General features: G+C 42.8%; 1 long non-coding RNA gene across 1 annotated transcript; it reads right to left on the bottom strand.

The window, feature by feature from the left end:
* Positions 1-30,602: 30,602 nt before the first annotated feature.
* On the bottom strand, positions 30,603-55,438 carry LOC125163326 (uncharacterized). Its single transcript, XR_007151409.1, has 3 exons — positions 55,376-55,438; positions 53,394-53,564; positions 30,603-30,702 (listed from the first exon to the last, which is right to left on the bottom strand). It is a non-coding gene; the product is annotated as an uncharacterized LOC125163326 (long non-coding RNA).
* Between the last annotated feature and the right edge of the window lie 5,510 nt (positions 55,439-60,948).

Raw genomic sequence — 60,948 nt, forward strand, 5'->3', positions numbered from 1 at the left:
AGGATGGTGGGTGGACTATGGCAAGAGGAAAGACAGGTAAGTGAAGAAGTAGAAGGTTTATTTGAGGGAATACAGAATAAAGCAATCTGGCTGGGAATACCTGGGAACACCATCAGCACAGTCTTGCAAGACAGAAGGGGCACAGTTATGGAAGAACAGGAGTGCCAGGATGGTACCTCAGTGAAACACTGACACAGACAGCTATAGGATTCAAATCTTAACTGCCTGGCATATAGCATCCCAGTTCCCCTAACCCCAGCACTACCTAGAAGAAATGCAATGAAGGGCCTTAATTGCACGGGAATCAAGACGATGACAAAGACATAACTCATAATTTGCAGCCCCTCTCGCATATTAAGCAACCTGCAAAGCATATCAACTTGAAGGTCGTTTTTCGAACGAGAGACACTTGGCAAAGTTAAATTTGTTTTCTCTAAAGCGTCGGAAAGACTCTGTGTACATGCGTTACTCTCCGTGGTCCTGAAGTTGCTGCTGAGGAGGATCTGCCTAGACGTGAGGAAGACTTCAACTGCGTTCTGTCCACCCAGAATGGCCCCCTCCTGCAAGAGCCACCTGAGACCCAGAGCAGAATTTGCTTTCTTAAGCTAGAAGCTTTGGTCCTGGAAGATGTCCTCCTCTGCTTGGAGTCCTCAGGGCTTTCTGCGTCTCTTAAAGATGAGACCCATGAAGCAGACAGGAAGCAGAAGGGGCAGGGTCATCCAAGTCATGGAAAGGACATTGTGGGTCTGCATCCTGACATTTTCCTTGAGCCTAGTCATCATCAGCCCATCAGCTTCCCATGCATACTGTGCTCACTTCTCCTCCCCACCCCTAAAGCCCCACTAAATATTGCACAGGCTGATCCCTCTGCCCGAAATACCCTTACTTCCCTTCCCCTCTTCTTTCCCATCCATTTCCTACCCATCATTCAGATTTGGTTAGAATCTGAAAATATTTCATGGTGGTTAGACCTGGGCAAGCCTGCGGGATAACACTCTCATGGCAGCCAATATACGTCATTTCTTATCTCTGGTGTCCCTTGGGGCCCTCACGCACACCTATCTCCATCTGACTTCTTACATTTCCTTCAGGCCACCTGAAGTGCTACCTGCTACCTGCTACCTCCATCCCCACCCACGTCCCACATTGACTATTATGGCTACTTCTACCTTGACTCCCTTACCTGGGGTCCTTACATCATACACTGTCGGAGACAGATGTTTTAGTCTGTTCAGGCAGCTATAACAGGATAGCAGAAACTAGGCAGTTAATAAACAACAGAAATCCATTTCTCACAGCTCTGGACAGTGGCAAGTCCAAGATCAAGGCAAATTTAGTGTCAGATCTGAGCCTCCCTTCCTGAATTATAGACTCTGTCTCCCTGTGTCCTCATAGGTCAGATGAGGCAATGAGCTCTGTGGGGTCTGTTTTATAAGGGTTCTAATCCCGTTCATGAGGGCTCCACATTCATGACCTAATTGCCTCCCAAAGCCCCTACTTACCAATGCCACCACATTGGGGAAATGGGTTTCAAATTATGCAGATAAAACAAATATTTATCTATAGCAACTGAATAATGACACCCCCCCCAAAAGATGTCCTCATCCAAATTGCCAGAACCTTTGAATTTGTTACCATACCAGGCAAAAGGGGCTGCACAGATGTGTTAAGTTAAAGATCTTAAGATAGAGAGATGATCCTGAATGTTCCCAGAGGGTTAATGCAACCACTCACCATGCGAACAAAGCAAATGACATGCAGTGACCCAACGGAGTGATGTGCTGTAAAGATGAGGGAAGATACCATGAGCCAAAGAACACCGGGTGCCTCTGGAAGCTGAAAGAAGTAACAAAGTTTCTCCCTGTTGCCTCCAAAAGAAACGCCTTTCGACTTTAGCCCAGTGGAACTGTGCTGCACTTGAACCTCCAGAATGGGCACATAATAATTTTGTGTTGTAAGCTCCTACAGAGTGTGTGGTAATGAGCCGCAGCAGAGACAGGAAACGTATGCACACAGCCTGGTGTCATGGTAATAAAACTCCTCCCCCCTGTCATAAGGTCAGTCTGCTCAAGGACAAGGAGCTGGCCTTAGCCAATTTGTACCACAACGTGCCTCTTTTTCAAATATCGCATTCACATGGTGAAGCATTCACGTGTTCAAAAAACATACACAGTGAAAAATTAAGTTGTTTTTGACCTTTTCCCTGCTGATTCTCCCCAGAGGCAATCATATTCACAATGTATTGTGAATCCATTCCGAGATATCTTTTGTGTATGCCAGTGTAGACCTTTTGGTTTTTGAATCACTTTCTGCAGAAAGGTTGTCTCTAGGTTAACATTACCTTTAAGTTTTGCTGGAAGAAGGTATGTTAAAGTTAAGCATTTTGAGTGCTAACACATGGGGTGGCATTTTCAAGAAAAAATGACCTCACCTAGCAGCTAACATGCCCACATTGCTTTGCTCACTGGCCTAATGTCCATCTCTGGTCCATCCCTCCTACCTGGTTCACCTGCTCTAGGATGGGAGAAAAGGGACTTTACCATGGCTGGAAAGAAAGCAGCTCTTGAAGAGAGCCATGAGTAATAGCTCCTTGGAGGAGGAGTTGGCACCCAGCTGCCAAAATCTGTCTTCTGTTTAAACACAGGCATGTGGTTCACTGGGAGTGGAAGTGTGTGCATCAGGTATCCGATTTCAACTGCACGGCAGAGCTGTCTGCTTCCTGGAAAAGGCCAGATGTAAGTGAGAACCTCTTTGGGATTGTAGTCGTACAAATGCCATGGCACCATTTTAGCTGATCAAAGACACAGCCAGTGCAATTCTGTTCCCTTCACTGCCTGGGAAGAGCAAACCGTTCCCATCCCTTATTCTGGTACCCTGAAAATCATCTTCCCCCAGAAGTCACTTCCATACCCCAACAAGACAAAAGAGCCATAGAAGAAGCATGGGTTTTGAAGTCAGGTCATGTGAGAACAAATCTCCCACGTAAAAACCCTGTGACCTTGGGAAGGTCACTTAGTCACAGAATCTCATTATGTGCACAGAGGAAGGAAAATGATGACCAGTGAGTTAAGGACACTTAAAAAAGAAATGGCAGTTCACCCCCCAAGGATTTTGCACCAGAAAATTTAAGAAAATTTCTTTAAAAACTCACCTACTCCTTCTGTACCAGCTTTCCTACAAACATTATCACCATTACCCCAAGTTTCAGGGAACATTTGCAAAACTTGGGATCATCTTTAATTCCTTCTTCCTTTTGACTTCTCTCAACTGATCAATCACCAGGTCCCCCCCCGCTGCCTTTCCCCACCCCACCACCATCTCTCTTTTCTATCTTTTATCACCAGGTCCCTGTTCCTGCCCCAACTCAGGCACAGCTTTCATCTGGTCAGTGGTTCTCAGCCATGGGCAGTTTTACCCTCAAGGGCACAGCTGGCAATGTCTGAAGACATCTGGTTGTCATGACCAGACGTATAGATGTTGCTAAATATGCTACAATAAAAACAGCAGCCCAACAACAAAGCATGATCTGATCCAAATGTCAATAGTACCAAGGTTGAAAAACACTGGTCTGTTTCTCATCCAAATCTCCTTCCCTTTCTCTCTCCCAGACTAATCTTCCAAAAATTTTCTCTTGTGAACTATAACTCATAATGACTCTGTCTGTGTCCTCTGAAAGAACGGGTACTTTGTTTACCCGTAGCAAAATAAAATTAATACCAATAATAATCTTTTTGAGAAAGAACTATTGTGCTAGCAATGGTATATTTAACTCACATTATCTTCAAAAGAGTGCTATTCAAATTAAATTCAGGTTTTTGTTAGCTCTGGTATTATAAGATGGCTTTCTTTTTTTTTTTTTTTCTAATGTTTATTTTTGGGAGAGAGACAGAGAGAGTCCAAGAAGGTGAGGAGTAGAGAGAGAGGGAGACACAGAGTCCAAAGCAGGCTCCAGGCTCTGAACTGTCAGCACAGAGCCCGACATGGGGCTCAAACCCACAAACTGTGAGATCATGACCTGAGCCAAAGTCAGATGCTTAGCCAACTGAGCCACTCAGGTGCCCCTAAGCTGGCTTTCTTTCATTGAACTTTGGACACAGGAGCCACTCAGTAAAAATTTGTTGAGCAATGAGAGTTAACGTCAAACGGACCTGCTAAAATTTGTTGAGTTTGTTATATAACAGGGTCTCCCTTGTATTACTTCATTTTATAATCAAAGCCAAATGTTTGTCCCTGTGACAGGAATAAAACGCAAGTGTCCTACTTGCTCATGGTTGGTCAGGTTCTCATATGGTTTAATGCTCATGGGAGGACAGACATTAGAATGAAATAAAACCATTTTTTTATTATTCCACAATGAAAGAAATTCTGTGGGGCCAAGGACTCTAGATGTGAATGCATCTTCCAGACTCTTTCTCCCATGCCTTCACTGAAAAAGAATATCTGAGAATTGGCAGTCTTGGATCTTCAAAGAATCTATCTCTTATCCAATGGAGTGTATGAACCTTATCAAGGTTTCCAGTGGAATACCCACATCTTGCTCATGCAGTCTTATTAGGATGACCTCGCCAACACTGTGGACTAGTGTGATGTTCTACAGAATGTCCAGCTGGTCCTGGACTTTTCACACTATGACCAGGCATTACAACAGAGATTGGGAGAGTTAGCATAACCCTGGAGCAGGGCAGCACACGAATACTATTGTCCAGGCCAGGTGACTGTGACTCTTTCTCAACTTCTTTCTGACAAAGATAAGAATGTTTTTTGCCAAATTGATGCTCAGGTACCATGTACCTGGAGGTGTGCCAATCTGCTCTAGTAAAGATGGCACATGTGGCCCAGTAGTCATAATTTTGCACTACTGCTTGGATGAGTTAACCAGAATCTGCTATCACTGTCCAGGATCTGTTTGGGTTTTCATAGGAATGAGTCTGAGCAATTGAACTATGAAATAGTAGGGACCGTCACCCCTATGTCTTTTAAGTATTGAAGGGCAATGATAATTTCTGTCATCCCCTGATAGGCTACTTTTTTCTATGTACTGTTTCAGCCATGGAGTGGCAGCTTCGGAGACTTCCACTTGGCATTCCCCATTACAAAAGCTCTTGCCCCAAAAGCCAAGGTATCAATATGGAAATTATGGCAACCTGCCAACAATATTGTATTTGTCTGCTCAGGCTGTCATAGAAGAGTACCACAGACTTGGTGGCTTAAACAATAGAAATCTGTTTTTGTGCAGTTCTGGAAGCTTTAAGTCTGACACCAAGGGGTCCACAGGGCTGTTTCTTCAAAGGCCTTCTTCATTGGCTTAAAGATGGCCATCTCCCCCTTATGGCTTCACAGGATCCTTCCTCTGGGTATCTGTGTCTTTTTCTCCTCTTCTTACAAGGACACCATTCTCACTGGATTAGGGCCCACCTGAATGACCTTATTTTACCTTAACTACTCTTTTAAAGGTCCCATCTCCAAATACAGTCACATCTAAGGTACTGGGTGCTAGGACTTCGGCACACAAATTTAGATAGGGTACATTTCAATGATACCACTGGGGACTAGAAAACATGACCACCTGGTATGTCCATGGATCAGTCATGGGATGCAGACCCTCCTGAGTAAGAAACATAACCCTGGGTAATGGGATCTGTGGAGCTGAAGCCATTTTCATAGGGGACTGGAACCAGATGGCTGTATGTCAGATTCCGTTCTTTCCTCCTAAAAGTTGTTCTGTGTGAAACATCAGAGAATCCACCACACAATGCTTGGGCACTTTGACGACCTTCAAATTGACTTATCAATTAATTTTTTGACAATTTACTGGAACATTTTGCAAATTCATACTCTAGTTAATTAAAAAGCATAGCACCTCCCCCCGCCCCCCGCAATGATAAATGACCATCATGATTCTAAACCTCTGTGGTTTTCAGCAACAAGGGATAATCCAGCTGATAAAGTAAAACAGTAAATTGGGTATCAAAGAATCCTGACTTCTCACTCCCCTCATGGAACATCCTTGCTACTCACATGCATCATTTGGAAGCTTGTAGAAGTGCGGAATCTTAGGTCCCACCTCAGAACGATTGAATCAGAATTGGCATTGTAGTCAGATCTCGTCAGGTGGTTCTTATTTTCACTAAAGTTTGAGAAGCACTTTTGTATGTGACCTTGGGCAATTAATTAACCTCTGTGAGCCCAACGGTCCTCATCTGTGAAAGAAGGCAATTGTAGCTAGACGACCCCTCAGATCCTTTCAAGTTCTAAAATGCCGTGAAAATCTGAGCAGAGTTTGATCTTTAAAAGTAACACTGGGCTTCTCATAGAAAATGGATTGAACTTTTAGCCCTCCTTATGCAGGAACGTTCTGCTTCCTGCAAACTTGACTTCCATCTGTAATCGGCAATTAAAGTCACGGTTGAAAGGAGACTTCTGATAGCCTAAATGTAAAAGGTATCCTTGTTAATATGTCAGCTCTGCACCTTAAGGCTAAAGTAGCTTAGAGGTGTCTCAGGGTAATGTGTAAATGTGCTAGACCAACACTTATTGGATTTTAAGAAGTGATTTGGGTGAGGCCAGCAAGGGTTATTGTCAATTTCACCATTTAGTGACTTGACTCTAATAGAGAACTGACTTCTGGCTAGCCGGTATAATTTATGGCAATACTTTATTTAGATCCCGTCATCAGCAAGATAGCGATGGTGGGCAGGGTCATGGGTGGGAGGAAAGATTGGTGATGAATGAAAGATAGAAGTTTTAAGGTTGAACACCAAATTCTCTCCCCATTCTCTCTGAACGAACTATTTTGAAGCCCCAGGCCGCCTTCTAACTTGAAACTTTCCAAATGACTAAAAACCCCCAAAGTGCTTGAATGGTGATCTACAAATAGAATTCGGCACAAAAAAAAAATGCAAGTCAAAACTTACCATCAAAAGATGTGTTTGCTTTTCACAGGCATGAACTTGGCAAGGCTTGCAAGGCTGAGGAAACTATGCAGACATTGTTGTGTAGAACATGGCGATAACGTTAATACCAATATACTAATAAAAATAATTACAGCTAAACTTTATTGAGTATTTTTTCAATGCCAGAAAGTTTTTTTTAAGTACTTCACTTATCCTCAGAACAAAACAGTGAAACAACACTATTATTATGCCCATTATACAGATGAGGAAATTGGAGCCCAGATGGGATTATAAAAATTATAAGAATTAAAATCTTTATTTTATAGATAGGAGAGGTCAACCACCTGCCCAGATTACAAGTTTATTTCTGGGTGGAAGAGACACTATATCTACCTGACTCACTCAATCTGCAGAATTACCTCTATGGATGGGGAGGCTTGGTTGAGAGAGGTACAGTGATGGGACAGAGCCCTGGGGTGCCCACTCTTACCCCTCAGTGCTTACGGGCCATGGGCACAGCCTCACCTCTAGATGCCAGCATCCAGGCTCTCTCCTTGAAGATAGTTGTCTTTGGCAGACAAGTTCTCTCTGCCAGAAAACCAGGCAGGCCAGCAATGCTGGAGAATCGTTGCTACCTCCCTACCAGCAGCCCTCAACCAATGTCTAGTGGGAACTAATAGCATCAGGCTTCAGCTCCCTTGCCCCTGGGCATGACAACTCTGAGATGTGTTCTACACTGGCTCTCAGAATTCCTCTGCAGAAGGTGCTGTCCCCAGGGCCCAGAGTCAAAATTGTCTGAGGAAACCCTCCTTAGCTTCCCTTTCTTCTCTCTCTCACTTCCCCACTCCTGCTCCCCTAGTTTTTCCTGGGATCACCTTCCAGATACACTATTTGCCCTCAGAACCTTAATATGAGTTTCTCCAGAAGCAAACCCTAAGACAAGACAGAGGGGTCACCCAAGTTGGCCTTCATATTATGAGTGGGTATACCAAGCACTAGACTAAGTGATGGGGATATGATGATACACCAGACAGATGGGGGCCCTACTGTCACTGGGTCCACAGTCCCTGGACAAGACACTGAGAAAGCAATGGCAAGTTACAAGGTAAACACAGTGGCACGGGAAGGGACATTTACTTACGGCAAGGGCGTGGGGCTTCATCCCCAGGGCAATGAAAATTTATTGAAAGATTTTAAACAAGGCGATGGAAAGACCACTCCAGCTAAAATGTGGAGACTTCTTAGGCAAGAACTGCAGCTGGAAGACCAATTAAGCAAAATCAGACTTCTAGGCCAGGACTTTTACAATATATTTTGCTTTCTTTTGATGACTATGTCACTTAGGAATTGAGCTTAACCGCACACAACAGAAAATCCATATAATAGTGGCTTACACAAGTTGGAGATTAACTTTTTTCTTTCATAACACTAAATTCAGGAGTCAGCATTTCTGTCATTGGTTTATTGGCTCAAGGATGTTGGTAATGAAGTCTTTGTGGGTATCTTGCTATTGTCCTCATGGTCCTAAGACACTCGAACCTTAACCATTATGTCTGCACCCAGACAAGCTAGAAGTAAGAGAAGGTGAGGAAAAAAAAAAGATATTGGCCACCGAAGTCCACTTTTTAAGAATCACTCATGAAAATTCACCCAATGATTTCTGCTTCCAAGAAGTGACATGATGTGTGGTCATCCCAGTCACTCTGCAACATGGGAAATGTAGTTTTTACTGGGAACATTGCCACAGAACCAAACCCAAAGTTCTATTAACAAGGAAAGGAGGGGGGAGCACCTGGGTTGCTCAGTCAGTTAAGCATCCGACTTGGGCTCAGGTCATGATCTCACGGTTCGTGGGTTCGAGCCTCACGTCGGGGTCTGTGCTGACAGCTCAGAGCCTGGAACCTGCTTCAGATTTTGTGTCTCCTCCTCTCTCTGTCCCTCCCCTGCTCACACTCTGTCTTTCTCTCTCAAAAATAAACATTTAAAAAATTAAAATAGAACAAGGAAAAGAGGGAAAATGGATTTTGGGGGCAGCAATTAGCAGGCTCCACCAAATCTATATATACAATAAACAAATTAGACAAAGCAGCAAACCCACAAACCCTAGCAAGGGAAAAACTCGTACCAATGATCATAATTATAATACCGCCTCGATTTGCAGGGCATCTGTACTTTTCAAAGTACATCTTGTGAATTCCATTCCCTTGTTTAATATACTTAATAAAATAGCGAAGCATAAAGATATCGATGTTTCACTAAGCAGAAATAGCCTAAGAAAAGCTGAAAGCATATGATAATAGGAAGGGCAGAGGAAACAAGTCATTGTTGGGTCTTAAATTACTTCTTTACCACATTTTTTTTCTGGCCTTTGACTTATATTTGCAATTAGTTATGGCTTCCTGAAGCAGGTGCATTTGGAGCTCATTTAAAGAAAGGACTGGGGCGCCTGGGTGACTCAGTCCATTAAGCATCTGACTCCTGACGTCGGCTCAGGTCATGATGTCACGGTTCATGGGCTCAAACCCTGCATCATGCTCTGTGCTAAGAGCGCAAATCCTGCTTGGGATTCTCTCTCTCCCTCTCTGCTCCTCCCAATTCATGCTCTCTCTCTCTCTCTTTCTCAAAATAAATAAATAAACTTTAAAAATCAATTGATCAAAGGACCAAAAGTGTTGTAGAATGATGGAAAGAAGGAGGCCAGGGGTCCAAATAGGGCCTGAATACTCATTCACGCCTCATAAGAAATGAGCAAGCTACTCATCTTTTGAGCCTCAGTTTCCCCTTTGTACCAGATTTTCTAAAATCAGGTCAAATTTACCTGCCTTACAGACTTGAAGTGGTTTCCAGACGAATTCTGGCTTGCTGTAGATTAATTTTAGTGCTTGTGTGTTCTTCCCTTATCAGTCTACCACTATGGATTAGACACTAGGAAGAATATTAGAGACACAAATTTGCAGAGCACAGACTGGAAAGGGTTGCCTCAGCATCGAGGAAAGCAGGTGGTTATGTGACCTGAGGGCAAAACGTGACTGGGCTTCTCACGAAGCCAGAAGGTTCACGCTCTACTCCAGACACCACAGGCTGGGCATTAGAAAGTGAGGTATCCCGATCCCAGCGGCCTCTTTAGGCAGAAGAGCACAGAATGGAGCTTGGGGACAGAGAAGAACAGGAAAGCCTTCAAAGAGAGGGCCTCTGATTTTATTTCCCCTTAGAATGGCATGTTTGAAGAGTGACCAAAGTCGACTTTACCTAAAATAGTCTCTTTGCCCTGAAAGGAAGTTTGGGCAAGGCGGTTGCCACAGCGACTCACAGCTCCTGAGGAGAAAATCCCTGGGCTTGTGGGATTGGCCTGTGGGGCAGGCCCTCTGTCTGCTTTCTGCTCCTGCTGTGAGTCCAAGGCACCGTGTCTGAACAACTGTGTCTTGCTGTCCTCTATCACCCGCCTGCAGTTGCTGGAACAAAATTAACTGGGCCCACCCCCTGCTGAGTTCGGTTAAGCAGCCCAGCGTTGACAGGAGGCAACAGGAGAGAACCACTCACATATATCTTGGAATGGTTGACATCTGACCTGGGCAGACAACTGAAGCCAACAATCACTTACCAAACACAGACTTCATGCCAGGCTCTAAGCTTGGCTTTGAAGACAAAGAATGATACATCGTGGTCCTCTTTCAAGGCGTTCGCAGGCAAACTGGGAAGGTCACATAGAAGGGGCAAGAGGAGGGACATCCAACTGCCTGAGAATATTGGGGAGATTCTCTGCAGGGGTGTGTTTGAGCACAGCGAGAAACAGCAGGATGAGATATCAGGTCAAGGAGTGAGAATGTCCAATGGCGCAAGGGAGGGACATAGCTTGGCATGGTCTGGTGGCTGGAAACAGCATGACTAGGCACCCATTTTTGGAAAAATACACTGGGCTCCATCATGAACGCAGAGCTAAAGAATGTCAGTGTTTATTCTGCAGTCTTTAGGGAGTCATTGAAGGATTTTGACCAAGGATAGGGTGTATTAAGATATTTATTTAAGTTGAGCAGGGTGAAGAAGGAACCAGAGTGGACAGATGGAGCCTACATGGAAGTGAGGAAGGGGAGCTAAGAAAGCAATGAGAGAGCCCAAAGGGACCCGGGTGTGCCAACAAAGAACCCCTCCCAGGCAACAGAGATATCATCGGGTGAGAACCGGAGCCCCTCCTACAAAGTGCGCCCACAGATGCCATATCAAGTCGGGTTCACACAACTCTATTCCCATTTGACAGGTAGGAGAACTGAGGCCCTGAGAGAGGAAATGGCTCACCCTAGCGGCACACCAAGGACCCCTCAGGCACAATTCCAATTTGTCAATCCAGAACAACCTGTGGACTCAGAGTTTGCAAATGACAAGGCCTTCGTGGCAGAAATCACAAGCCAGCCATCCCTGGAATTTCTGGAATTTCTTCCAGGTTAAGGAATATATGGAACGCTATTTATTTATTTAGAAAGAGAGAGAGAGAGTGCTTGCGGGGACACGCACAAGCACACATGGGCACGCATGAACAGAGAGGAGGGCAGAGAGAGAGAGAGGGAGAGAGAGAGAATCCCAACCAGGCTCCATGCTGTCAGCGTAGAACCCGATGTGGGGCTCGATCTCACAACTCAGGAGATCATGACCTGAGCCAAAATCAAGGGTCAGATCCTTAACCAACTGAGCCACCCAGGCGCACCCCCGCCCTGTGCCGGAATGCTTTTTAAAAGAGATCTTTCGCCCACATGGAGGGGAATTTCATGGATACTGCTGGGGCCGTGCAGTTAATCTATCTTCATTCTGGGCAGCCTGGAAAGTACATTTTGAAATCAAGTCCCCAGAATTGAGGTCCCTTTCCTCAGTCCACTTCCTGAGTCACTGCAGGAGTCACTTTTGCTTTGTCAACTCCAGTCTGAAGCAGATGTGTTTAGAAAGTATTAGTGGCATTTGCTGGAAAATACAATCGTTTCCTAACATTTGTATTCATTTCTCTGAGCTGTTGGCTTATTTCTGGATATTAATTTAAATCCTCTCCTAATTTTAATTAGAGGTAGGATTTAACACTGTTGAGTCTTTACTTTTTTTTTTTTTTCTTCTGCTTCTTCCAGGAAAGAATGTTAACTTCAGCAATCCAGGATTTAAAGTATCTGTATTTATTCTGGGACTTAACAGCAATGAGTGGGGATTAATATTTGGATAGGGAATATGGGAGTGCAATCACTGTGCCTTTTGAAATTAATTAAAAATGTTTTAAGATTTTTTTAATGGGTTATTTAGTTAAATCACTTTAAAGTAATGAACTGGAGAGAGCCAGGTTTTAATAGAAGTCTTAGGCTTTTGAGTGGTTTGCAGTGTCTGGTCTGTCCCACCTGGACACCTCAACATTCATTAACCTCCTTCTGCGTCTAGATTCATCTCCTTCTCTCCCCACTCTCCTACTTTTCCCTTCACTGCACTTCAAACCACAGCGCTGCTCAGTCCCCCTTACCTTTCCCCTCACCCCACGCCAATTCATGCCCCCATACTTTCTCCCCCCTGTTCCCTCTGTTCGAACACCCTCCATACCCTTCTGCAACCAGCAAGTTCCCACACATTATTTAAAACCTTGCTTGGGGGCGCCTAGGTGGCTCAGTCGGTTGAGCGTCCGACTTCGGCTCAAGTCATGATCTCAGGGTTCATGGGTTCGAGCCCTGCATCGGCCTCTGTGCTGACAGCTCAGAGCCTGGAGCCTGCTTTGGATTCTCTGTCTCCCTCTCTTCCTCTGCCCCTTCCCCACTCATGCTCTGTTTCTCTCTCTCTCTCTCAAAAATAAATAAACATTTAAAAAATTTTTAAAAAGCTTCCTAAGGCAGCCTCTCCTTAGCAGAATCTTCAGTGAATCTTCCAGATGGAATTTATACATCCCTTCTTCTATCATTTCTATCACTCAGACAACTTCATATGTATTTATTATAAGGCACTGCATTTGCATATAAATGTCCATCTGCCTTTCTAGAATTTATGTCCTTTAAGGTATTATGTGCCTCTATATCTCCACACCAGGTAGTAATAAGCAGTACTCTTCAGAACTACAGTTCTGTATCCCCACACCACGTGGGACCAAGTAAGACTGTTCAGTAGGACTGTTCTGTATTCCCCCCACCAGGATTAGCATAGGGCTCAAAAATAATATTGACTCGGGATGCCTAGGTGGTTCAGTCACTTAAACATCTGACTTCGGCTCAGGTCATGATCTCACAGTTCATGGGTTCGAGCCCTGCGTCGGGCTCTGTGCTGATGGCTCAGTGCCTGAAGCCTGCTTCAGATTCTGTGTCTCCCTCTTTCTCTGCCCCTCCCCTGCTTGCACTCTCTCTCTCAAAAATAAATAAACATTTTAAAAATGTTTTTAAAAAATAATACTGACTCAAAAATCTGAACTCATCTCCCTACCCTACCCCTTTCAAGGGAAAGTAATGTAGGTACACAAAGAAAGTTGACTCTTTTTTTTTTTAACCTACCAAGTAGATTATACTTCCAGTTTGTAAACAATATGGGTTGAATGCAATCACAGGTGGAAAGACATACTGAGTGCAGCTATTAAGTGCCAACTGAAAACAAAATGACAGAAAACTATTGGTTTTTATAGCTTGGAATCTACAATTTTCTATTTGAAGGCACGTCATCGACATCAAGAATTGAAATGAAGTAACAGTGATATGGTCTGACTAAATAGGGCAAGCAGTGTAGCAGAACTTCTTCTGAATAAGGAGTTTGCCTGCTTTCTGTTGTGAGGGACTCAAAAAGGAGAACCTTGATCGGGAACAGAGCCCAGCTGCTTGGTTTCTTCCTTGGCTTCTGATTGCTCTTGGACACCAACCTGTGACGCATGGTCAAGACGGAGTGTGTGTTAGAGACATGGAATGTGCGTGAGATTCAGAAGTCCTAATGTAAATGTAATGTAAATGTAAATGTAATGAAGTCCTAATGTACATTTTTTTAACTCAAAAATGTAACAAACATACCTAAAGCTTCTCCAATAGTGAAATTCCCCAGAGAACACTCATAGTCATTTTTTGAAACACGGGAGTTTATAAAACATGTCAAAAACGATTCTGTAGACTCAGAAACATCTGTTTTATTTTTCCTTATTCTCCATGCAATCTTTTACAACATCATGGGTGAAACACGTATAACACACACACACACACACACACACACCCATGTCACACACGAGCTCAATGATCTGATAGTCGGCCAGCGGCTCTCCTCATATAGTTTCCTCATTTAATCATGCAGTAGCCCACGTCAAGTGCCTTGTGCAGGACCTGTCAGGTAGAACGTGGTTAAGACAAGTGAGGTCTCTCCTTCTTCTTCCCTCCCCCTCCCCCGCCCCCTCCCTGAAAGGGGGCAAGAGTAAACTTCCATGTTTAAGTTTTCCATTCTAAAGAATGCTGGGTTCTTATTTGCCTTCTAATCTCCTATGAATTGAGAAACCAGACAGCCAAGTTTATTTGAACTATACAGGAGAAAAGAATAAATACAGTTAATGAAAACAAAGGAAGACATTTCTAGAAATTTATTTTAAAATGTATACCCAGAACAAGACAAGGGGTCAGTAGAGTAGTGATGAGACCACACTGAACAGCTTTTGCCGTATATAAATCAAACATTCGTTCCACAAACATTATCGCTTTGCCCAGTGTGTTCTGATCAATGTACTAGACTCAGTGAATTCGAAGATGAATTGAGATAGAGGCACCTGCTTTGCAATCCAGGAGCTAACAATTCGGTGTGAGGACAATGACACCTAGCTTTGTAAGCATCTACTTTCCGACTGTTGTAATAGAGCAGACATCCAGGTGCATAGGGGAGAGAGACAAAAGCCCACGGTCCTATCTCTCTTGGTTCTATTAGAGAATAGTTGGTGGCAGTTATCAGCTACCGCTTTGCTGAAAAGCACCTGGGGAAGGGTGCTGTGACACAGAGTGCATCATGACCTGAGAGCCACAGGGGTTCTCAACTAGGAAAGGACTCCATGGCGTGAGCAGATTCGTGTTCTGGAAGTGTGATATTCAGAAAGCTGCCCCTCGTATTTTCATAAGGGCTTCAATGTATAGATGGTCATATTGTAATCTCCCCTAACTTGATGAGACAGTGACTTCTCATTATCTAAACGTACCAGGAGTGTAGCAAAAAGTCTCACTCTGCAAGTTACTGCAGTCCAGGGTCTGTAAGACCGCTCGGCAAACAGGATCTTGTAATGAGGACAGAAGGTGTCAGTGGGTGGTAAGAAACAAAATTGTGTGGGTAACTGAGATAAACAAGAAAATCCCATTGCTTCTAGTTTTGTAGTAGAAAAGATTTCAAACCTATTTTTCCCCCATTTTCTGTGGCTTAAATAAAATTTTCTGAAGATAATTTCTTTGTCACGATTTATTGCTCTACCTGCCTTCATTTGTCTGTTCATTCATTGACCACTAAGTGGCCGGCACAGTGCTAAGTGAGGCATTTTCACACGCTGCATTTCATTTAATTTTCCCCAACTCCCTATGGGGTAGATGTTGCCTTCTTCATGTTCTAGATAATGAGACTGTGATTCAGAGTTGGCATTCTTTGCCAAAGCTCACAGGACTGGTCATCTGTGGTTTTTAATCACCATTCCTTCCAGAGCTGCCATGTTTATTCAAGTGGATTGTGAATGGTGCCCTGCATGGCTGGGCAGTGTGACAGCCCAATTATACACTATGTAAACACCAAAGGCTAGTAGGAAGTGCCACCCAGGATCCCGCCATGCCGAGGGCCATCTTTACACCAATTCTCAACCGTATTCAGGTAGGGCACTGAAGGCCTGAAGAAAGGATTCCATCTACCAGAAAGTCAACAGAGTCACAGGAGTAACTCATCCGTTGTGGAGATTTGTTTTGTTCTCATGAAAATCTGTGTAGGAAAACAAAGCATAATAATTATTTCTAGCCTTGGGATGCCTGGGTGGCTCAGTCTGTTAAAGTATCCCACTCTTGATTTCAGCTCAGGTCATGGTCTCACGGTCATGGGATCGAGCCCCAGGTCGGGCCACCTCTCTCTCTGCCCCTCCCCCATGTGTGCTCTCTCTATCTCTCAAAATAAATAAGTAAACTTAAAATATATATATGTGTAAATATATATGTAGTATATATACTATATATATATATGTGTGTATATATATATATATATATATATATGTCATTTCAAGGCTTTAGTTAGTAAGATCCAATCATTTGGGTTTCATTCTGTAGTTCTATCTCATTTACTTTACCCAGAACCCCAAACTCCTCGGAACAGCTGAGAACACGAGAAAAGGCAAATAATGATCCCAGAGCCTCTGGAATGCCCTTTAGAAAGTCCATGCTCTGAAGCATAGGAACACTATCCTTAGGGCTGACTTACACATTCCCTTAATTCCGTTCCTCATGTTCTCCTGAGAACCTACATAGTTTTCATTTAGAAAGGATTCTAACATGCTTGACTGTGGGTTGACCAGCCCATCACACAGGAGGTAGGCGTGGAGATGAAGGGCAGAAAGAAACCAAAAACCTTAATGGTTGACTATCTTTCATGTGAAGGCAGACATCCATCCAGACTTCAGAAGGCCCCTGAAGGATTCATTCTAGAAAAGGAGTCAACAGACCAAGCCCGCAGGCCAAATCCAGCCAGCAGCTTGTTTTTTTTGTAAGTAAAGGTGCATACATTCGATCACAAACAAACTCGTTCGCCATGGCTGCTTGCACTCGGCAATGACAAAGTTCAGTCATTGTGAAAGAGACCCTATGCCCCGTGAAGCCTAAACTATTTATATTATGGCTCTTTACAACAAAGGAAGGCCCGCTTTAGCTTAATCAATGGTACAAGGATTTTTCCTGGCCATCAGGTGAAGCTCAATTCTGTGGGTCGTCTCTAGGCAATAACTCTTTGGAGCACCTGTAGAATTACCTCGCAACCATGGTACTCACAAGGTGAACAACTTCCCCCCCAACATGGCTAAGTTCTTAACAATGTACTGATGCTTCCAATGGTAATCTTTTCTTACAGGGAAATTTGCTTCAGTGATATATATATATAGGGGCACCTGGGTGGCTCAGTCGGTTAAGCGTCTGACTTCGGCTCAGGTCATGATCTCATAGTTTATGGGTTCGAACCCCGCGTCCAGCTCTGTGCTGAAAGCTCAGAGGAGCCTGCTTCAGATGCTGTATCTCCCTCTCTCTCTGCCCCTCCTCGGCTCACTCTCTGTCTCTCAATAATGAATGTTTAAAAAATTACATACATATATTTATATGTAATGTGGTTATGATTAGCTACCAAAAGAGTTATTATGACTGAAAAGGATTTGATCTTTTGTAATGTTTATTTATTTATTTATTTTGACTGAGAGAGAGAGAGAGAAAGAGAAAGCACGAGCGGGGAAGGGGCAGGGAGAGAAGGAAAGACAGAATCCCCAGCAGGCTCTGAGCTGTCCACACAGAGCCCAGGGTGGGGCGTCGAACTCACGAATCGTGAGGTCACGACCCGAGCCGAAATCAAGACGCGATCGCTTAACCAACTGAGCCACCCAGGCGCCCCGGATTTGACCTTTTTATGCATAAAATACTGGAATGCACACACGTGCCTATGTGCATGGAACTGTAGTCAATATTCATCTTTGATATGCGAAAGTCTCCAGTGTTCTGTACCTGAATGTGGTTGGGGTTGGCCGCCGCGTGGGGCTCATACACACGGGGGGATGTGCCCTGAGGACTAATCCGGAGTGTGGCTCCATTAAGTGCAGGCTGGTGGGGTGTGCAGCGGGTCGGGTCCCACGGGAAGGGCGGCCTGCTAGAGACGCGGCCTGCCGCTCAGACCTGCCTCCTTGGTCCTTTACTAAGCCCTCAGTTCCTCGCTTTTCATTTTGAAAGTAAAAATGAGACGTCAATGTCATCTCCCAGGCGAACACTCCCCGGGGCCGCTGCCTCCTTTGCGGGGAAGAAGAGTCTGACTCCCCTGGGAGGGAATTCTAGGGCTTTCAGAAGAAGGCAGCCAGTGCCTTTACTGGTTTCCACAGTCTTTCTGGTCTTCGTAGCCTGACTTGAAGCAGCCCCGGGACCGTCACCTCGATAGAATAAAGCCCACTTTATGCCTTCAGTGGCCAGCAGCCTGGCATCGAAAAGGGGCTGGCTTGTCCCCACCCCCCCCCCCCCAGCATGTGACCAACGCTTGCAGTCAGAGGGGACAGGCCTCCAAATCAAGGGCGGGAACGCATTCCCCATTCTCAACCCACGGCCAAATAGTACAACCACTGTAGAAGTTTTCAGAAAAAAAAAAAAAATCTTTCAGCATAAAAGGCAAATTTTATGCTCTGATCAAACTAACTGCCAAGTTTTTTAAAAATGCCAGTTAAAAGGCGTTCTGTGAAAACGGCGCTCTGGGAGAAGGTGCAAAAAGTGGAGGAATGTTCTCACCCAGACACTACCTCACTGTGGTAAGAAAAACAGAGGAAAAGAAAATGAAATGAGGGATTTGCTTTTCGCTTTGGAGAAGGAGTAGCCAGCTCGGCACACAAAGAGCCCTTCTGAAATTTTGGGGACTTCTAATTACGACAAATAAGCCTGGCCTCGGGCTAATTGCCATTTCTAAGATTTACAACCTCCAGCTGCTCGGAGAATTCCAGTTCTTCAGTAGGATCCTTCCGGTGAACGGCGTCAATTCTTGTTTGTGTTCAGTGCTGGGGAAACGGGGGAATCGCTAGTCTGTTAATTCAGGTCAGTAATAACAAGCAAAAGCAGACGTCGTTTCAAATCCTGGGTCTGTTACTTCACGGCTGTGTGACTGAGGGCAAGATCTTAACCGCTCTGAGCTCCATGTTGTCATTTGTAAGATGCGCCCGATGTGGTCTAACTCTAAAGGCTGGCTAGGAAAAGTCAGATGCCATTTGTTAGGTGCCTAGAAACGAGTGGCTTGGAATAATTCCATCTTGTTCCTTGACCTCTGCAAACCACGCTCTAAGAGTTGTACGAAAATGGCTGAGGACCAGAACTTGAAAACCTAAGACAAAAGGGATGGAAACTGAAGTGCTTAACATGGAGAAGACTTAAGGGGACATGAACCATCTTCAAATATGGCTGTTAGGTAGGAGAAGTATTGAATATGCATAGGTGACACGAAGGAGGCAAAAAACAAGGATTGGCAATTATAGGAGACATACTTCGGTTTAGAATTAGAATTGAGCTAATAGGGGATATTAATTAAAGGTGGGTTGTGAAGTCTGACAGATCTCAGTTCTTTTATGACTTATGTGACTTTGAGAACGTTCCTTTACTTCTTAGGGGTCAGTTTGGTTTCTGAAAAATGGACCCAATCCTAATCCTCATGATCCATTTATGACCTAGATATTAAATGCTTAGTGATATAAAGCGCTCTGTGCCTGGCTCATAAAATCATAATAAAATAGAATGTAATGTAAAAATATAATAATAATAGCAGCTATTATAGTTTCCTGACATACAAAGAGAGAAGGAAGAGTAATGATTCCTGGTCTTTGATATGAGGCTAATACAGAGGTAACCACTTTCCAGGAGGGGATTCGAGACAAGATCATTGCCCTAACAGACTTTCAAGATTCATTCCGACCTCAGCAGGCTAGGATTCCAATGCTGCCGTTAACTAGGAATTTACCCAAAGGATACAGGAGTGCCGATCCATAGGGCACATGTACTCCAAAGTTGATAGCAGCACTATCAGTAATAGCCAAATTATGGAAAGACCCCAAATGTCCATCAACTGATGAATGGATAAAGAAGATGTAGTTTATACATAGGGTGGAACACTACTTGGCAATGAGAAACAATGAAATCTTGCCATTTGCAACAACGTGGGTGGAACTGGAGGGTATTATGCTGAGTGAAATAAGTCAGTAAGAGAAAGACAGATACCATTTGTTTTCACTCATATGTGGAATTTGAGAAACTTAACAGAAGACCATGGGGGAAGGGAAGGGGAAAAAATAGTTTCAAAGGGAGGGAGGCAAACCATAAGAGACTTTTAAATACAGAGAACAAACTGAGGGCTGGTGGGGGTGGGGGAAGCAGGGAAAATGGGTGACGGGCATTGAGGAGGGCAATTTTTGAAACGAGCACTGGGTGTTATGTGTAAGCGATGAATTGTGGGAATCTACTCCTGAAGCCAGGAGTACACTGTATATACCATATACAAGTTGTATAGCCAATTTGACGGTCAATTATATTTTAAAAACATGGTTTTTGTTTCATTGCTTTCTTACTTTGTTGCTGCATTTTTTTTTAAATAACAGCTTTATTGAGATACAAGTCATGTATCATAAAATCCACCCTGTTGAAGTCACAGTTCAGTGGGGTTTAGTATCTCACAGAGCTGTGAAGCCATCACCACGATCGTGTCTGATAACAGCTTCATCACCCCCTAAAAGCTCCCATACCCATTAGCGGTCACTGCTCATTTCCACCAAACTTCTCCCTGAACAAACACGAATCTGCTTTCTGTCTTTCTGGAGTCGCCTATTCTGGACATTTCATATATGCAAGGAGTCATTCATCTCTTGGCAGTAGCTTCTTTCACTTAGCGTAATGTCTCCCGGCTTCCTCCATGTTGTAGCCTGTATCAATCAGTACGTTATTCCTTTTTCATGGCCAAATAATATTCCATTGTATGGATATACTTTATTTTGTTCAGCCATTCGTCTATTGGTGGACCTTTGAGTTTTCCCCATTTTTTTGGCTATTTGAATAAGGCTGCTATAAACCCTTGTAAACAAGTTTTTTCTATGGAAATATGTCTCCATTTCTCCAGGGTATATACCTAGAATTGGAATTTCTGGTCTTAGGGTAATGCTGTGTAGTATTTTCTCCATATCCTGGACAACCATATTTTTGTTGCCTTTATTTTAGCCATCCTAGTGGGTGTTCAGTGGTGACTTATTGTGATTTTTGATCTACATTTCCTTAATGACTAACGATGTTGAGCAATTCTTTCATGTGTTCGTTGGCCATTTGTGTCACTTCTTTGGAGAAATATTCTATATTTCTTTGGAGAAATGTCTATTCAGATCTATTGCCCATTTTTTATTGGGTTATTTGTCTTTTTATTGCTGAATTATAAGACTTTCTGGGTATTCTGGAAAAAAAATCCCTTATTAGACACATGACTTGCAATCATTTTTTCCCATTTTATCACTTGCTCACATTCTTACAGGTGTCTTTTTAACACCAAACCTTGTTAATTGTGATGATGTCGAATCTATCTGTATGTTTTTCTGCAGTTGTTTATGCATTTGATGTCATAGCTAAGAAACAATCGCCTAACCCAAGGTCACAAAGATTAAGCCTTACATTTTCTTCCAAGACTTTTATAATTTTAGCTGTTCCATTTAGGTCTATAATCTGTTTTGAGGTAATTTTTATAGGTTGTGTGGTGTAGAGAATCCAACTTTGTTCTTTTGCTTATGTCCAGTTGTCCCAGAACACAAATTGAAAAGATTACTCTTTTTATTGAATTTTCCTGTAAAAAATCCACTGATGGTAAATATAAGGGTTTGCTTTTGTACTCTCGATTCCTTTCCATTGTTCTATATGTTCATTCTTATGCCAGTGCCCCCGCTATCTTGATTATTCTAGATTTTCAGTGAGTTTTGAAATCAAAACACATGAGTTCTCCAACTTTGTTGCTTTTTTTCAGGATTGTTTTGGCTAATCTGGGTCCCTTGCCTTCCCATATAGATTTCATTGTCACCTTATCAAGTTCTTCAAAAGAAATCTGCTGGGATTTTGATAAGGGTTATAAGGAATCTGTAGATTAATTTGGGAAGCATTGCTATCTTGACAACAGTAAGCCTTCTGGTATAGGAACATAGAATATCTTTTCATTTATTGAGATCTTTCATTTCTTTCAACAATGTTATCGCTTTATAAGTCTTTCTTTTGTTAAATTCATATTGAAGTATCTTAATTTTTGGCTGCTAGTGTAAGTGGAATTGTTTTCTTAATTTCATCTTGTTTTTATCTCCAGCGTATGGAAATGCAATTGAATTTTGTCTATTGGTCTTGTATCCATTCAAGCTTACGGTGAGAGAGGGAGAGAGAGGGAGACAAACCATAAGCACGAGCCACACACGTCCCACCATGGTAATTAGGAAACAGGCAATCTGGTGAATTCGCACGTAAAAGATGCCAACTTTTTCTTTTGTCTCCCAAAAACATTGGTTAGAATTATATTTCAGGTCTAGATTTATCAGAAAAGAATTATATTTTATGCCTAGATTTATCAGAAAATTATTTTAATTTTGCCTTTGTTCCTGGGAGACTTTGTCTGAGGAGTTAGAAATATGAATGGATGGCAGAAGTGGACAGGTGAGGACAGAGCAGGACTAAGGACCCGGAGGCAAGAACGTGCTTCACTCTGCCTGGCTCAGCCAGCTCCCCTCAGTTTTATGCTCCCTTTGCATTCCTGTAATAAGGGGGAGTTGAGCATAGAAGCACTTTTCTTCATTAACAATGTGCCAGAAATGGGAGGAAAAAATCCTAAGTCTTATCCCACGTGTTGTCCTCAGGACAATGTCTTCAGATTATAGCGAAACCCAAAGAAATCAACGATTTTTGTTCAATCTCTGCTTCTTGTTTTATGCAGTTTCAGTGTATTTTCCCCCAGACTACTTCTTCTTTTGTTCCCCAGGGACCTTATTCCATTTTCAATTTTAACACCATTCTTGTTTTCAGAATCACTCGTGCAGCACGCAGAAATAGAAACGTAGGCTACCTGAGTCAACCCGAAAAAGTACCTCCCCAGGACTTCCCCATCCATAAGTGACCCCTGAGACCCTGCAACACTGCACACATCTCGCCCGTGGCCCTGCCACGTGTCACAGCCACCAGCTCATGGATCCGCCCCCACGAACCCCTTAAGAAAAAGGGGTTCTTTTTCTTGCGTCACTTTCTTTTTCTTTCTTGCGTCACTGCGTCCATAGGCCTCCAGACCGTGTCTGGCCCATAGCAGACGCTTTGAAAGTGTTTTCCAAATGAGTGTGCGAGGGAACTTTCTTTTGCGATGCTGAAAAGAAAGTCTTTACCTTTTCTGAGTCCCCAAACAGCTTTACAATCATAACCGCTTTGGCACGGTGTTTCCAAGGATTTCTTCTGACATTTCTTCTGGGAAATAATTTTACCAAAAGTCAACAGAGTTATTGAGCACCTGCTGTGTGAAAGAGTCTGCCATATGTCACGGGGCACACAAGGAATAGAGCTTTCGAACTAACTGGGGACACGATTTGTTCAGGTGCTAAAAATAAAGACCAGCGTTGACCAAGTGCTTACTCTGTGCCGGGCATGGTGTTTGATAAATGTTACTCATTTGATCCTTGCAGCAAAGTCATGAGGTGGACAGTGGCACTGTCCTCTGCCACAGGCAAGGGGATGACACACAGGTGGGCTGACCAGCTTGCACAAGGTCACCCAACTCATCAGTGGCTGACCCAGTATTCATTCCCAGGAAATCTGAATGCCAGACAGATTCACTTGACTGAATGCACACCCGCGCACCCAAGGCCACAGATGACCACTAAGAGGGACATATTTTTTTTTATTCCTCTAGCGAGTTAGGGAAGCAGATGAATACTACAGGCTGGGGTATCTATTGAAGGACTCGAAGAGAGGGTAGATTTGAGTTGGCTGCATAAACCTGAGCCAAATCGGAAGACCAAGGCAGGGAACCCTACGCAAGGGGGAAGTATGGGTAACACTAGGGAGGCAGGTGGGTGTTCCAGCCATTCTGAGGTGATGGTTGGTACAGTCAGTGAAGATCAAATAAGACAAAGTCCATGTCCCTGGACCTTACAGAATAAATACATTCAAAATAAATAAGACTTACCCAGTCATGAAATGGGCTTTGAAAAAAAAAAAAAACAGTTTAAGGCGACCAAAAGGGACAAAGGAGGTGTTGCTCTTTATATAGTGCATGAGGGAAATGGTGTCTCTGAGAAGGTGACGTTTCACCAGACACCCAAAGGAAGAAGAGGGGGGTCACATGGAAAACTGACGATGAGGCATCTCCAGGAAGAAGGAAAAGGAAATCCAAAGGCCCTAATGCAGAGTATTCCTACTGAGTTTGAAGAAATTCAGGAAGCCAGTATGGTTCAAGTGAACTGGGTGAAGAAGTGGGAAGTGAGACCCAACAGGCAGCTGGGGCCAGGTTCTAGAGAGTCTGTAGACCGTCGCAAAGACTTTGGCTCCTCTCCTGCTCTAGACTTGCAGTGGCTTTCTGTCGGACTCACGGGGGCAACAAAGGGGTCTTTTGTTTGATAGAGACCACCTTGGCTGAATGTTCCAGGGCCAGAGAGTTAAGTGAGCAGGTACCCTGGAATGTTGCAGGCGAAATCTTCTTAACATAAATGCTTATGTAGAGGAGCAGTGAGAATTGAAGCCGGAGAAAGTAGAGTAGGGGTGGTCTGGGTTACCATGGTGACAAATTTGGGCTTTGACCCTATGGCAATCAAAGGGTTGGAGGAAGACACCATACCAAGTACATGATACAATGCTCATATTCCCCATCTCAAATATCTTCCTCTTCTATGTATAACATGTGCAGTGGCGATTTTCAGATTTTTCTTAAAGTACATTCCACCAGGTGAGATACAGGAAATGAAAGAAACTCCAAACTAGCAAGAATATAGCCATCACTAACCCTGGGGTAGGTAAGATGCATTCCAGATGATTTTATTTTAATGATAGCAGACATCTTCTGAGAATTTCCTATATATTAGGCATTTCCAGGCATTTCTCTGATGTATGTTTTCCTGTATTAGCTCACTGAATCTTTATAAGAACACAAACAATGAGGAGTGCCTTGATTTCACAGATGTGGAAATGGAGACCAGGAAAGGGTATATAGCTTAGCCATGGTCACACAGTTAAGCAAGTTGAAGTCTGGGAGCTTTTTCATTCATATTTATAGTCCTTTTTTAATATCACCATACACTAGTATGAATATTTACAGCCAAGTTACTTAACCCAGGGTTTATGAACATTCCCAGCAATTCCTAAGAAATTGTTCATAATAGATGAACTAATGTATTATCTGTAACATATAAACTGAAAACCTATGTATAGAGGTTAGAAGAAAAAGTGGATGCATTGACACACAGGAGGAGACATAGAAAAATGTGGGACTTGAATTCCTTCATCTGGTCTTAGTGATATTGGATAATAATAATAATAATAATAATGAGTTTTTACAGTCAGACTAAAATTGTGAAATATATAGTTTCCTTTATAAGATCCTTATAAATATCCAAATAATTACTCCAAAAGAAATATGTTGAGGATTTGGTCTTCATTCTTTACTTTCCAGGGGCTAAAAATGATTCGTCCAGAGTCTCACAATTGGTGAGCCTTAAGCTGTACTAACCACAGATACTCCCCTTCCACCCTGGGACTTTTTTTTTAAGTTTATTTATTTATTTTGAGAGAGACAGAGACACTGCAAGTGGGGGAGGGGCAGAGAGAGAGAGAATTCCAAGCAGGCTCCGCACTGTCAGTGCAGAGCCCGACGTGGGACTTGAACGCACGAAATCGCCAGATCATCACCTGAACCAAAACCAAGAGTCGGACATTTAACTGACTGAGCCACCCAGCTGCCCCCATCCTGGGATTATTTTAATTACCCAGCTGTGAGTTCCATATCTTATCACCAGTGTAATTACCAATACAAGGAAGGGTCAGATTGCCCATGTTTACTCTCTATCGAAACCCCACATTTCTCTCCTGAAGAAAACATGACTTCCTTCTGCGTCTGGGTGTTGTGTTCCACTTTGCAGGCTGGAGATTTTTCCTATCAAATGCACCCACCCCAAATTTCTCCATAGAAGTCAGACATGAGAATGATGAGTTTCTCACAGTAATGATGTTGCAAATAAACCAGAAACATGGTGTCAGAGAACTTCCTCTTGACAACCTCTTTATCCATCAGTCCGATTTCATTTAGCAGAAGAGGCATCAAGGCAAGGGGCAACCTCTTCTTCCAGCCCTCCGGTGACTCATCTTTCTCCCCCTGTTTGTATAGTGGGTGGTCTCCTACCAACTGAGCGCTCAGTACCAGTCCTATCAAATACCTTTGGCAAAAAAAAAACCCAATCTGTTTTCTTACAGTCCTTCAAAGGGAAATGAAATCAGTTGTAGGTGACATAGCAAAATCAGGTGCCGATGAAATTCAACTACAACAAAAAATTGGTTGAGCTTCTACTTTTTCAGGCAAGTAGAGAAGGAAAGCAGCTCGTTCAATATAAATAAGAGAAACGGACCTTTAGAATTTCCCAAAGAACTGAATGGGAAGATCATGAAGGATAAAAGTGATGAGAACACTGGTTTTACATCCCTGTGTGACCTCCTCTTAGCTCTATTATCCACCTGTGTGCCGACCTGCCTGTAAATCCCACTGTCCACCGTCCTGTCCACATCCATGCCTCATCTACCATCGATGTCTGTCTATAAACTAAGCATGTAGGTAGTTATCCATCCATTTTTAAACTTTCTTCAGTTTATTTTCTTAAGTTTATTTATTTAATTTGAGAGAGAAAGAGAGTGCACAAATGGGGAAGGACAGATAGACTCCCAAGCAGGCTCCACACCATCAGCGCAGAGCCTCATGTGGGGTCAAACCCACAAACTGTGAGATCATAACCTGAGCCGAGGTCAAGAGTCAGACGCTTAACCAACTGAGCCACCCAGGTGCCCCTAGACTTCCTTCATTTTATAGAGATATATGGCGATCGTGGCATAGACAGTGCTTCTATTGTATTAATAGAGACATCGTAGTCAATAAAGACCTGCCCTTAGCCTGTCGTGTCCATGGAGAGAGACTGACAAGTAATTATGGCAATTCTGTAGGAGAAACACTGAGGAAAGGGTAAGCATATGTTCTGTGGGGACCCAGAGGGGTGAGACCTAAGTTGACTCAGTGGATGGCGAGGCATCGAACAGTCAAGGAAGCCAGGAGAGACAGCATGCCGAGAACAGAATGCACCAAGATGTGGAGACATAAGACAGAAGTCAGAACCTGGTCAATCAGGAAAGATAAGTGCAGGACGAAGTCAAATCTTTGGTTCCACTTTGAAGTTGTTTTTCAACAAAAGTCATGAATGTTATTGGAGCCCTGCTCAGAACACCTGTAATCCAAATATAAATACTGCAGTGTGTATTAATTCACCTTCCCAGAACGCTATCAGTACTGACGTCATGTAAAACTTTCCAATGGTCAACACAGACTTGGGTGTATTGTCAGTTTATATTATAAACATGAGTGCTGAGGTGTCATTTGACACTATCTGGGAAACAAGTCACTGTTCCCAGGAAGGTGTGGGGGGAAGAAAAGGAGGAAAGATAAAAGGGAGAAAGTCATTCCAGCACTAGGTGCAAGCATTCTGGATCACCACTTGGAGAGTTTGCTTTTCCATTGAATATGTTGCTCTCCCAGGTGAAAACCACAGAGAATTTCACTTATCGCCCAAGTAGGATTAAGAATCTGGCTTCCACACTGACGCACGGATCTAACACTCTCTCCTCTTTGGATTCGGTCTTTTAAACACAGCCTATTAAAAGTTGCTTTAATTGGCATTTTGTTAGAAAGTTAATGCAAACGTACCAAAAATAGCTTGTGAGAGAAGCAGATAAGAACACAAAAGAAAAATACACTCTAATTGCACAATTTCTTTGCTTTCATTCAAGCTTCTTTTCAAAGGCAGTTTTAAAAATAGTGGCTCAATAACTTAGCCTTCGGCAGTCTTGTGTCTCAGTGGCTTCCATTATTCCTGGAGGGATCGCGTTCCCTTCTGCTCCTATTCTTCTGCTTATGTATTGTTGGTTAGAAGGCTTTCTTATTCATCCAACCAATACCATTGACGACGCATTGCAGAACTCCCCTTGCTACACAAAATCTCAGTTTGTTTGATTCCTTTCTGTTTACCCCTTTTCCAAGAAACTACATTTTCACATGTGTCCTCTGAGAACTGCTCGTAAATTCTATGTCAGGGAGGTTTCACAGACTCGTATTCTTTTCACAAAGGCAGAGTCATCTTGCCTATCTTGTGCCAGGTAACAAAGGTCAAATGTACACATAGTCCTCACCTCCAAAAAGTTCATTGTCTGGTGGGCAAGACAGATGAGCAAGAAATGACAGTAAAATTCAGTATGTGAAGTGTTAAAGAGCTAGGAAGAGACAAAGAGAAAGACAAAGGAACACAGCCCAGGAGAAGGGCAAAAGGAAGTTTTCAGTTGCCACTACCCAAGACACGGAAGGCCTTCAATGCCACGAAATGATATTAATCCTATGGGTTAGTGGACTTGTCCAAAGCCTCTCTGATATTTCCTTTGTTTATATACTCTTCAGGGACATATTCTCTTTGCATAATAATTATCTATTTACTTTTTGTCTTGAAGCCACAAAGGAGTCATTGAATATTTAAATTAAAATCGACCTAATTTGGCTATTACCTCTTTCCTTGGCTGGATTTTTCTCCCCGTTCCACCTCGCATTCTTCTGCTTACGTGTACCTTGCTCCTGCACAAGCCCATGCACCTGCTCACCTCTCTCTGGAGCAAGTGCACCAAGTATGACTCAGAGAGCAAAGTGGCCATCATGCACCGTGATCGATCTTGTGGCCATCGTGGTGACCATCGTGCTTGTGGAGCACTCAGCAAAGATGTTCAGTGTGTAGTATATACATTTCACCAACACTCGTAAGAAAACCTCATAACAACTCCATATAGTTGGGATCATTCTGTTTTGCACATAAGGAAGGAGGTGTTCAGGGAGTCAACACTTGACCAAGGCCATTCAGCTGGGCAGTACCTGAGCCTTTCTATAAGAGCTGAGTCATAGGCTGAGAATGTGGGACGGACTCTAGGTTAATCAAAACTGGAACAGAGTTCCAGCTCACAAGATTGGTGTGTCTAAGAGTGGTTCTAGAACGGCTTAAATCCCTCCTTCCTGATTCAACTCTAAGAGTCCAGGCTGGGGGAACGAGGGTAGGAAGCAAGTAGGACTCACAAGACAACTCTGAGTTCCCACCCTGCAGCTAGGAGGACTAGGTTGCCCCATCTCTGTTCACCAGGCTCTACACTAATCTCATGTGACATGTCAGGGCTATTTAACCTCTCATGGAGGACCAGCTTTGTTCAAGATTCTATAGAGACAAAGGGCCTTGCGGGGATTGAAAGCCAGGCCTCTGAAGGGGTATAGCCTATGCCCCTCTACTCAGCCAAAGCTGCAGGCAACACATTAGCTGAAAGTTCTGAGTGTCTGGTCAGCTTTGTTCTGCCCCAGTTCTAGAAATAGAGTATCCTTGTTATCCCCAAGACCAACTCCCCACATGATGCAGTACTGGTCCCAGGCCCTAGTCTTTTTTTCTCCCCCCCGAACTCCAAGATTGATACCTGGATTGCTACCCTTACCCCTGGGCCCAAGGCTCTATGAATTACCCTTTACTTTCAATATCCCCAACTTTTCAGAGACTGAATCCCAAACTCTCTCTTCCGTGACTTCTTTTTCTATTCTCTGATAGAAGATTCTGCTAAAGCCAAACATGACGCTTGAGCCCGGCCCCTTGATGTGAAACCTAGTTGATGTTACTGCCTTACCACCTACTAAATTCTAAGCACTCCCTGGCCTCATGTGCACGTTATTCTGTCTTTCTCTCAAGCTTTATTTTCTTATCTTACACACTTTGACCCTGTTGCTAAGTATAAGACAGGACCAGGAACTGACACCCCACAACCTGCGTGATAAAGTCTCAACCTCTTCATACACTGAGTGTATGGTGACATGAACCCCAGCAGCCTCTCCAGCCTCCTTGCTTACCATCTTCTGCTACACCTGTGATGTCCCAGGACCACCAAACTGCATGCGCTCCCCTGGGTATACCACTCTGTACACCCCACTCCCCATTTACATTTCTTGAGATGTTCTTTCCCCTACTTGGCAAACTCTTATTCAAATCTAGAGCTTACACCACCTCCCTGAAGAAAGTGAAATCTGCTGTCCCTTGAGAGGGAGAATGGGTGCATTTCTACGATCCACTGATAGCTGGTACAGTCTCTGCTCCTTTTATGAATTTCTATCATTCCATTCACCTGTCTGCAGAGTTCCATCCAATGGATACATTGGTAGAAACCTGAATGGAAATCCATTTGGCTACTTAGCTAATTTATTCCAGGGCTATAAAATGACAGCCCTGGGGGCCGTCATGGTTGTCAGCCATTCTTAATAGATCACGGTACTCTTTCCTACAGAGCCTGCCCGGGCTCAAAATGCTTTGTAGAGTACTGCTCCGGGCAACCATCACTGATCAATATGAAATGGAAGATGAACCTGTGTTCATCAAAAGATTCCAGGAGAACAATAAGTAAGCAAACATCCTGGGAGAAGATATTTGAAATGCACCATACTAAAGGTTCAGCATCCAGATTCCATAGCATGCTTACAAAGAAAGAAAGAAAAGGCACATTTGCTACCTTCACTCTAGGAAGGAAGATTTCTGGTTGGGGTGGTGGGTGAAGTGGGGGAGACTTGAGTTCCCTAAGCTTAGCATTTATGAACAGAAAGAAAGAAAGAAAGAGCACCACGGAAACCCGCAACTATTTGATGTCAACAGCAGGTGTGGGCCAGGCTTGTTGGCCCCACCTCAGTTCTGTTCACCTGCTTGGTCCCAGAGCCAGCAGGCTCCAGTCTCCTGCTGGCAACTTTGTATGCTTGTGAGTAGCTAGCAAGGACTTCAACTTGATTTGCTTCTTCTCGACCACTGCACCTGTCAAACAGACCAAGATATTTACAGATCAAGATCTTTACAAGGGAGCCAGAAAGGGATGCACTTTCTGAACAAACACAGACACAAAACGCTTTGACGGTGAAGAGCCTTTGATGGTTCTGTCTGTTATGGAAGCTGGGATTTGGCCATAATCTAGAAGACGCGTGGTGAATGCAGTTGCAAATCATATAACCGTATTCTGTGCTAAACGGTCGTGCTTTCGATGGTGAGTCCATTACATTTTTCTCTTATTAAGCTTCCTTCAACTGTGAAAAGGACAAAATTGTCAATAGATTGGTCTCCTTACAAGGGGACCTGAATAAAGAGGGGAAGACTGGGCTGAGGGACGTCACAATTCCCTCACCTGATGGTATACTGTTGTTGCTGTTGCTATAATGTTCTGAGAGCTGATAAGTGTTGGCTCGAAGCCCAAATGGTGGAGCTGTAAGATTATCAGTAGATCTATAGCATTGAGGGTAGCAAAATGGTCAGACTTTGGTGTCAGGTGGGTTCAGGTTGTGCAAGACCTGGGATTAGGGGTAAATTTCTTCATTCTTCTGATCTGTAGCTAACTCATTTACAAAACCAGGTGAAGGATGTATCTTCGTGAGATTGTCACAGAGGGGAAATGAGATCCCACTGTAGTGTCAGCACCCGGTAGGTGCTTATTGGGTCTGTCTCCTTTCCTTATTAGTGCTCCTAAATGAAAGCAAAAGAATATGCCGATCTCATGGGCCGGTGGCAAAAGCCATAGACTAACTTTAAAAATGCACTTTAGGGGAGCCTGGGTGGCTCAGTTGATTAGGCATCTGACTCTTGATTTTGGCTCAGGTCACGATCTCATAGTTTGTGGGTTTGAGCCCCACCTCAGGCTCTGTACAGACCATGCGGAGCTACTTGGGATTCTCTTCCCCTCTCTTTGCCCTTCCCCCACTCGTTCTCTCTCTCCCTCTCCCTCTCTCTCTCTCTCGCCAAATAAATAAATAAACTTTTAAAAATGCACTTTAGGAGCGCCTGGGTGGCTCAGTCGGTTGAGTGTCCGGCTTCGCCTCAGGTCACGATCTCACGGTTGGTGAGTTCGAGCCCTGCATCGGGCTCTGTGCTGACAGCTCAGAGCTTGGAGCCTGCTTCGGATTCTGTGTCTCCCTCCCTCTCTGCCCCTCCCCTGTTTGCGCTTTGTCTCTCAAAAATAAATAAACATTTTTTAAAAATGCACTTTAAGGAAGTAAGCTTTAGTGACGTGCATCCAGAACCAGCTATTTAGAAGAACGGTGCTGATGTACGGTGGGCATGCAAGAAGGTCAGCTCTCTGGGGCCACAGAGACCTCACTGTTCATTCTCTGCCGATCTCTAGCACTTAGCTCTACAGCAACGCAAAGCAAAAATTCTCTGAAAAATGATAAAAGCACTTCTGGATAAAATATAATAGGCAGTCAGTAAACAGCTCCTCTAATCATGACCCCCCCGGCAAGAGAACTTGGAAGACATGGTGTCTGGCCCATAGCAGATGCTCGGTATGAATAAGTAAAGTAATGGGACTTTCAAAAACACATAGATGCAAGTCAGGACAGGTAGCAGATAAAAACAGTAACCACACGTTCATATTCACTGATGTGCTCAGCACTTTGACACGCTCATTTCCTTAACACCTACTCTGGAAAAAAAAATGGGGAGTATTCTAATTCCCATTTTATAGATGAGAAAAATGAGGCCCAGAGAGGCTCCCTAGCCTACCCGTTATCACATAATTAACACGTAACGAAGCAGGAATTTGTCTCCAAAGCCATCCTTCTGAAGGCTAACCCCAGCCAGGTCTGATGGGGTCTGATTCTGAGTGGACACTGAAGGGGAGAAGGGGCGCTGTTGTCGGGAGTGACCAGGGAGGCAGTGGCCTGAAGGGTATGGTGCTGGGGGGGAGGCGGGGAGAAGGACTGTGGCACAGAGTAGATGGGCAGACACAGGGGCTGTGCTAGCTTCAGGGTCCCTGCTCCTGACGTGAAGGGGGTGAGAGCCGATGGCAGCAGAGTCACCCCCAGATAGCAGCTGTGGAGTCAGGAGGGTGTGGCTAAAGCGTGGAGGGCAGAGGGGGCCAGAGAAGACAATGTCATAGCGATGGCCACAGAGAGAAAGGACGTCTCTGGCAGATGATCCCCCCCCCCTCCTTCTATTTGAGACTCTTCATCAGCTTTCCTAATCTGGGGTTGTGCTCTCTGAGAGCTCTTGCACAAGGAATTTCCTAAAATGAAATGTTGCAACGTTTACTTTCCTATTCACTCAAGGCCGAGGAAGGATTGGCATAAATAACTCACGCTACCCTTTTTAGGATCGTGTTGGCAAAAATATATTAGCAGATATAATTGTCTGACGCTTGGAGGAAGTGATGTTTCAAAAATAGGAACTCATGAAGAGTGAGAGAGAGAGAGAGAGAGAAAACACCTGACTCACTTTGCTTCCTGTGGCTATTTATTTTAAAGCCAAACCTTTCTTTTTTTTCCTGGCCTCAAATTGCCGGCACATTTCTCTATCTTATAATGCTCCAGATAGCGCTTGAGAACCTCTTCTATCTGTCCTCGAGGACTTCAGGCTCTTTCGTGATCACCAAATTTCAGAGTTGAGAAGGACGGTCCCCTTCCAGAGCCTGAATCATCTCCCAGTGTGTTTACCCAACTTCAACCCAAACCACTCAGCGACAAGGGGAAACCTTCGTCCACAAGAGGCCTTTCCCAAAGACTGTCTGATCATTTGCCTCTGCTTTAATACACCTACGGGGGTTTCCCTTGTTATTCGGAAGAGGAACAAAAAGCCTCAGACATCTTGCCAAGGTCCCTCTCTTCACAGGGACTCTGCATATACTACAGCTACCTCTGTGCAGCCCCCATGCCCGGTGAAACCCACCCTGTTGGTGCGCTGCTGGGTACAGCTTGCGTGGGCTCACAAGGCTGGCCGGTAAAGTGGCAAGAATGTTTTCTGCTGGTTGTTGAACAGAGCTTTTATTTTAAGATGAAGGATGTCATAATAAAACACAGGCGATAAACACTCAAAGGGTATCATTTTCTGATGATTTTCCTACATTGCTCTACTGTCTCCGCGTTTTGTTTGCCAAGTTTATTGAGATATCATTGACATATAACATTGTGTAAGTTCAAGGTGTACAACAGCTGGTTTGATGCATTTATATATTGTGAAATTGTTCCCACTGAAGTGGGAATCTCCATCATATCATATAATTACCACTTCTTTCCTGTGGTAAGAACATTTAAGATCTACTCTCTTAGCAACTTTCAGTGTGTGTACAGAGAGACAAACTTTATATATATATATATATATATATATATATATATATATTCACGTATTTGGAAAAACTTTATATATATATATTATACATATTCAGATATATATCCACAGTATTATTAATCAGCTATAATCCCCATGCTGTACATAATATCTACTGAACTTACTCATCGTATAACTGGAATACTGTACCCTTGGACCAACATTTCCTCATTTCTTCCACCCCACCCCCAGCCCCTGGCAACCACCATTCGATTCTGTTTCTAGGAGTTCAGCTTTTTTAGATTCCACCTTAGACAGAGGTGCTATCCCCTAGCCTCTCTGCTCATAAGGTCATTTCTGGGTGGTAGAAATGATGAGTGGTCACTGCGTTCGCCTTTCCAACTCCACGTTCAGCCAAGCCACACTGACGCCTGCATTCAGACACAGAGAGAACATACACACCATGGAAATTGGCATATGCTTCACATCAGGACTTATTCCCTTTCTTTCTTGCAAAGTCTTCTTCTCGTTTTGTAATTACACATGAACAGTAAACGGCACTGTTAAATATATAGAACGTACACTCTAGGAGAACAGAACTCTTGCTGGGTTTTGCACACTAGCATGATGCTCTTGGCAACAAAATGATGCCAAACTCATAAGTTCTTCATAAACAGGGGCGCCTGTGTGGCTCCGTCAGTTGAGCGTCCAACTTCGTCTTAAGTCATGATCTTGCAGTCCGTGGGTTCAGGCCCCGTGTCGGGCTCTGGACTGACAACTAAGAAGCTGGCGCCTGCTTCGGATTCTGTGTCTCCCTCTCTCTCTGCCCCTCCCCTGCTCATGCTCTCTCTCTCTCTCTCTCTCTCTCTCAGAAATAAATAAACATTTTAAAATTTAAAAAACAAAGTTCTTGATCAATAACTGTAGGGTAATAACAAACTCAAAATACTACAAATATGTAACTTGAATTGAAAGCCTCATGCCCTTTTGAGGTAGAATGACAATTTATTATCTTAGCACATCAATGAGAATTCTTCTTCGGAAGAAATTATGTTCTTTTGGAGTCACGCTTATAAACTCTTTGAGGTTAAAAGGAATGCCTCCTGAGGACTGCATGTTAGCAGGAGCTAAGGCACAAAGGATGTAGCTAAATGCCCCACGTGAGAGATAAGCGATGGGTGTCCGACAGCATGATGCTGGAGGACAAGGGGCTGTGAACTCAGCAGTGAAAAATCCCCTGTGGTTGGGTGGCCAGAGAGGGTTTGAGAAAAGGATGTCTGTTTGAGAGAGAGAGAGCCAAACCATAAGAGACCCTTAAAAACAGAGAATAAACTGAGGGTCGATGGGGGGTGGGAGGGAGGGAGGGTGTGTGACGGGTATTGAGGAGGGCACCTGTTGGGATGAGCACTGGGTGTTGTATGGAAACCAATTTGACAATAAATTTCATATTTTAAAAAAATGTTAAACAAAAAGAAAAAAAAGAAAAGGATGTCTGGTATCTCATTTGGAGTTTTTGTTGACATGAGGTAATTCTTGGCTCTAGCCTTCCTAAAGAACCTTTGGTGAGGTCCACCTTGTGCACAGACGCTGTGTGTGTGTGCACATGCGTGTAAATTAAAGGAAAGGCTACATTTCCTGCTTGAATTGATAACACAGTCTGTGTACGATGGCAGAATAACTCAGAAATGATTGGACGCGTACAGGCATCAAGAACCCGGGGTGGTCATAATCAAGGAAGACCAGGGAGGTAAGGAAGTCTTCTTGGTGGTTTTAGACTTGCAATTCATGAGGCAGGTAAGATTTAAGTTGTCTGTTGTCCTTACGGTTTTTCCTCAGATCTTCAGGTGCTGAAAGACTGGTAGCGTTCTCATTTTTAGAACTAGAGACCAGAAAATGCTTCATTTGTGTCTGAAATACCCCTTTGAGGTAAGGGAAAGGGAAAGTTTGGAGCCAGCCAGACCTGCATTCAAATGCAAAATTAAAATTGCCTTACCCCAGTTCAAGGTCATTTGAGCCATCCAACAAGAGCTACTGGAGGCTGAGTTTAATGGGAGCAGGAAGAGAGGAGTGGCAGCTTTTAAGGTCTAGTTTACAGATCACATCATCAGTAAGACGTGTTAACAGGTTAATATTTATTGAAAATGAGGCAAACAAAGGAGTTGTAAAATCACCCAGATTTCTGAGTATAGCTTCTGAGAGGATGGTGGTATCACTTAGTAAAATGGGAAAAACACGGGAGCATCACAGGGCAGAACAGAGGTCTGCACAGTGTCAGCTCAGGTGGAGCTGCCATGGCTCCTGTTAGAGCAAGGAAGTCATAGATGCTGGGTGCAAACCTTTCACTTAGCAGGTGGGTGCCCAGAAATACTCACGGTGACGTAGCGTGACTAGAGCCACACAGCCACTGCCAGTACCCTCGCTGGTCACGTCTGTTGGTTTCTACTCGTCAACGCATGCCATGCTGATCAGCATCCTGTGGGCGTGCTTGGGCAAAGTTAAAGGTTTGAGTCATATGACTAAATGTTTATCTTTCAAATTCATTTCTTTTTGAGAAGCAAACGGCAGTAAAAATATTGGCCAGAGGATGCCTTTAAAAACTGTTCCGGGAAATTTCTAATATGCATCTTTCATGACTTATTTTTCTCGTCTTTTCCTCCTTGCAAGAATTAGACATGAAACATTGAAAGAAATGTGGCCAAGTAAATATTATGAAGGAACGGGGGCAGAGGGGACAGGTAATTGTATGTGAATTACCTTTTTCAAAAACTGTAGGATTGTTCTTGTAGTTCAAGTCTTAATAAACATCAAGCACCAGGAAAATACAATTCAGATGTGACTTCAAAGAGTTTACAGTATTGAGAAGCTACAGAGACTCTTATATTCAAAGCTACAAAGTGTCAAACGAGACATAAATAGACAAAATCAGAAGAGGGAGAAACCATTCTCACTTAGCAATGATCCAAAGATTCGAGTACGAGATACTAAAGGTGGTTATGTACTGACAGGAAGCCAACAGAAATCATTATATAATACGCATATGGATTGAGACTTAGGGCAAATATATATATATATGGCTCTACAGGATAATAAATTGCTGTATAAAGTACTTAAACTAGGATAGGTTTGGTACATGATAAATAAATAATAAAACCAGAAATATATTTAGGTCAACTACACAAATGTAATATAACTATACAAAACGTGTGGCACGCATACTTCCTTCTAAACACAATTTCACAAATTCTAGCTTGGACGATACAGAGAGGTTTTGTGTGGGAGATGTGTCAAAGCTTTCTAACGTCATCACTATTGACATTTAGGGCTGGATAACTGCTATATGGAGTTGTTCTGTGCATTGTAGGATGTGTAGCAGCATCCCTGGCCCCTACTCAGCAAGAGACCAGAAGCCCCCTCCCCAGTTGCGACAACCAAATAAATCTTATCTTCAGACATTGTCAACTATCCATTAAGAAGCAAGAACTGTTGAGAATCACTGAGCTAAACCCACGAGACATGAAGGATTTGGGAGACTCCTAGAAGCTCCTAACCATAAGAGCTGGGGCACAATTCCTCACCTTTCCTGCTTTGGTCACCTCATTTCTGAAACAGACAGGATGTGAGCAGGTGTGTCACGGGGCTACTGGGAGGAGACAGGAAGGTGGCGAACGCGACACAAAGAACCGGGTCTAGCACAAGGGAAGGACTTAATCAGTGCTGTTCTAGTTGCTAAGAATCATTCCCGTCTCATCTATGTGTTCGAGCAGAATCTCAAGTGCAACCCACCCCTCAGATCATGGGACAACATTAGCATTTATTTAAAGGGTCAAAGCTTCTTTCTTTCTTTCCCTTCATCATTCATTTCTTCTCATGCTTCTTCTCTCATATGGAAGAAACTCAGAATGGGGTCTCTATCATCAAATATTTTTGTGCATGTGTATGCTTTTCATTTAAATAAATTCTATTAAGAAACTTCCTTCCTTCCTTCCTTCCCCTTTCCTTTATCCTCCCTCTCTCCCTCCTTCCTTCTCCCTCTCTCCCTCCCTCCCTCTATCTCCTCCTGTCTCTTTCTTCTTTCTTTCTTTCTTTCTTTCTTTCTTTCTTTCTTTCTTTCTTCTTTCTCTTTTCTTCCTAAGACTATGTTTTAATATTGATCCATGGGTACTTCTATTTCAGTGGTTCCTGACCTCAAATATACATTGGGATCTTAGGAGGTCTTGTTAAAACAGTTTGCTGGGGCCCACCCCAGAATTTCTGATTCACTAGAGCTGGGATGGGAACCATGAGTTTATGTTTCTAACAAATTCCCAAGTGATGCTTACCCTGCTGGTCCCAGTACCACAGCTGGAGATCCATTGCTCTGGTCCATGGCTTCTAGCTGCTGCCTCAGTATTGTACTCATTCATTCATCCAGTAGTGAAGGAGCTAGCTTCTCCATTTCTCTGACCCCACCAACAGTGCTGTGGTCACCATCACTCTTATGCCTGTCCCTTCACACACAGGGTGTGACTTTCCTTAGCTCTCTACTAGGAATGGCCTTGCTGGCTCATAGGATGCTTTATTTCAGTAAGTACTGCCTGATCACTCTCCAGAATGACTGAGTCCAGCTATGCTTCCGCTGTGTGCGCCTCACTCGCTTTATCCCCATTTAACAGAGAAGAACTATAAATCAGGAAGTGAACTAACCTGACTCTGTCTGCTCCCATCTTTAACACAACTAGTGAGTGAGGAGTCCTGGTGCAAGCCCGAGTCTCAGTCCACCCTGCTGGTTGCTTAAAAGATAATCTTTCAGCGGCTTTGAGTTCTGGCACAGAATTTTCCACAACTCTCAAACCTCACCCTGAAGCGTGCGTATTTACACTCCCTGAACCTCATGCCAACTTTATGTTGGCAAAAAAGCCATCATTCTGTTGAGAATTTTTACCAGTTAAAGAGCAAAGTCACCTGGTCTTCATGACATGCTCCCCAAGAGTTCGATTGGATCTCCCAGCCTGATCAAATTCCAGTTTTTGCATGGCCTGAGAATTAATCGCTGTGACATATTCCTCATCCCTGCTCATGCAGCCTCGGACCTTTGCCTTGACCTCCAGACAGGGTGCTGTGTCTAAGGAAAGAAATGCAGACCTGATGTGATATTCCATGGATACCTATGGCATGTTGGCCTGTCACCTGCATTGTGACCTTAAAAAAATTTCCCTTTACTTATATATGTCCATTGGAGTTGATAAAGCATCTTCATGGCGATGGTCCCATTTGACCTTTATTGCCTCTGCTAGGCAATGCCAGGTGATGTCATATTCAAGTGGAGCATGAAGTTCCCAATAGGTGATTCTAGGTCATGTGGTTTGTAACAGATGGGGTTAAAATTCTGAGATGGCCATGTCTTTTCCCCTCCATCGCACTCTGAAACATCTCTGGGCTTCAACTTTCTTCTTCATCAAATGAGTAGGAAGAAGAACTGGTTGGTTTTTAATCTCTAATAATTTGACAAGTGAAATCTTAATTACACCGTACCTAAGTTGAATTGTGTCTCCCCCAAATTCATATTCATAACCCCCCCATATCTCAGAATATTTGGAAATGTGATCTTTGCAGGTGTAATTAGTTTGAATGCGGTCATAGGGGCCCACCCTACTCCAATATGACTGGTGTCCTCATAAACAGGGGAAATTTAGGCACAAACATACACAGAATGATATGGCAGAGATCAGGGAATGGCAGATAGCCAGCAAACCACCAGAAGCTAGAACAGAGGCCTTCTCCTATAGCCCTCAGAAGGAATCAACCATGCAAACTATGCGAGAATAAACCTCTGTTGTTCTAAGCTCCCCAGTTTAGGGTACTTTGTTATGTCAGCTCTAGGAAACTGATGCACACCCCAGTACATTCACCACATCCCAACTCGTAGGCCCCTTCCTTTCAAATCTAGTTCCTACATGTTAGACAGAATGTCTCTTTAGCTCCATTGGGAGTAGTGGGGGAAGTAAGGGTAGAGCTTTCTCTGTCTACATCTGGGACCCATCTGGGGGTAATCACTCCTCATCACTGAGGAGACGTACAGGTGTTTTTGCAGGTGTTGTCAAGCCAGAGACTAGAAAGAGGAGGGCAACGTCTTCTTCCCATTCCAGAGACTGTCTTGCTCACCCATCTTTACTTTGAATTCACACTACACCAAATGGAGATTAAGGCCCAACAAATGTTCCCTAAGGTGATGTAACCCCATGAATCCAGAAACTAGAGGTTGTGTGCCTGCATAAGGCATTAGAATTATACAATATTTTTTCAGCGCCTGGGTGGCTCAGTTGGTTGGGTGTCCAGCTCTCGATTTTGGCTCAGGTCATGATCTCACGGTTCATGGGATTAAGCCCTGTGTCAGGTTCCATGCTGAGCATGGATCCTGCTTGGGATTCTCCCTCTCCCTCACTCTCTCTGCCCCTCCCCTCTTTCTCTCTCAAAAGAAATACATAATTTAAAAAAAAGAATTAATCTTTTCAAAAAACATCTCACCTCATGGGTCACGGTTAGTCAGCCCTGGCTTAAGCAAAAAGTATCTTTAGCAGAAGGACCCATTTGCCAGCCCAATGTGCTACCAGAATCTGGAGAATTATGCCCTTTGTCTGGGTTGTTTGGCCCTTCCATTTCACAAGGGAAATGGGCTGTGAGCTCAATGACAGTGGATAAGGGACACACCCATTTGTTCTCTGTCACCCCCTGGCTGTCCTTCAGATTCCACCCATGGGCTTCTCCCTTTCTTCACCTCTTTCTCCACAAGTGTACTGTCTCCACCATCTCCCTAGAATCCAGCAACCCTCATCTCCAAAATAATACACATTGTTTGCCTGCCAGCACCCTCTAGGGTCTTAGAATTTTTTCAGTCCCAGACAATTGTATTTGAGTGGATTTTCTCGTATCGCCCATTGCTAAGCCCCTCCTGAGGGAAAGCATGGGTTTGGGCGTGAAGTCTGCTGAGTCACCAAGAAAAGGGAAGGCTCTTCTTTCACACTTGGAAAAGAAATCGTGGGGTAACATAAGCCCTGGGCTGTATCTGCTCCTGCCGTGGGAGGTCTCCAAACAAACTCGTCTCTACATCATTGGGGCTCTTTCTTTCCCAAAGCCCCATCTGATTAATTCTTTTATTGACCCAATATTGAGCCCCTACACCTACTGTGTACCAGCCACTGTTCTAAGCACTTAGCACGTGACAATGAACAAAACAGTAAGGTTCTCTGTTCTAGTAATGTTGGTGCCCCAGTGGGGGTGGGGACAGAAGATAAACAACAAATAGAATAATCAAGTGAGGCATGTATTCCAGGAGGTTATTTGAACCATAAGAACAGGGAAAAGTAGAGAAAGAAGAAGAGGAATGAAAAGTGTGTGTTGTAGAATTAAATAGGATGGTTCTCTCCAAGAGGGTGACATTTGAACAAAGACTTGAAGGATGAGGTGAAGGAGTTATCCATGCAGATATCTGGCAGAAGAGCATTCTGGGAAGATAGAATAGCAGGTGGCAAGGTCAAAGATAGGACCATGCCTGGCATGTTTGGGGAGCAACGAGGAGCCCAGTATGACCAGAGTGAAGTGAAGGCAAGGGAGAGACATCTATGTGACCTACACGAGGAATTCATATACGCAATACATAAACCTTCATATACTGCCCTTTTCTAATAAGAGGCAATTTTGTTGAAAGCATCCCTCAACCCCTTGTATCTCTGATCTGAAATGTCTCACAAAATACCCTACACTGAAATTCCTGGGCAAACTCATGTCCCCTTCCTCACACAAAAATAACCAAAGCCACACTGCGTTCCCTGCTCCCTTGCTCTCTCCCTGGCCCCTGGAGTATTCTCAGACACTTCAGAGAGCACTAGAATTTCCGTGAACATAGATTAATGTGATATAACTGGAAGAGGCACAAGAAGTCCTACCATTTAGTGATTTCCTAACCAGCTGTTTCAGCAAATATTTATCTACTGTGGACCAGTAAGTAATATGTTGAATGGCAGACCTGATTATTATTAGCAATATTATTATTACTGTACAAGAGTCCAAAATCTGGGAATACTAAAATGAACAAGAAATAGCCCCTTGCTTGAGTTAAAAAAAAAAAAAGTGGACAGAAATGCAAAAAAAAAAAAAATTCCCATAATTTTTTATAAGACAATAAGTACTAACATCCGTGTGTTATTCCTCTTAACCCTCATCTCCATTCTGAGACATGATCTTATTTGCATCCATCCAGTCATAATGAAAAAGAAACTCTGAGAGGTTAACAAGCTTCCCTGAGTTAAAACAATAAGTGTGTAGAAAAGGTAGAATTCTTCCTCTATCCAATTCCTGAGCCTCCTAATACACTTTGCTGGCATATGATTAGAACCTGAACAACACATACACTCAAGAGCTGCAGAAAAAGAGAGAAGCAGCCATCCACTCTCCCTCTGTGGAATGACATAAAAGTCACCACAAGCTACAGAACAGTGGTGCTTTAGGTTTACGAGTGGAGAAAGGGCATTTCTGTGAAGGAAACGCACACAGAGGACATGCAAAGCGTAAGGAGTCGAGCTGAGCCACCAGGAGATGGGGTGGGAAAGGGGGCCTGGGGCCATGTTGCAAAAGCCTAGGGATCCCCGTATAGAAGCTTGCATTTCATACCTGGTGTCATCAAATTCCATCCTGCTGAGTGTACAATTTCATTCCACCCTTTACAAAATTGGTGAATTCCTCTCCTTTTCCATTCTGTATCTCCCTATTATTTCCCCGATTGTCAGAAAGCTGATAATTTGGCACCCAGCTCTGAAAACAGACTTCCTTTATGTAGTCAATGATCAGTTATAAAATTCCTGATATATATATTCATATTTTTGTGCCAAACAACCTGGGGAGCCTTGGGTATAGAATAGGCACTTATCAACATTGGATGGTTGATTGGTTTGTGGTCAGGTTGGTTGGTTGGGCCGGTAGTGTACTTGGTTGATGGAATATATAAATGAATTACTATAAGCTCTCTAAATTCAGAGCCTTCCTTTTCCCTAGTGCTTAATACCATACCTCATATACAGTTGGTCTCACTAATTACTGTTTGAATGAAAGAGAAGATGAACAAGTGAATGGATATGTTTATATATGAATAAATGTATGAGCATATATATGAGTGGACAAATCGACTGCATGAACAAAATGGGTGAATGAACAAATGTGTCAATGTTCCACCTGCTCTGTGTTTCCCTACAGGGAGTAGAGACTTTTACCTGCACATACCACATTCTCTCTATAACCTCTCAGCTCCAAGACACAATCCAGAAGCAGCACCGATTGCTGGGAAGAGGGCTATGTTACTGTGTTTTCATGATTTTGTAATAAAACTTTTAAAATTTGAGATTATTGTAGAATCTCATGTAGTTATAAAAAATAGAACAAAAAACTCTAGTGTGCCCATTACTCATTTTCCCCCCAGCGGTAATATCTTGCAAAACTATAGTAAATTATCACAATCGGGATATGGATATTGAAAGAGACAAGATACAGAACATTTCCATCATGGCCAGGATCCCTCATGATGCCCTTTATAGCCACACCCCCTTCCCTTTGCCTTTCCTTCCCTATATCTGCACTCTTCCTTCCTCCCCTCCTAATCCCTGGTAACTATTTATCTGTTTTCCATTCATAAGTTTTTTTCATTTCAGGAATCTTAAATAAATGGAATTGACTTGTTTCACCCAACGTAATTCTCTGAAGATTCATCCAAGTTGTTGTGCCTATCAATAATTTATTCCTTGTATTGCTGCATAGTATTTGATCTTAAGGATGTACCACAGATTATTTAATCATTCATCCACTGAAGGACGTACACATTCTTTCCAGTTTTTTATTAATACTATCAAGAATAATAACCTGTATTTGTGTACACATTTTTGTGGGAGTGTAACTTTTCACTTCTCCGGGATAAATGACTGGGGGGCGGGGGGCAGCTGTTAGACATTAGTGTTTTAAGAAATGGTGAAACTGTCTTCCAGAGAACCTGTACCCTTGTGCAAGAGTGACGCAGAGAGGGTGTGGAGAAACCAGATCACTCACACATTGCCGGTGGAAATGTAAAGTGGCCCAGGCTCTCCACGCAGTCACTTTGTTGTATTTCAGCCATTCTCATAGGTTATGTATGGAAATCTCATTGAGGTTTTAATTTGCATTTTTTCTAATAGCTAATGATGTGGAACATCTTTTCATGGGCTTATTTGCCATCTGTGTATCCTCTTCTGTGAAATGCCTCCTCGTGTCTTTAGCCCATTTTCTAATTGAATCTTTTCCTATTGAGTTTTGAGAGCTGTTTAAATAGCCTCCATATTAGTTCTTTGTCAGATATGTGGTTAGCAAATGTTTCCTCCCAGTCTATAGTTTGTCTTTTATCCTCTTAACAGCCTATTTCAGAGAAAAAGGTTTTCATTTTGATGAAGTCCAACTCATCCATTTTCCTTCTTAGGAATTACGCTTTAGGTATCAAATCTAAGAATGCTTTGCCTAACCCTTGATTCAGATTTTGCCCTATTTTTTTCCTAAAAACTTTATAGTTTTACATTTAAGTTCATGACCCATTTTGAGTTAACATTTACATAAAGGGTGAGACTTAAGTCGAGGTTTATTTTTCTTTTTTTGCCTTTGGATGTCCAATTACACCATTACCATTTTCTTGATACACTATCTTTCTGCCATTGATTCACTTTTGCATCTTGTTGGGATGAGCACTGGGTGTTGTATGAAAACCAATCTGACAATAAATTTCATATTTAAAAAGAAATTCAGTTGGGCGTATTTGTGTGGATCTATTTCTGGATTCTCGGTTTTACTCCTTTGATCTAATGCCTACCTTTCTCCCAATCCACACAGTCTTAATTTTGGAAGCCATACAGGTCTTGCAACTGGGTAAGCTGATTCCTATATTTCTTCTTCAAAATTGTTTTGGCTATTCTAGTTCCTTTGCCTTTCCATATAAATTTGGGACAATCTTATCTATAGGTACAAAGAAAAATTATTGTTGGGATCTTGATAGTAATCGGGTTCAGCAAGTTCCCAGCAAAAAACACAAGCATAAAAAATTAATTATACTCCACACACTAGCAATAACATGTAGACACTGAAATTACAATACCATTTATAATCATTAGAAACAATAAAATCATGCTGAGGTATAAATCTAAGAAAACGTGTACAGGATTTGTATGCTGAAAGCCACAAAATATTAATGAAAAAAAATCAAAAGTGACCCAAATAAATGTAGAGACATACTTTGTTCATGGATTGGAAGATTCAAGATAGTGAAGACCTCCATCTCTTCAATTTCCTTAATACTTACAGGGCAATTCATATGATCTATTTCATATTGAGGCAATAGGGGGATTTTGCATTTTTTGAAGAATTAGTCTGTTTTATATAGGTTGTCAAATCTATGTGTGTAGAGTTGTCCACAGTATTCTCTTATTACCCTTTTGATATCTTCAGGGTCGCTAGTAATATCCCCTTTCTTTCCTGATAGTAGTAATTTCTGTCTTCTCTTTCTTTCTTTGTCAATATTTCAAAAAGTTTGTAAGTTTTTTTGATCTTTTAAAAGAAACAGTCCTGTATTTCATTGATTTTCTCTAATGTTTTTCTGTCTTCAATTTCATTGATTCCTGTTTTTATCTTCATTATTTCCTTCTTTCTGCTTCCTCTGGGTTTATTTTGTTCTTTTGTTTTTTTTCCTAGTGTCTTAAGGTAGGAACTAGATTATTTATTTGAGATTGTATTTTCTCATATATGTACTTAGAGCTATAAATTTCCATCTGAGCATTGTTCTAGCTACATTCCACAAAATTTTGTATATTGCACTGTCATTTTCTTTCAACTCAATGCATTTTGCTAATTTCCCTTAAGACATCCTCTCTGACTCATGAATTATTTAGAAGCATGTTGTTCAGTTTTCAAGTGTTGGGAGATTTTTCTGTTGCCTTTATTAGTGATTTCCAGTTGGTTGCACTGGGTCAGAGAACACGTGATATAAGATTTGAAGTCTTGAATTTGTTGAGGTTTATTTTATGGCCCAAAATGTAACCTATCTTGATATATGTTTCATGGATCCTTTAAAAAAAATTGCATTGTGCTACCATTGGGTGCAGTGTTCTATAAATGTTGATTACAGCCTCTTAAGTGATGCTGTTGTCAAGTTCTTCTATATCCTTGTTGATTTTTTATTTGTATTTTCTATTAATTTTTGAGAGAGGGGTGCTGATGTTTTCAACTACATCTGTGGATTTGCCTATTTCTCCTTTCAGTCTTATCAATTTCTGGTGTCCATATTTTGCAGCTGTTTTTTGGTGTATATACATTTAGGATTACTATGTCTTCTTTCTTGGTGGGTTGGTCCTTCTATCATGTATGTTCTTTTTGTTGGATTTTTTTTTCTGAAGTCTTCTTTATCTGACATTAATATGCTCACTCCTACATTCTTTTGATTAATATTTGCAAATTAATTAAAATTAGATTAATACCTTTTTCCATGCCCTCACTTTCAACCTACCTGTCCTATTTTATTGGAAGTGAGTTTCTCATAGACAGCGTGTAGTTGTGCCATACTCATGTTTATCCAATCTGTCAATATATGTCCAGATTAAATGTGAATCTGACCATTTACATTTAGTGTAATTACTTATGTTAGGGTTTAAAGCTGACATTTAGTTTTTGGTTTCTGTTTGTTCCTGCTATTTGCACTTATGACTTCTTTTACCTACCTTCCTGTGGACATTTTTTTTATTACATTTTGATTTATCTATAGTGTATTTGAATATAATCTTTTGAGTGGCTTTTTTGGTGGTTGCTCTAGGTACTAACATTATATCTCAAAACTGATCATGTTCTACTGGTGGTACCACTTCAAGCAAAATGTAGAAGCCCTACCTCCCATCACATCCCTCAACCCCTTCTCATTTATAATCTCACTTAAATTTCTCCTTTGCATACATTTATAGCAACACAGTGTTACAGTTTTCACTTCAACCCTCAAATAATCTGGAAGTCTCAAGAGGAAGAGGAAGTCTATTTTGTGTGTCCATATGTCAGTGTACTGTGTTTGTCCTCCCTGGTGTTCCAAGGCTCTTTTCTTTATCATTTCCTTTCTGTTTAGAGAACTTGTTGAGCCATTTGTTAGCATAAGTATGCTAGTGACAAATTCTTTCCATTTTTCTTCACCTAAGTATGTCTTAATTTCCCCTGCATTCCCAAAAGGTATGTTTACTATATATAGTATTCTGGCTCTATAGTTCTTTTTAATTTTTTTCAACATTTGAAAATGTTGTGCCATTCCCTTCTGGTCTCCATGATTTCTGATGATAAATCATGGAGACCAGAAGGGAATGGCACAACATTTTCTGATGATAAATCCACTCCCATTCATATACTGCCCCCCCCCCAAGAGGTCAAATACTATTTCTCTCTTTCTACTTCTAAGATATTTTTGTCTTTAATTTTTAGAAATTTGACTATGATGTGTCTTGGTGTAGATTTCTTTGGACTTACCTTGTTTGGGTTCACTCAGCTTCTGGAACATGTAGGTTTATGTCTTCACAAAATTGGGAATTTGTAAGTATTCCTTTAGGTATTTTTTCAACTCTGCCCTCTTTCTCCTCTTCTTGTGGGAACACTCATGACAGCAGTATTAGACTTTTTGTTATAGTCCCACAGGCTTCTGTGGCTCCCTTTGTTTGCTTGTTCCAACCCATTTTCTTCGTGCTGTTCAAATTGGATCATTTCTATTGTTGTCCTTCCAGTTCATTGATTCTTTCCTCCTCCCCTTTCCATCCTGCTTTTGAGCTCACCCATTCAGGTTCTCATTACAGCAATTGCATTTTCACTTCTAAAATTTCTATTTGGTTCTTCTTTATACCCTCTATTTCTCTGCTGAGAATTTGCATTTCTTTGCTAAGATTCTTATTTTTCATTTGTTTCAAGCAAGTTCTTAATTGCCCACTGAAGCCTTTTTGTGATAACACTTTAAAATCCTTGTCAGAAAACTCTGGTATCTCTGGCATCTCTGGCATCTCACTATTGGATCTATAGATTGCCTTTTTCTCATCAACCAGAACTTTCTGGTTCTTGGTATGATGAGTGATTTTAAATTCAAACTTTACAACCTGGGTATTATGTTACAGGACTCTGGATCTTATTTAAACCTTGTGTTTTCACTGGCGTCCTCTGACACTACTCTGACAAGGGAAAGGGGGGTGCTGCCTCAGTAGTCCCAGAAATAGTTTGAGCGTGGAAGTCCAGATTCCCCACGGTACCCATTGGAAGGTGCACCTTGTTACTGCTAAGTGGAGGTTGGAGTTCTCCTCCTGACTGGGCCTCACTCATACCCCCTTGTTTGGGGGTTGGGAGGTAGGAGTGCCTCATTACAACTCCCACTAGGCATCCTTTGACACACCCAATGTGTGGAAGTGTGATGACCACCTCATTACTGCCCAGTGACATTGGAAATCAAGTAACTCTGCATGGTCTCTATAGACACTATCATGGGGAAGGGGCTCATTACTGCCTGTCAGGAATGAAAGTTCCAGCTCCTTCCTCAGCCCCCTGTGACATTACTCCAGCAGGAGGTTTGGGGCCCCCTCCTTACAATCTGGGAGGATGAAAGTCTAGCTCCTCATTCAGTCTTTCTGGCTTGGGTGGGTCACAGGTTGTGTGTGTGTGTGTGTGTGTGTGTGTGTGTGTGGTTTTTGGCTCTAATAAAGTGGTTATTTTCTAGATGTTTTCTGTCTTGCTAGGCTGCCCCTTTCCTGTTCCTCTAGGTAGTGAGGTTAGGCATTTGTTGAGGCTATTCTTGTCTGTGCCTGTTAGCATTTCTGAGTCGCTGGCTTCTTCAGCTTCAAGTCTGGGACATATGAAGCAAAAAGAAAAGTCAGGACTCAACATCTTGTTCCTTTTGGTGGTCTAGAGGTCCTCAGCCAGTCTATCATCTCCTCACATTTCAGTTTCCCTATGCTTTTGTTAACATAACATGTCAAGTGTTTAGCTACACTTGGCGGAAGAACAGGTCAAAGTACATTTCCACCATCTTCTCAGAAGGAGGAGTCTCAAGACATTTTCCAAGGTTCCTATAGAAATATTAAATTGCTCACACATTTGGCCTCAACTGAGACATTTATGTGTTTCTTAACCCATTTACTTGACTTTACCAGAATTTCAAATCTCAGAGCAAACAAAAAGTCAGCAGGAGGGGAGGGGACAAAGTCATGGAAGTTTTCCTGAGCCAGGAGAGTGTTAATGTTGCCGCTGATAAAAAAGAAACCACTTGAGAATTAATTCAGATAGAAACTGCTTATTTTTTGATTTAATATTGCTGAAACCTCGATTCTGTGGCATTCACTCAGAAATCCCAATTTTAAAAATAATCTTGCATGCTCAACTTTTGGTTAGATATCATTAAAAAACTTCCCTACCTTTTCAAACAGTAGAGACTCAGGAAAGGAATTCACTTCTTCTTGATGACTCAGATCCTAATTCTAAGCTGCCAGGGCAGTTTTGCTTTCTCTCTGCCAGGCAACTGCAAGCTCTCAGTACTCTTTTCCACAGATGCCATTCCTACATCCCTAACCCGTGCTCATAATGTTCTGGAGAATTGGAAATGAGACGACCATACCTGGCAGAATTGCGAGCAGATCAAGAGCCAAATGCTTGAGCTGAGGACACAGGGTCTCTCCTACCACGCGACAGGCAGGGAATTTGACTCATAGTGGGTTTGATAATAATTTTAGTGTCACTAAATAATTTAAACTTGATGCAATATTCTTAAGTTATACTCTGGGTGGCTGAGATTGCCAAACAAGCAGAAGTGGAAGGAGGAGGAGGAAGAGGAGAAAAAAAAGAAGAAAGTGAAATTAAGTGTTATTTTTACAATGGTGGGTATACTGCTATCCTGTTGGAAATATATTTGTACATGCTTGGTATGAACTGGATGATATACAAGATCCATTATGGATGCTATTATTTTGAATACGTCCTACTTTGTGGAGTCAAGGTAAAGAACATTATCCACATTTTTAGCCTGAGAAAGCCAGGTTGAGGAAGCTAAGTGAATTGCCTGAGGTCACACCCTTTGCAAACAAAGTAGCCAAATTAAACCCAGTTCTGCGTTTATCTTTCCCAAGATGATGGTGCGGGGTGGGGGCCACAAAATCTAGTTAAGCTCACAGACAATAAATCCCATGCTCAGTGTAATATGGCTCTCTACAAGAGTGCTTTTCAAACTAATGGGTTTAGGGATTCTAGTGCAGCGGGTTTCAGACAGGTGCTTGTGGTGTATATTTGTGACAAGGTCCTGGATTTTTCTGCTGCTGATGGTGCACCATCTACATTTAAATAGCAAGGATCTAAAAGATCCACTTTGATAACATGTAAAGGGCAGGAATATGGGTTTGATCTTTAATTGAAGGTATTTCAGGCAATTCATTGTTTTAGGGTGGTTTTTTTTTTTTGCCTTTAAAAAATGCAACACAGTCATAAAAATTACATGGCTGCTTCATTACGGATACTGAAACTGAATAGGAATGTTGATATAAGGCAGAGAAAAAATCTTAGGGCATATAAATGAATTAAAAGGAAAATGTTTGAACATTAAAAAGAAAACTAGTCCCTTACCTATTACCAGTAGTTTTCAATATTCTTTAGCTGCATTGAGCATAATTACTAAATCAAAAGTCAGAATACATGATTTGATGATTTGACAAAAGATTAAAAAATGAAATTTTGGTAATTTGGGTGACTTTTCCATTGAGATCTGGAATATTTTACTGTTAAAGACATGGAATAAATATGAAAATAAGCCACACACACACACACACACACACACCTCACTACAAATGTGTTATCTAAAATATTTTAGATTAAAAGAGATCTAAGGGCCTAAGGATGTTTATATGCCAACTGCTATCCTGATTTTTGAATCTGCAATTTGTGTAAGTCAAAACAATAACCCTCTGTATATGGATATGAAAAAATATATTTAGCCCTTTGAACAGCGTATATCTAAGTACATTCTGGATGATTCTATTTTCCATGGCCCTGCCTCCAATTTCTCTTAAGTAACATAAAACACACCAGTCTAACTTAAGTCTCAAGTACAATCATGCTTTACTATTTAAAAAGTGTATTTCCAATTGAGAAAACAAAATTTCAACTTTGATTTAGAGTCTCAGCTCCTCCCCCGCCCCCGGTGGGGAGGCTGCAGTCAAGGAAGGGGCTCTGGGTGGCCTTTGCTCTTTCCCCTCCTTAGCATTTTCTCCTATCACTTCCCTCAGTGTCTGCCTGTCTAGGTTTAAAGCATGTGGAAAAAGAAGAAAAAGAGAGGATGACAGGGAAGTTCTTGTTTGCCCGATAATGGTGTGAGCTCATAGTCTAGGTTTAGCCCATGAGGTATCCAAAAGAGGGTCAGTCTCAGAGACACCACTTACCCTTGTGACTGTTGTTGGCCGTCTCTCCCTATAGTTCTCTGATGTCGATGATGCCCTCATTTTCCTCTGGCTTTTCATCTACCTTCTGTACCTTCTTTTTGCAGAAGGCATTCGTCCCTCTGAACGCCATCTTGGTCATGAGCTAAAATGGCTCCACACCAACTATCTCTTACTCATGACACACCGTTGTCCAGGAAAATACTCACTGAACCATCTTTTTCACAGAGATATTCTTGAGGCCGGTTTCCGTAATGTAGTGGTTATCACGTTCGCCTGACACAGAGATATTCTTGGAGTACAGGATATCCAGCACAGCCAACTCCCCTTTCCAGGACCTCCCCTTGCCCCCAGTTCATCCATGTCCAGCTCATCAGCTTGTCTCTTACACTTCAGATTTGTCAAAGTGGACTAAAATTCCAGAATATTCTGACCTCCACAGGGGACTTACCCAAAATTCTCTGAGCAGTCCTGCCAAAGACCACCCTCCACCAGATGTGAGGTGACGAGCATCTGCCTCCTCCCTTTCCTCTTTGTGAGGGGTAAGGGTCTCACAACTCAGCAATGTATTTTCCAAAATTACATATTCAAAATTTTTTTCTCACTCTCCGCTGCTACCCTTTTGATACCCTTATGTGGCATGACATCCAACTAGCTTTTGATCATCTACTTTGAACTTTCTGCATAGGATCTAGTACCTCCTTTGAAACGCAATATCCATTGTCTCCTGGTGCCTCGGCCAACATTCTGTTAAATATGCTAATGGACCTCCAGAATCCCCAAAAGTGTTTCTGAAACTTCTTCCAGCTTCAAATCTTTTCGTGGGACAGATCACAGAACTGGTTTGGAGCACTTTGTGTAAATACTTCAGTAGGACGCTGGCATTGGAAAGGACTTTAGAAATATCTCACTTCAATTCCTTCCTTTAGTAAAGATTATCTAGGGCTCAGAATGTGTACTGATGAAGTAAAGTCACCCAGGTTCTGAGCGGGAGAGCTGGAACGAGGCCAGCTTCCCGACAGGCAGACTCCTCCATTGTGCAAGGGCCAGGAAAGGGACAGAGGTTTCAATGTTTGAAATTTTTTTAAATTGAAGGAGAATAAAAATAGCGTACCTTTTTAAAGTGGAATTAAACCAGCCTTTCAAAACAAAAAAGAGTTGGTGAGAAAAATATGAGCAGTATGTGTTTCTAAGACTCTCTGTTGCAGGATCTCTGAGACAAAATCTTGTTTAATTCATTAAAAAAATCTTCTTTTCTGGATTAATATATACTTTTTACATTTCAAAATTACCTGGCAGCCATTCTTTGGGAGAGATGTGACTCAGCAGTGTTAGACTAGAAGATATTCTGTAAGATTAAGGACCAGAGTCAGAGAGCAATTTTTCCCCCTAAGAAAAACAAGTGGTTCTTGTGTTTGTGTTAGAAATCAGGTCCAGCACTGCATTTAAGAAGCTCAGCGCTCTCACTGCCCCTAAAACCCACAACATCAGATCCACGAAGCAGTTAAGAGAGAGGATGCTTTAGGGTTTCAGACATAGGTTTGACCACCACCAGCTCACAGCTTTAGAGAGAGGAGAGTATGTTGCCCACAAGTTCAGAATCTATTGCATTGGTCTTATAGAATTTCCTCTTTACTAAGGGGCTAAGATCTTTACACCTTGAGCTGGAAACCACCCATGAGGCCAAGCCAGACCCTTGGGCTATAAATATCACTCACCCTATACTAATGGTCAGAGACTTCAAGCCCAGAAGGAAACATCAGATGTCACATTCAAAGCAAATTGTCTCTCCTACCCAATTGTTCTATGATGCCCGCTCATCAACTCATTCACTGGGCTTTTATCCAGCAGGGAATATGTGAAAAGGACCATATAAAAGTTAATAAGACAGTCCAGGAGCTTGAAGAGATGACAAGTGTAAAGAGGGGCACCATGCCCCTCTGTCATAGTACCTACCCTAAGTGTCAGGGAGGCCCCGGATGGTTCAAGACCAAGACGAGCACCTTGACTTTGGGGTTGAATACATCACAGCTGTTTCCAGGATGCAGTGACTTCACTTCCTCACTCAAGATCCTTTATCTCCAAAGCCACAGTGCCTTCGGCCATAAAACGGGGATGGGGCAGTGTCTGCCTCAAGGAGGTATTGGAAGGATGAACAATTGAGTTAATGCCTTCAAATCAGCTAGAACGGTGCTTGGCACACAATCAGTGCCCAACACGCATTATCTATTGTCATTGGAAGGACTAAGCTAGGGTGCATGTGCCAAATAAACACACAGGAAAATCTGGTGTTCTTTCACTTCTTGATGAGTATTTCTGTGGCTCACCATTTCCCCCTCTCCATTGTCATTCTGACCAGCTTCACTTTCATTCTCTTCCCGGGAAGCTGGACAGCCACCCAAGCATGAGCCAGTCTCTTATACCTGTCCATCCTGATCACTCATTGCCCTCAGACTGAGGAGCACAGAGAACCACCCATTTTCAAGGGTTCATGCCTCTGCTCAGAAATCCAAGGGGCAGCTACTACCCAGACCCTCAATCTCTGCACTTTCCTGGCTTACAATCCTCAGAGAGAGGGAGACCTGGAGTTGCTCTCTTTTGCTTATTACCTTTCAGAAATCCTCCAGTCTAGATAATACACCAAATGGTCATCGTATCAGTTTTCAGTAATGCTACCTAACAAACTCCAAACCCAAGGGCTTAATAAACATTTGGTGAGCTTGTGAGTTGGAGGGTTGGCTGGGCAGTTCTGGCCTGGTCCAGGATGCACTGATGTGATGTCAGCAGGAAAGTATGATGATGACTTGTTGACATCAAATGGCCCTCACAAGTCTGCAGTGTCAGCTGGAGGGGGGGCAGAGCTACCAAGCCATGTGTCTCCCATCTTCCACAATCTAGGATGGTACTATTTACTTGAGTGCTTACAGCCTGAATGTCTATGTCCCTCCGCCCCAATTCATCTGTTGAAGCCCAAATCCCCCAGTGTGATGTTATTAGGAGGTGGGACTCCATGATTGAGACTAGTGTCCTTCTAAGAGGAGGAAGAGACACCAGACCCCTCTACCTTTGCCATGTCATGTGTCATCTGCAAGCCAGGAAGAGGTCCCTGACCAAGAACCACATTAGTCAGCACCTTGATCTCAGACTCCCCGTCTCCAGAACTGTGAGAAATAAATGCCTGTTGTTTAACATCCTCCCGCCACCCTGCCTGCCCATCCTTGGTATTTTGTTACAGCAACCTAAGCTGACTGAGCCCGTCGGCTACTTGACAGCATTCAGAGAGAGTTGAGGAATGTCTGCAAGTTTTCTTGAGACCTAGGTTTGAAACTGGCACAATGTCACTTCCAGTACATTCTACTGGCAGAGTGAGTCTTGATGCAGCCCAGATTTGGGCGGCAAGGAAATAGATTTTGCTACTTGATGGGAAGACCAGGGAAATTATGTTGCAAGGGCCTGGCTAAAAAAAAGGGGATGAGAATTATGGCCTCTTTTGCTATCAGTCTACCCATGTCATCAAACTCAGAAGTAGGAGTTTTAGAGTCAGAAAGATTCCAGTGTGAAATTAGCTGTGAGGTCTTGGGAAAATGACTGAATCTCCTGAAGACTCCCATTTCGTCACCTATAAGGTAAGGATAGTAATCACGTCAACTTCACATGACGGTTGTAATAGTTAAACAAGAAAAGAACCATGAGTGTGGTGTCTAGACATATTTATCTATTAGGTATTATAGTGGTACTCAATAAACATCAGCTTCGTAGATACTTTATGTAAACTACCTTCCAGTGAACAAAATTTTTTGAGTCTCCCAAGTATTATCTATTTTACAAATGGGGATACAAAGTGACTATAAGTCTTCAGTTCAAAACTCCTGATTCCTATCTGGTACCATATCACTATCCATGATTAATGGAATCTTATCAATAAGAAGCTTACTTACTAAAACTGTTAATTGAACATCCTTGCTTAAGCAGAGTAGTTGAATGCTATTTTCTGTGTTCAGCCCAACAGACGTGTTAAGCCAGGATTTCCAATAGACCTGTTTGTTGCATGGAAAATTCTGGAAAGACAGCTTTATGACATAATCACAGAAGTGGTCTCCATGGTATTTTGGCAGGTCCCAAGTAGAAGCTTGGTCTCTCTTCCTTTAAACTGTGACACTGTGACTTCTTTCTGTGACACTTTAAAGTCTAGGGATAAAGGTTCTTGACTCTCTTTCAAAAAACTGAAAATTTCCTTCAATGTCTTGCAAAGACAATATTCTGTCTTATCTCCTGTAGGCCATCCTATATATGGCCACCAGAGTGATCATCTTAAAATGACTGACAAGTCATGACCAACCTTCCTTGAGCTATCAATGGCCTATAGGATAAAAGACAAGCAGAACCCTTCACGATCTGGCATCTGCCCACCTCCTCTGCTCAACAACACTTCCTCTGCCTGCCATGCACTTACTGTATGTTGGTGCTCTGTGTATATTTTCTATACACGTTGGTTAAAAGCATGGCTGCCTCTGCAATTCTGGTTCTTCTACTGAATTGCATGTAACCTTGGACACGTTACTTATTTTTCTCTGGTCCCTTATCTATAGAACAGGGAAAATTGTGGTGTATAAAACAAAAATTTGAGGGGGCGCCTGGGTGGCTCAGTTGGTTAAGCATCCGACTTCGGCTCAGGTCATGATCTCACGGTCCATGGGTTCGAGCCCTGCATCGGGCTCTGTGCTGACAGCTCAGAGCCTGGAGCCTGTTTCAGATTCTGTGTCTCCCTCTCTCTCTGACCCTCCCCTGTTCATGCTCTCTGGCTCAAAAATAAATAAATGTGAAAAAAAAATAAAAATAAAAAAATAAAAATTTGAGAAGCTTCAAGAATTAATCGGTATAAACCACTTAGACTAGTGTCTGGAAATAACAAATATTAGGTTAGCTATTCTTACTATTATCCAACATAATCATAATGAAATGATGCAGAATCATATTTCTACTTCCAGATGTGAAATCCTGGTGCACAGAAAGATTAAATGGCAGCAATAAATGACACAGATGGTATTTGGGCCCAGGCCTCTCTGACCTCAGCACTGGATGCTGTCCACTGTGCCAAGCTCCCTCCTGCCACCCCTCCTGTCTGAGGGAGCCACCTACTCTTCTCTGATGGTACCAAGGCATCTCTCTTCTCTGTTCCACTTGCCTGGAAACCTTGCATCCCATCTTGGTCCTCCCATGTTCAAGCCAAGTATCATTTCCTCCCTGGGAAACGCTAACCCTCTCCACACAGGCTCAGGCAACTTCCTCAGGTCTAAACACACCCTGCACTTTCCTCCATGGGGACACATACTGCCCTGTGCTGCCATTACTTCCCTACCAATTTTCTATAAGATGCTTGAGGATAAAAACCAGGTCTAATTTATTCCTTTATTTCCTGAATGAATGAGTGAACCTTAGCTGTGTCCCAAGGAAGACACTAGAAACAATAGCTCAGAGACTTCTGTAGGTAAAGGAGATGTATGGTGCCTTGGTTTGATCAATGGCCAAAAGGGTAATGTAGGCTTCACTTGTTTATCTGTATGAAGGTAATAACAACACCCCTCCTGTATAATTTAATGACTTGGAGGAGGGATAAAATGAGGAAAATGAACAGGACAGCCCATGACGTCCATAGGAGATGTACACAAATGCCATGTATTCTTTTCTCCCCCTCCAGCCCTCATAGCTGATCCCAGACTCTGAATATTTTCAGATGCTTCATAAAGGATTGAAATGGAGTCTGCCCCTTGCCTACCAAAGCCATAGTGTTTATGTTGGCATCCTGCTTATAAACCAGGGAGTCCTGGCATGTTGCCCTTGACTGGGAACTTCAGTGTGGAATCAGCTCAACACAGAAACAAATCCTGGGATGGTCTCTAAGTTTCCCCCAAGTAGGCCCCTTTAGCCTTGGATTTACAGTAATAGAAGCACAGCCCTCGGGAGGGCACTGGAGGTCCAGGAGTTCAGACTGTACGTGACTCTGCTTTCTTTCTTTCTTTCTTTTTTTCCTTCTTTCTTTCTTTTTAATGTTTATTTATTTTTGAGAGAGCACAAATGGGGCAGGGGCAGAGAGAGGGGGAAAGAGGATCCAAAAGGGCCTGTGCGCTGACAGCATCGACAGCAACTAGCCCAATGTAGGGCATGAACTAACAAACCACAAGATCATGACCTGAACCGAAGCCAGACATTCAAACGACTGAGCCACCCAGGTGCCCCTCTACATGACTTTTCTACGGAAGGGCCCAGATGAGAAGCAGAAAGGAGGTGACTTGCCTCAAGACACACTTGGGCTGGAACTCTTTGAGCCTGAGGCAAGCAGGCATCCCACTATACCTGCTTCCCTCATTCTTCCCTCTTGGCAGGTAATGTCTGCAATTTCTTTATAAATATGCAAATGCATTAACCCAGCTAGAGAATAGAGCAAGACATTAACCCAGATCCACCCCATTCCTGCTTCCTCCTCTTCCTACACTTGCTCTGTCTCCGGACAGGGCTGCCAATCCACAGGTGACGAAACAAGGAACCATCCAACAAAATGGCTCGCTGCATCACACCGGTCATCAACAGTGATGCCAAAACCAGAGCCCATGGCTTCTGACACTAGTCCGGTCCCCCCTCACCCAACGTAAACAGCAAACATTTGATTTTGTGGCAGTGCCGAAGACATCCATGCCCTAATTCCCAGGGACTGTAAATGTGTTATTGCATGTGGCAAAGGGGAATTAATGTAGCAGATGGAATTGAGGTGGTTCATCAGCGGACCTTCAAATTGGGAGATTATCCTGGATTATCTGGGTGGGCCCAATGTAAGAACAGAGTCATTTAATGTGGAAGAGGGAGACGGGAGAGAGGGTCAGAGGGATGTGACCTGAGAAAACGCGACCCCATGCTGCTGACTCTAAAGATGAAAGAGAGGCCACCAGCCAATGAACAGAGTTGGCCTCTAGGAGCTGACAAGGCAAGGACACAGATTCTCCCATAGAACCTCCAGAAGGGAACACAGCCCTGTCCTTGCCTGAATTTCAGCCCAGTGAAACCCATTCTGGACTTCCAACCTCCAGAACTATTAATTTTTTTTTTAAATGTGTTTAAGCCACTGAGTTTCTGGAAATTCGTTATAGCTGCAAATAAAAATGTGATACGGTGTCTAGGTGTAACCAGCCATTTTCCAAGGCCATACCCACCGAGGAAGGACAAATGGGTCCTAACATGGAAGTGTGTGTTGGGTTCAATTCTTTCTCTACACTTAAAACAGAAGGAGTCTCAGCCTCCGGACCCCATTCCCTCCACCCTATTATTATTGGTGGTTCTTTGCTTTATGAAGGTGCTTCCTTTGCACCTGCTTCCCACACTGGAGCCAAAGCATCCTGTTCTCTCTACACTTAGATGCCACACCGACCACCTTGGTCTCATTGAGACACCAGAGCCCTTGATGCACCAAGGAGAATGTTCCATCAAGTCTTCCATTCACTAGACTTTAGCCCCTCTTCCAGAAGCCTCTCCTCCAGCCCCCCATGGACTCATATTGAAGAATAAATCTGCATGGCAAATACCATCTGATTGAGGATGCCCTCAATTTCTGACCCCAGAAGCGTTTCCATTGATCAAGTATATAATACCTGGCGCCCGTGTCCATCCAGATAAGTTTATAGGGAGTTCCCTTCATTCTTCATGGGACTATGGAGTCTCAAATCCAGATGGATACATTTAGAGATGAATTTAAGACAGGTAAGAAAACCAGCAGGGACTAGGTCTGTTTTTGTTCATACACGCTGCAAACCAACTGTGTGCCAAATAGTTTACCTGGCACTATGCAATCATGTCATTTACGTTTTCCAGTTCAGGCTCTGATCTTCAGAGAGTTAACTCTTCCCCAACCCCACAGCCAGGAAGTAGAGTGTCTGGAATGTCAGGAACAGGGAGCCTAGACTCCATGTGTACCGAGGCTCTGACTGCCTCTCAGCTGCCCTGAGCAGATATGTCCTCTCTGGAGTCGGGAGTGGCTGTGCTGTCCTGGCGGATCCTCCCTGCCCAACCTGGGAGATAAACACAGATCTCCTCCAGAATATGACTGATCAGGTGAGGGAGGGAACAGACCTGAAGGCAGCACCGTCCCCAGGGGTTCAGGGTAGGCAGCTGACATCAGCCAGCAAGAAGAAAAAAAATCCATTTGTAAAACAGCAGAAGAAAAATTAAACGTGCAGTTCCATCATTTTATATAAAAACTCAAGAATGAAAATAAACATGGTTCCAAGTTATTTTATTCTGAATTTATTTTTAATGCCAATGACAACAAAATAGCTCTTTTATGAGTCATTTTACAAAACAGAACACATGATTTCCTGAAATGGCATTTTACAGAAGCTTAAAGGAAACCACTGTGTGAAATGAGACAGAGTGCAGCTAACTCTGTTCACTTGGGGATCTTCCCCCACCCCACTCCCTCAAAGGCCCTCCCCTCTTTTCTCTAGCTACCTCCCCCCCTTCTTCTTGCAACTCTCACTCTAGCTGTCATTTCCTCACGGAATTTTTCTCTGGCCTGAATACCCTCTCATTTAAATAAGATCCCCCCAGTTACCTACTCTCAAAGGACATTGTACCATTTCTTCATTGCACTTCCCGAAATTGTGATCATTATTCCGTATGTGTTTATGTGCCAGGCTCTTGGACATATGGATGTGCAGACCCAGACAACCCTGCTATCTTGGAGCTTACAGTCTCCTTGGAGGAGCTGTATAGTTTCATTGTCTCTCTCCATCAATTATACTAAGAAGTGCAGAATTGCAGAAAACAAATGGACTTCAGGCAAGAACCATGAGAGCACATAGCAGGGAGCACAGGCTACACATGTTTTGACATTAAACATACACATAAACATCTGTGTCTCCTGTAAGACATTGTCTGTTTTGTTTGGCACACATCAGGCACTTATTAAATGCTTATTGAAACACCTCATGAAATGGAAAGTAGCCACTTAAGACATGTGGGCTAGTGGCTTAGTTGATGCCTGTGGCTCCTGGTTCCAAATTGAATGCAGCAGGTCTAAAAGATAAACATTGAGACTATTACCATTAACAATCCCACAAGGCACATGCCAACTTTCATCTCTGAGATGGATTCCAGACCTAATAAAACACTTGCCATCTTTCACTTAATCGTGCTGCTGCCTGGGTTCCGCCCTGTGGACACCACCTTCTTGAAGAAATGAGCCTGGCGTGACACGAGCTTTCGTTGATGTTCTGCTTAGTCTTTGGATGTCCATTCTTGTACTCTTCTTCAGCCTATTTCTAAGATGCTGGTCCTCCTCAGGCATCTCTATTTCCTGCCCAAAGCCCTATGTGTATCAAGCAAGAAGAAAGACCTCAAGCTGCTATCTAAGTGGGAGTTCCTTCACCTGTTTTGCTTAATAAGCACTTGCACAGCAGACTATGTGCAGTAATGACTACATTCCAGGCACTATTCTAGATGTTTTCTTAAATAATAATTCAAT

This window comes from Prionailurus viverrinus, chromosome B1, assembly GCF_022837055.1.
Source record: "Prionailurus viverrinus isolate Anna chromosome B1, UM_Priviv_1.0, whole genome shotgun sequence".
In the NCBI taxonomy this organism is placed as follows: Eukaryota; Metazoa; Chordata; class Mammalia; order Carnivora; family Felidae; genus Prionailurus; species Prionailurus viverrinus.